Source organism: Saccopteryx bilineata, chromosome 1, assembly GCF_036850765.1.
Source record: "Saccopteryx bilineata isolate mSacBil1 chromosome 1, mSacBil1_pri_phased_curated, whole genome shotgun sequence".
Lineage (NCBI taxonomy): Eukaryota > Metazoa > Chordata > Mammalia > Chiroptera > Emballonuridae > Saccopteryx > Saccopteryx bilineata.
The window spans coordinates 5,279,064-5,351,152 of NC_089490.1; the positions used below are offsets into that span (position 1 = coordinate 5,279,064).

The 72,089-nt window shown below is 43.2% G+C and overlaps 1 protein-coding gene and 1 pseudogene across 4 annotated transcripts; both read left to right on the forward strand.

Annotated features, from left to right (window-relative positions):
- The first annotated feature begins 2,547 nt into the window (after window positions 1–2,547).
- On the forward strand, window positions 2,548–19,229 carry LOC136306131 (histone-lysine N-methyltransferase PRDM9-like). Of its 4 annotated transcripts, none has more exons than XM_066252690.1 (7): window positions 2,548–2,643; window positions 2,771–2,878; window positions 12,912–13,013; window positions 13,216–13,487; window positions 13,868–13,935; window positions 15,761–15,954; window positions 17,562–19,229. In XM_066252690.1, exons 1-7 carry the CDS (start codon window positions 2,577–2,579, stop codon window positions 19,133–19,135), a joined length of 2,385 nt encoding a protein of 794 aa, XP_066108787.1. In that variant the 5' UTR covers window positions 2,548–2,576; the 3' UTR covers window positions 19,136–19,229. The 4 variants fall into 4 exon arrangements, with proteins under 4 accessions (XP_066108787.1, XP_066114881.1, XP_066122345.1 ...); XM_066258784.1 differs by having other exon boundaries at window positions 17,565–19,229; XM_066266248.1 differs by lacking the exon at window positions 12,912–13,013.
- Window positions 19,230–45,447: 26,218 nt separating this feature from the next.
- Window positions 45,448–59,570, forward strand: LOC136335670 (histone-lysine N-methyltransferase PRDM9-like; annotated as a pseudogene).
- The last annotated feature ends 12,519 nt before the right edge of the window (window positions 59,571–72,089 follow it).

Consider the following 72,089-nt stretch of genomic DNA (forward strand, 5'->3'; position numbering starts at 1 on the left):
TTATACACATTCACATTCTCTCAGATCCCAAGTTTACGATAAAAGTTTTCAGGATTTACGAAGCATTCAGAAAATATTTTTAGAGCAAAAAGAATACATTGAACTTATTGTCTTCACAATGTTGAATTTCTTGGGCTCCTGAACTTCCTGGATTTGATAAATGTAATCAAGTTAGGACTCGAAAATAATGTGCCTCTCTTTGTCCACCTGCAGGTCTACCTGTAGAATGGTAACAAATGTCACAAATTGGCACCATCATTCACGCAACTTGGTGCTCATGGAATGAACAGAATGCTGGAGCTAAAGGAGAGTTTAGGCACCATGGAGTGATCTGATCACTTTATTTTACAAATAGGGAATAGCAAGCCAAGAGATAAAAAGTGACTAATGCAAGACTTTTGGTTTCTGGTCCTACAAGTAAGAAGCTCGGCAGTTATCTTGCCCATTCTCACAGGAGAAAAAAGCTAAACAAGGTGAAAATAAATTACTCCTCTTGACTCCAACAACTAATTGAAGTCAGAGAGAAAACCAATGTCTCGAGAATTGTATAGACATTTGAATATGAAGATTAAGAGCATATCAAACCAGAAGCCTGTAGCTGCAGCCAATATCAGACTTTATTTAAGAACTCTCCAGTGGGTCAAAGATGATGGCACATGTGGACGCTGGGCTTGCATCCTCCCAAAACCCATCCAATGTACCCCTTTACTTAGAACAATTCCTCCTAAAAGACAACCAAGAAACAATTAAACAGCTTCTGCACAACAAGCTAGAGAGAGAAGAGAGAGAGAGAGAGAGAGAACGCATAGAGAAGGCTGAGGAACCATGAGAGCTCTGCAGGAGGTGAAGGAACAGCTCAGGACCTAATAGAACAGTGAGCACCACTGTTTATACCTCCCAGACATGTGGATAGAAGACAGTAGCTCCATCCAGGCTCTATGGCCACCCTCAAGGCGCTGCAGCACATCCCCAGCCACCCCTCCTGGAGATAAATACAACAGAATCATGAGGGTAGCTTAGCTTGTGTAAAAAGAGGTCCTCTTCCCAGATATAGACCCAGCAGGTAGGTATGGCAGGGTGACACTTCACCCACTGAGCTGCATATGCATCTGAGGCTCGCCCACCTAGAGAGAGTGCCTAGCTAGCAAAACACTCTGGTACCAGCTGCGAGAATATTTGACCCAGAGAAAGTGCAGAGATAGTGGGTCACTACTGGCATTCCCATCTTGGAAAATGGTGAGCCAGCAAATGGGCTGTGGTCTGCACACAGGACTCCCTGATCAGAGAAAGTGCAGAGATTGGGGGGTGCTGCTGCTCGCACTGGTTGGGCTGCTCTACCCAAAGAAAGCACAAAGCTAGCAAAACCCTGCAGTCCAGTGTGCAGTGAGGGGGGCAATGCTGTGCATGTGCACAGGGCTGCCAAGCCCCGAGAAGGTGAAGAATGAACAAATTAAGGCTATGTGTGCACCCAGGCTACCCCACCAGGACAAAGGGTGAATCTAATGGGGGGTGAGATACAAGAAAAAAATCAAGTAACCCACCGCAGACTGTGTTCTGCCAACAGATAATTAAAACAGGACACGCAAAGCACACACCATGCAGCCCCTTTTACACCAGGCAGCCCTGCCCAGATTAAAAGGCAAGGAAGCTCACACACCCCAGGTGGCCCATTCAGAACCCACTTCTTTAGGCCAGGTGACAGGACAGGCACTTCATGCACCTCCCCCCAACGACAACCCGACAACCCTCAGGCTGAAACTATTCAACACACAATGTAACAAAGACAACATGTTCAAGACTGGGCGAGATGACTAATTCCATTCAACTCAAAGGAACAAAAACCAACAAAGAAAATGGGGAGACAGAAGAATATACCCCAAATGAAGGAACACGAAAAAAACTCCAGAGAAATATCCTAATGAAATGAACATGGGTAACTGGACAGATAAAGAATTCAAAGCAAACAGTCATCACAATGTTTGATAAACTTGAGAGTAGAATAGAGGAACTCAGGAGAGCTCTTGAACAATGAGAAAATGTAATAAGCTCATCCAGCTTCTGCGCGGCCTCACAGGCTTGAGCGCGGGATCATGGACATGACCCCATGGTCACTGGTTGAGCCCAAAGGTCGGTGGATTAAAGCCCAAGTCGCTGTTTTGAGCAAAGGGGTCCCTGGCTTGGCTGGAGTCCCCACCCTGGCCTTTCCTTGCGTCCCTGGGGCTGGTCCCTTGTGTCCCCTTTCGGGGATACCCCACCGCGAGCGCCCACGCACGTGCAAAAATGCGCTCTGGAAGGCCAAGCAGTCAGCCTCAGCGACGTCTCCCGCAGAGGCATAAAGGGGCTGGGCGTGCGAGGTGGCGGGAACAGAGACGTGGACGGGAGCCTGCAGGGCAGCGGAGGCACCACCGCAGGTGAGGGGGGCAGGGATGGGGGTTGGACTGGGAGCAGCTCGGATCCAACAGGGCGAGGGGCGGTTCCGCCAGCCGGTGGGAGGGGTCACGAGGCCGCGTCTTCCCTCAGGCACCGGACATTTTCAGGGACATCCACGCCTACTTCTCTCGGGAGGGGTGGCCGCCATGGGCGACTGGGAGAAGGCGCGCTGCCCCAAAGTGGAGAGGAACCAGGACGCGCTGCTGCGCAAAGGTGACGGGGCGGGGATGGGGGTGCGGGAACCGGGCCGGGACCTGTGGGGCGGCACAGGGGGCAGCGAGTGTCGGGGCTACTTCTTCAAGAGCTTCGCTTTGGGGACCATGATTTTGTTTCTCCCCAGGCCTCAGAGCCCCTAGGCCCGCTTTCATGGTTCACCGCCAGCAGGCCACCAGACCCCCGGTGGAGGACACTGAGGACTCGCATGAAGAATGGACTCGAAGGCAGCGAGGTGAGGGGTCACAGTGCCCATTTGAAACTCACCCCGGGTCAGGTCCCCAGCCTCTCAACAGCTAACCAGGGACAGAGCTTGCGTTTAGCAAACAAGTGAGATGCAAACAGTGCAATGTGCAGTAAGGGGCGATTTGATACACTGCTTCCATGTGTAAATAATTACACATATTTATAGATGTGTTCATGAACAGGAATGTATAAAAGTATAAAACCACTTAAGAAATAACTCATTCAGAGCACTTGTCATCACAAAAGGAGGAGGAAGGTCTGGCGGGTGAGCAGTGCTCCAGGACAGCACTGTCTGGCAGCCCTGGCCTCATTGCAGACAGGAAAAAATTAATCGTGATTAAGGCAGCTGGGGTTGTGGGCCAGGGTAGGGACCATTGTATCAGGCCCTATGTCAGCCATCTCTTCAGTGTGTCTGGTTTTATGAGGATGTGGTCAGCAAGGTCCTTCTGCTTTCATGGGTCTAGCACTGAAACACAGCTGAAGTCCAGATGTGATCTCTAACTTGAACCAAATGGTTTCTGTGGTCCACAGACCTGAGGCTGCGTTCCCAAGACTGTTTGGTGCTGACCAGACTCTGATGATTAAGGAAGAGCAAGGACGGTTAAATGTGTAAAGGTGAAAGGATAAGAAGGAAAGGAGGCAAGGTGGTCACTGTACCATTAGACTGGACAAGGCCACTCTGAAACAAGAAGACAGAAAGGAGCCCTGGCCAAGTTGCATAATTCATTAGAGAGTCGTCCTCATATACCTAAGTTGTGTGTTTGATGCCCAGTCAGGGCCCATATAAGAATCAACCATTGAAGCCTGACCAGGTGGTAGCACAGAGGATAGAGCATCAACCTGGGACGATGAGGACTCAGGTTCCAAACCCCAAGGTTGCAGGCTTGAGGGGGTTCACGGGCTTGAGTGTGGAGACGCTGGCTTGAGCATGAAATCGTAGACGTGACCCCATAGTCACTGGCTTGAAGCACAGGGTTGCTGGCATGAGCCCAAGGTTGCTGGTTTGAGCAAGAGGTCACTGACTGAGCTAGATTCCCCTGGTCAAGGCACCTATGTGAAAGCAATCAATGAACAAACAAGGTGCTGCAGCTGTAAGTTGATGCTTCTCATCCCTCTCCCTTCCTGTCTGTCTCTAGCTAAAAAAAAAAAAAAAAAAAATAAAGTATAATCAACCACTAAATGCATAAATGAGTGGAACAGCAAATCAATGTTTCTCACTCTCTTCCCTCCTATCTCTCTAAAATCAATAAATTAGAGAAGGTGGAGGCAGACAGGAGCAGGAAGCATCAACTTGTAATAGTTGCTTTTTGGATGTGCCTTGACAAGGCAAGCCTGGGGTTACAAACTGGTGACCTCATTGTCCAGGTCACTGCTTTATCTACTGTGCCACTGCAAGTCAGTCAAATTTTTAAAAAAGACATGCCATGAACTAGTGTGGCTCCTAATAATGGTGCGGAATTAAGGAAACACACTTATCAAAACAAAAACAATGGGACTGGGAGGACTCTTCAACATGCCTGGCAGTATCCGAGTGCCCCATAGCCCCAGTTTGCTTTATTATATAGCCATGTGCAAATCAAGGACCTTGATACAAAGTTGCACATCCAAGGCTAAGACAGGAATTCTCCCAAGGCAAAAATAGGATACATTAGTGAAATCTACCAACATCTGAAACAAACAAAAAGTCAGAGGAAGGGCATGTATATTGCTTCCAGCAACCCAAGGAAGCAAGTAGAATGGGTGCAGATACTCAGCATCACAGCCAAATATGGAGATGGAGGGGGGAGAACTCAGCCCTGTGCTAAGCCTCGAATCTACAATGGCTTTTTGCCATTTACGGTCCACAACATATCCCCCTTTTCTTTTTTATTTTTAATTTGTGTGCTGAGATTTGCACTCATCTGATTTCCTAGTTTCCCAGATTATAATTTGGAGGCAGACTGAAAAAATACAGAACAAACACAAAATTAGTATAGCCAATACTAACAAGATACCCAAATATTCTAAAACATTACAGTGATTAAAGCCTTTAAGCAAACTCTTGGCAAATACAACAAGAATCCATAAAAGAGCAGTGTCCTTAACATGTTCACCAAGTCCAAGTTGGCACCAACACCATTCCAAATTTCCGCAAATGCAACCCAACCCCAGTTCAGTCTATCAAAAGCTGTCACAGGAGTAGGAGTCCAGGAAACACATCCAGGAGAAATCCACATGGCACTGGAATTGCTGTCACACTTCTACACTCTGCAGCTAGCATCAAAGTCCCAATGACCGCTGCTTCTAGCTGGTGATGACCCAAGTAGACTGGAAAAACTATCCACAGCACGCATGAAGACAGAGCTTCCATTTTCTTTAAACTGGAAAGATGAACCCAGGGGGCCTTATACTGGAGCTTTACAGCCATGGGGTGGTGAGGAGCACCTTGGGATACACTAAACTGGGTGGCAGAGGTAAATTTGTATGTTGGCAAAAAAGGAAAAAAGGAGCTCTAAATTAGGAGTAGGTCCCAGCCTAAAATATGGGTGGGGCATTGAGGCAGGAGGAATAAAGGAAACACTATATATCAGGGGTCCCCAAACTATGGCCCGTGGGCCACATGCGGCCCCCTGAGTCCATTTATCCGGCCCCCACCGCACTTCCAGAAGGGGCACCTCTTTCATTGGTGGTCAGTGAGAGTACTGTATATGGCGGCACCGCAAAGCGCAGCATCGCTTATGTACAGTACTACTTCTGGTGACGCGGGACATACGCGTCACAGCTCCGGAAGCATGTCATATCACTTGTTATGGCTAGCAGTGACAAGTATGGAACCGACATTGACCATCTCATTAGCCAAAAGCAGGCCCATAGTTCCCATTGAAATACTAGTCAGTTTGTTGATTTAAATTTACTTGTTCTTTATTTTAAATATTGTATTTGTTCCCGTTTTGTTTTTTTACTTTAAAATAAGATATGTGCAGTGTGCATAGGAATTTGTTCATAGTTTTTTTATAGTCTGGCCCTCCAACGATCTGAGGAACAGTGAACTGGCCCCCTGTGAAAAAAGTTTGGGGACCCCTGCTATATATTAAACAAAGCAGCAGAAAATAGGACTATCAACACCCACAACAGAGATCTTCGAGGGAAGAATAAAAAACCTGAATATTCAGGCAAGACATAGTTAAGTGGCCCTTGTGCAAATGAGATCAGTTTACCTGCTACTTGGAAGAAATACTCTAGGCTCATCCACAGTGTCATAGATGGGGCCAACGGCACTGGGCACCTTCAGCCTTCAGTGGCAAATTCCAGCATTCTGGGCAAGGTTAGGTCACAGGTGGCTGGAACAGGGCTGGAAGAGACTGAACCCTCCCTTAGAGGAGCGAGGGGGAAGCCTACCTTCCAGTGTCCCTTCTTCCTCACAGCAAAGGCATGTAAGCCTGGTAAGTTTTGGCTTAAATGACCATCCTTTCCACTATTGAAGCAGGGCCCTGATGGAGTCCTATTAGGCCCCACTGGGGAATTGGAGCCTTTTGAGGGTGTATCCCAAGTATTTCATCTGATCTCTTTTGGGCTTTTTCTGCCTCTTGGTACCTTAAAAGACATGCTCAGAAGATCTCGTTGAGGGGTTTGAGGATCCCCATCTGCGTACTATAAACCTTTTCCATATATCTGGAGCCATTTGAAATAAGACAAAACAGTGTTATTAGATGGATCAAATAAAAGAGGGTAGAAGTTTGCAGGAGAAAAGAATTTGGCATCTCCTGTTCATCAGTATTCAAAAGAAAATTTTTTTAAAAGATAAGGTGGATTTGCAGAAATTCCAGGATATGACTCCCCCTTTTATATTTTTAAAATTGACCTTAAATATTTGCTGGGAACACTTTAATAATATCTTGACTTTAAAGATTGTAAGAAATACCCGTAATTCGAAAGGTTTGACAAAATACAGTAAATGCTTTTGCTACATATGCAGGAACTTTGTCAGTTTTAATCACATCAAGAAGTCCAATAATAGAAAATGCATACAATGAGCTATATAACATGCTTAGCAGCCTCTCCTTTCCTAATAGAGGCTACCATAAATCCATAATAAGTATCCACTGTAACGTGGACAATGGACTGTTTGCCAAATGAAGGTTTATGAGTAACATCCATTTGCCGAAGTTGTCCTGGTAGGAGACCTTGAGGGTTAACTTCAAATGAAGGGACAGATTGTAGTATAGGACACCTTGGACAGGATTTACCAATCTGTCATGCTGCTTTCCGAGAAAGTTTAAACTGTTTACATAGGGCTGCAGCATTCTGGTGATGAATAGTATGAGACTGAATTGCTCGATCTGTCATGATTGCTCCAAATAATTTTCTTTTGGGTAGCTTGATCAACAAGGGCATTTTCTTGTGCTCCAGGGAGCATGGAGTGAGCTCAAATATGTCCTATAAAACATGGAGCTCTATGTTGACATGCAGGTCTTTGAAGAAGGAGAAACTGCTGAAATAGTTCATCAGCAGTTGTCCCTAAGACAGCAGTCTCTATAGTAGAAAAAAACGTAAGTAAATATTTGCTGTCTGTATACAGATTAAAGGAGGAATATGGCAAATGCTGAAAAGCCATGATAATGGCATGTAATTCTAGTCTTTGAGCTGATTTCAAGGCAAATTATTTTAGTATAAATTTGTCCATCGATTTTAAGCCTGCTATTCCTGAGCTAGACCCATCAGTAAAGACTGTAGGTGCTTCAGGAATGGGCTCATTAACAATTGTTTTAGGAAATACAAATGTAGTAATTAATGAAAATTGAACTATTTTATTAGTTGGGTAGTGAGAATCAATTTGGCCTCTAAAATTTGTAAAAGCAATTTGCCATTTAGTGAAAGTTTCCCAGAGCCATTGTTGTTGATCCTTTGAAAAAGGAACAACAATAATTTGAGGCTCAAAACCTATAAGCTGTAAGAGTCGCCTACACACCTTGATAATCAAGGAGGTGACAAGATCCAGATACGAAGATAAAACTTTTTTAGAAGTAACAGCCAAATGAATCTATTCAGTAGGACCTGAAGCTTGCCACAATAGTCCCATTGGAGTGTAACTTGAGGGACAAATTAGTAAGGCAATTGATTCTTTGTGATTTATGCATTTTAGTTGTGCTTGTTGCAAGGCTTTTTCTACAAGCTTTAAAGCTTGTTGTCCCGCAGCTGTAAGTAGCTGAGCAGAAGCTGGTTTAGCGGAGCCTCTAAGAATATCAAAAGGTGGTTTCAGTTCCCCAGTAGTTAATTTCAAGGAAGGTCTAAGCCAGTTAATGTCTCCTAACAGTTTCTGGAAATTATTTAAAGTTTGCAAATGATCTGTCCTGATTTCTATTTTCTGTGGACAAATTTGTTGTCCCTCAACAATTTGTCCTAAATAAGAAAAAGGTAAAGATTGCTGTACTTTTTTAGGAGCTATATAAAGTCCTGATTCTTTCAAAGAATATTCTAGTTGTTGCAAAATGATTAACACAGTGTCTTTATCTGGATGAGCGATAAGAATATTATCCATATAATGAATTATGTATGCCTTAGGGTACTGCCTTCAAACTGAAAAGATAGCTTGAGAAATGTATTTTTGGCACAAGGTAGGACTGTTAGCCATACCTTGAGGAAAACTCTCCACTGGTATTGCTCCATTGGAGCCTAGAAATTAAATGAAGGAACACTGAATGCAAAACACTTGCAATCATGCAGGTTTAAAGGAATAGTAAAAAAGCAATCCTTCAAGTCAATAATTACAAGGTGAAAATTCCATGGAATGGCAGCAGGAGAAGGGAGTCTAGCTGGAGAGGACCCATAATTTCAGTCTTATTTATTGCTCTCAAATCTTGTAATAGTCTCCAGGTTCCTGATTTCTTTTTAATGACAAAATAGGCATATTCCATGGACTATTGGATGGTTCAATGTGCCCAAGCTGTAACTGCTCTTGTACCAATTGAGCAGCTCTCCTAAGTTTCTCCTGAGAAAGGGGCCATTGGTTTACCTATACAGGATTATCTGATTTCCAAGTAATTGGGTCTGCACAATGCCTTACTGGGGTAGCAGGAGCTACCAAGGCCCCTCTGCTAAATTTTGATATCCTAATCCACACCTTCTGGTATTGGGTGCCACTTCTATGGGGGTGAGAATTCCCTGCTGTTATTTCCCTAGTCCCTTAGTGGGCAAAAATTCCTGATCAAGCATTTGAGTGCTGACTAAATTATTAGAACTGACAAGTAATGCTCCCATATTTTTCAAAACATCTCTACCCCACAAATTAACTGGCAATCCAGGGAGCACATAAGGCTGAAAAAATCCAGAATGACCTTAATCTTCCCAGAACTTTGTTGAGGGGATTTACTCTGCCCTATACCTTGTAATTCTGTGGCTGCTGCATGAGTGGGCCAGGAAGGAGGCCAATGTGGCTTAGCAATAACAGATATATCAGCTCCAGTATCTAAAAGTCTTTTAAATTTACACCCTTGTATTGTTAGTTCCATTTCAGGGCATTCCTGACCTATTTTTTTAATCAATTGGAAAAATCAGAGGAGCCAAATCACTAATTTTCTTGGGGCCCTTTTGCAGGACGTGGCCTGAGAAGCAGAATTAGCATCTTTATACTATTCTAACTGCCTGAATTAGCCGTGAGACAAATTCCTGAAATGACTTATTAGGGCCCTGCTTAATTTTGCTCAATTTCTTTGTTTTGCCTGAGTATAACCTTACACATAACAAGACAATTTACATACAAAAAACACAAGTATAACATGTAACTTTGACTAATCCTAATATTTAAATTGCTATTTGGCTCCTAACTCTGAACATACCTCACAATGCACTAACCAAATCAGTAAGTCTTAAGGATCTACATTCTATTCTATTTAAATTTAAATGAGTGCTCCTTACAAGTTCTAAAAACATTTTATTTTTTCTAAATATTGGAGCCAGCATTTTCAATTTTTGCATGCAAAAAAACCTTAATTCATGCCTTAAAAAGACACATTTTAGGCAACATTAAACAAAGACTAAACAGAGACAAGAATTAGACAAACCAGAGAGAAATCCAGGATGTCAGAGCACATCCAGATTAGAAAGATGCCTGCCAGATATTAGGGCATTTTCAGACAGAGGGAATCCAGATTAGAAAGATGCCTGCCAGATATTAGTCAGGGCATTTTCAGACAGAGGGACTGAAGGATATGACTAAACAAAATCTTTCCTGAGAAAATTTGCTCTCAGCAGCTGCTGGGATATTTTCTATAGTCAGATCCAACACAGATCCCCTGCCTCAACCTCCAGGCAAAGAACAAGAAAGAAACAAAATGATAGTTCAGAAGACCGCAGTCAAAACATTAAAGAAAATCAGACCATGACAGGAAAAGCTGCAATCTTCCTAATACCTGAGTCTCCTTTCCATTCTCAAGAAAGTTCAACTTCCACAGCAAATAATTACCCCTGGAGAGACAAGCACAAGCAATTGCCTTCCAGCCATTTGAAGGAAGAGCCTTTGCACTAATAGTATCTAATAAACCAAGTGAAAAAGGGGCAGTAGGCCCACACTGAACACAAGTAAGTTTAAGCTCTTTCAGAGTTCTAAAAGGTACAGGTTCATGTTCTTGCACTAGTCTCCCTGTACCATCCTGTCTTTCTACAACAGGAAAATGGGTAAAGCCATCTATTGTTTCCCCTATATTTTGAGCCTGGTCTATAGATTGTTGGAGAGGGGATTTCCCAGATTTTGAGCTATAGACTCCAGAATCAGCCAGATAAGGGTACAGAGGAGCAGAGGGTTGAATGTAGGAAGGAGCTGAGGGCAGCAAAGGCCCCACAGCTAAGGCAGCCATAGCCATGGATTTTTTATCCCCCCGTCATCCTCAGACTCCCAAGTTATACTCATATTCACATCCCTCTGTTTCTAGCTCACCCTGATACTCTTTAGACAACAGATTTGTCTTCATACAGAAACATTTCTACATAAAGTCCCTTATTTTTTACCCTATCTGTCCCATAATCTTTTACTCCTGACTACACTTTCCCCAAAAACTTTTGTTACTCACTGTGTGCACTTCACTTGGGGAGTTTTGTCACCTTCCTTCAGTTTTAGTTTCCTTGGACTCATACTCAAGTCTTCTGTTTCGGGCGCCACTTGCCGCAGACTAGCGCGGCTCCTAATAAAGGTGCGGAATTAAGAAAACACACTTATCAAAACAAAAACGATAGGACCAGGAGGGCTCTTCAACATGCCTGCAGTATCCTAGTGCCCCATAGCCCCAGTTCGCTTTATTATATAGCCATATGCAAATCAAGGACCTTGATACAAAGTTGCACATCCAAGGCTAAGACAGGAACTCTCCCAAGGCAAAAACAGGATACATTAGTGATATCTACCAACATCTGAAACAAACAAAAAGTCAGAGGAAGGGCATGTATATTGCTTCCAGCAACCCAAAAAGCAAATAGAGTGGGTGCAAATACTCAGCATCGTAGCCACATATGAAGATGGAGTGGGGAGAACTTAGCCTTTTGCTAAGCCTCGAATCTACAATGGCTTTTTGCCATTTACGGTCCATAACAAAGACAGAAAAGAGAAAGTGTTATATTAAAGAAATGGACTTTCTGTCCAGTTAAGTGACCTTTATTATATTTTTGACATAAATGGCCAATTTTTTTTCTTTTTTATTTTACTGAGAGATAGAGGGAGGGAGGGACAGACAGTGACAGACTGGCTGAAAGGGAGAGAGATGTAAACTATCAATTCTTCATTGCAGCTTCCTTAGTTGTTCATCAATTGCTTTCTCATATGTGCCCTGACTGGGGGCTACAGCACAGTGAGTGACCGCTTGCTCAAGCCTGATACCTTGGACTTGAGCCAGCAACCATGGGGTCATGCCTATGATCCCACACTCAAGCCTGGCAACCCTGTGCTCAAGCTGGTGAGGCTGCACTAAAGCCTGAGTAGCCCCCACTGAAGCTGGCAGCCTCAGAGTTTCAAAACTTGAGTCTTCAGCATCACACTCCATCCTGGAGAAGCAAGACCCTCTAGAAAACACTCTAGATGAAAATTGGTTAAGAAAAAATCATTTGTAGATTCCAGTTCCTCTGAGTCCTCTAAAAAGGCTAATAAGTATGGCCTAGGTGTATGGGGTGGACTTTGGATAGGCCTGGATTTAAGCTCTACTAAACTGAGAGTGAATTTAGCACTGGACCTTTGGGCAAATCTTACAAATTATCTGAGCTCTTGAATGCTAATGTGTAAGGTGAAGATACATGCATATATTCTTTGACAGTACTCAATTCAATTATCTGTGTATGTATTTTTTTATTTTTTAGGTAAGATGAGGAGAGATAGTGAGGTGACTCACATATGCACTCTTACCAAGATCTACCCTGGCAACCCCAATTCTCAAGTACTGAGCTGGTTTTTAGCACCTTAGGATGATGTGCTCTAGCTAACCTGAGCCATCCTCAGTGCCCAGGGCTAATGCTCAAACCAATTGAGCCACTGGCTGCAGGAAAGGAAGAAGGAGAGAAGGGGGAGAGGGAGGGGTGGAGAAGGAGATGGTCACTTCTCTATATACCCCAATGGGAATCAAACCCGGGACATACACTGGCCAAAGCTCTATCCACTGAGCAACTGGCTAGGGCTTAAATTCAATGTAAAATAACTGACACATACACGTTGTCCAATAAATACATCTATGATAATAGCAACCATATGCTGTTGGTGTTGTATCCCTGGCCTTTCCTAAATGCCTTACATATACTGTGCCCTTAATAAATATTTTATGAATAACTAAAATTTGAGAAGTTACAACTCATAATGAGAAGATCTAGAAACTAAAATTGAATTGGCCATCTGTAGTCAGTGTAGAGGCTTACTATTATAGGGGCTCTCTGAGCCAATAGTTGACAAAGGAAAATACCAGAGTGTATAGAAGGACAGGTGATAATTTGATGGCAGGAGTTTGTGTGTTTTCTGACAAAATAGGGACTAACACTCCAGACTCCACCAAACTCACTCTTCTCCAACTTAGAACTCAAGAGAAAGGAGACTGAAGTAAAGATGTATAGCTTACGAGAAAGAAATAGCCATGTGTACCAAGAGATCAGCGAGCACCAGGACAATGACTACCTCTGTAAGTGACCCTAACAAAGCATGCTAACTCTTCATACAATAATGTCATCTAATCATTTGGCCCTTACAGCATTCAGTTCCCCCATGGACCCACATTACAGAAGTGAGGCTCAATGATGTGAGTGCCTGGGCTCTCTCTGAAGCTCTATATGTCCAGGAACATGCACTACACCTTCCCTAATCTCTGTTGCTCTCATCCCCAGATTGTGAGAATTGTCAGAACTTCTTCATTGACAGTTGTGATGTGCATGGGCCCCCTACATTTGTAAAAGACAGTGCAGTGGATAAGGGGCATCCAAACCACGCAGCCCTCACTCTGCCCCCTGGGTTGAGAATCAGACTATCAGGCATTCCTGAGGCTGGGCTTGGAGTGTGGAACGAGGCATCTGCTCTGCCAGTGGGTCTGCACTTTGGCCCTTATGAGGGCCAGATCACAGAAGATGAAGAGGCAGGCAACAACGGATACTCCTGGCAGGTGAGAAGTATTTACCTCTTCCCCTGTCTTGTGGATTCCCACATCCCTCCCATGGCTTGGTGGGACCTGCCATTCTACATACTAGGACATGGATGGAGACAATATGGTTAGCTCTGGGTACGGAGTGGACTTTGCAGATCATGGAGCTCCTGTTGAGGATCACAAATTAAGTGGGAGCAAAGTGGTACAGACACAAAAGAATGCCTCCTCCCAGCCTTGAGTTGACAGGTCAACGCAGATGTGATGAGTAAGAAAAATATCATGTGGTCACTAGTGGCAATGCATGCAAGCTGAAAGAGCTTTGTTGACAGTAGAGTAAAATAATTTTATTAACTCATCATCTTAAAAAAAAGCCTTTATTTTTTCTTCCTGAAATGCAGATCACTAAAGGGAGAAACTGCCATGAGTATGTGGATGGGAAGGATGAATCCTGGGCCAACTGGATGAGGTAAGGCCAAGAATTTTCTGGGAGTCACGAAAACACTCATCCCTCTCAGGCCCATACAGCTTTCCTTCTCATCATGCCTCCCTCACTGGTATCCCTCAATCTTCTGTTTCTCTTTTTTCTCCATTCAGAGCTCTTTTAAAGCAAGAAGTATATAGAGGAAAAAAGAAGATAAAAATATAGCTTATGTCCTCAAAATATAAATCTCTATGCTAGACAAAATTTGGGCACTGAAAAAAATTTTGAGGGCTTGGATTACACTTTAATTGATTTAATGAACATTATCTAAGCAAGCCCTAACTATAGTATATATTCCATGTTAGAGGAAGGTATTCATTACTTAAACAGATCATATAACCCATCCTCTTATGAAGAACTAATTGCAGACATGGTGAAACAATACATTTTAGAAATGTTTAACTATAATTTTCCTATTTTTTGAGAAGTGCAGAGTGTTAGGTTACCTAAACCATGGATAGCCTACACCTGTGAGGGCAGCAAATTATCCCAGCCTCACTTCTAACTAGAAATGAGTTCTGAACCCCACAGAGCAATGATCATTGGCCACTTCCCTGAGGGGCTCTTTTATCAGAGGCTACAGAATGTGAATAAGCTATTATTGTTCTTTATGAATTTGCTAAGACAAAGAGACCTCCAAGTCCTGGTCGGTTGGCTCAGCGGTAGAGCACTGTCCCGGCCATGGAAGTCCAGGGTTTAATTCCCACCTAGGGCACTGAAAAGCGCTCATCTGCTTCTCTGCCCTTCCCCCTCTCCTTTATCTCTATCTCTCTCTTCCCCTCCCACAGCCAAAGCTCCACTGGAGCAAAGTTGTCCCTGGCACTGAGGGCGGCTCCATGGCCTCTGCCTCAGGTGCTAGAATGGAGCAACACCCCAGATGGGCTGAGCATTGCCCCTTGGTGAGCATGCCAGGTGGATCCTGGTCAGGCACATGTGAAAATCTGTCTGCCTTCCTGCTTCTCACTTCAGTGGGCAGGGGGAGACCTCCTGGTTTTTATGGGAACCTGGGTGAGGCATCAAATACTACCTAAATAAAATGTGAGAATAGAGAAAGGCCTGTCAAGAAAAGATGTACTTCATCTGACCAGGCAGTGGCACAGTAGATAGAGCATCAGACTGGGATGCCGAGGACCCAGGTTCGAGACCCTGAGGTAGCCAGCTTGAGTGCGAGCTCATCTGGCCTGAGCAAAAAGCTCACCAGCTTGGACCCAAGGTTGCTGGCTCAAACAAGGGGTTACTCAGTATGCTGAAGGCCTGCAGTCAAGGCACATATGAGAATGCAATCAGTGAACAACTAAGGTGTCGCAATGAAAAACTGATGATTGATGCTTCTCATCTTTCTTCGTTCCTCTCTGTCCCTATCTATTCCTCTCTTTGACTCTCTCTCTCTCTCTGTCCTTGTAAAAAAATTTTTTAAAAAATGGACTTGGGCTGAGTATTGAATGATGTGAACTAATCTAAACAGAGTCCAACATCAAGTAGCAAGTTCTGTGATATAAAACAGAACCTGAGTTAGTTTGAAAAAGCTAGAGGTCAGTTGGTTTTATGGCCAATCAGGGTGAAGGTTACATTTGGAATTGGCTTTGGAAAATGGTATTAGGCAGGATGAGCACCGTAAGTAGGACCTGGAGATAGAAAATAATTTGACATTGTGACAGGCACAAACATTGAACAGCAGGTTCTCCAGGAGCACTGTGGAAGTGAGCGACATCAGAGCCCTAGTGTCAGGTGCAGAGCTGGACATGGATCTGAGAGGCAGTAGGAACTCATCACCTTTGGGTTTCTTTTCTTTCACCTGCCTCAATCCCAGGTATGTGAACTGTGCCCGGAATGATGAAGAGCAGAACCTGGTGGCCTTTCAGTATCGCAGGCAGATTTTCTATCGAACCTGCCGGGTCATCAGGCCAGACTGTGAGCTGTTAGTCTGGTACGGTGACGAGTTTGGCCAGAATCTGGGCATAAAGTGTGGCAGCAAGTGGAAGAGAGAGCTCGCAGCAGCTAGAGGTAAGCATAACATTCTTCAAAATGAAAATGAAGAGAGAACTCACCTTAGATATTTTCATGGTATAGTCAGTAAGATTTTGAATCAGATGCTTCAGAAATAAAGGATTCATTTCATATGCCTTTGATTCTTAGAAAAAATATTTATATTTTTTATTTTTGATTTAATTTTTTTAAGAGAGAGGAGAAGGGAGAGACAGATTCCTTCATGTGCCCAACCAGGACCCATCCAGCAACCCCAGTCTGAGGTCCATGCTCAGACTAGCTGAGCTATCCTCAACACCTGAGGTGAACCCTTGAACCAACTGAGCTATCAAGCTGATGATCGAACCAATTGAGCCACTGGCTGTGGGAGGAAAAGAGAGAGAGCAGAGGGAGAGGGAGGGAAAGATAAGCAGATTGTTGCTTTTCATGTGTGTCCTGACCGGGGATCAAACCTGGGACATCCATATACCAGGCCAACACTCTATTCACTGGGAAAACTGGCCAGGGCCTGTTTTCTAAGGGCCACCACTGTCTAGCATACAGGGTAAGAGCAGAGGTCGGAGAGATGTGCAGCAGCCTGGAAATGCAGTGGTGTGATCCACGCTGAGATGCATGGGACCTTCCTGAGTGAGGTGGGATGGTGGTGTTGTTCTAGACTACAGGGTGGCTTATTCTCTAAGATTTGCTTTGTTAATTTTTGAAAAATACACTTCAGTGAGAAAACCTCTCAGAGATTACTTCATCTCCAAGTGAGAGAAGATTATGGATTAGCTGGAGACGGATAGGAGTAGGAGTCAAGTATGTAAGAAGTATGGTTGGGGGATCTGGCTGGTTAGCTCAGTCACTTAAGCACCAACCTGTAATACCAAGGTTGAGCCCGGGTCAGGGCACATACAAGAAAAGACCAGTGACTGCATGCCTAGGTAGAAAAATGAATAAATGCCCCTCTCTCCCTCTCTCTCTCTCTCTCTTTCTTCTTCTTCTCCTTCTTCTTCTTCTTCTTCTTCTTCTTCTTCTTCTTCTTCTTCTTTTCTCTTCTCCTTCTCTTCCTATTCTTCCTCTCCATCCTCCTCCTCCTCTCTTTGCCTCTCTAAAAATCAATCAATTTTTAAAAAGTATAATTGAGGAAATATTTTGAAACAGGACTTCCCATTGTATATGAAATGGGCTGACACTGAATAAAATCAAGTATGAATATTTGATGTGAGGTTTGAGGAAGGACATATTTTCAGTTTATCATCTGTGGAAAACTATGAGGAAAGCAATTTCTAGTTGGGGCCAGTGGTCTTTCTAAATAACTGTTTTAAAAGCTACATGTATATAGGATAGGTCAGCATTGTTCCACCCATACAAGGGGTGAAACAGCCTCTGATGCTACTTGAAAGTCCCTCATCTGGTAATGCGTACAAAGGACCCTTGATATGGGCTTTCTGGATTTCTAAAGAAGATACAGTACATAAAAATGAAAAGAGAAAACAGACTGTAAAGAAACACTTTGTGAGAGACAGAGATTTACACTGTCAACCCCATAAGAATGACTGATGGGACAGGTCTTAATAGCAGACAAAACATATGACTCAGGCAGCCTTGTCAATATCTGTCCTGACCAAAATTTTCTCTTTCAGCAGAACCACAGCCAAAGATACACCCATGTCCCTCCTGCTCTCTGGCATTCTCCAGTCAGAAATTCCTCAGTCAACATGTGGGATGCAATCACCCCTCTCAAATTCTCCCAGGAACATCTGCAAGAAAACACCTCCAATCAGAGGATCCCTGCCCAGAGGATCCAGATCAGCAGCAGCACCATACTGATACACACAGCTGGGATGACAAAGCTGAAGGTCAAAAGGACAAAGGAAAGTCCAAACATTTGCTTAAAAGGACCAGTCCAAGGAGGATTTCAAGGGCCTTTTTTAAAACTCCCAAAGGACACTTGGGAAGCTCTAGTGAGCAAGAGAGAATGCTGCAGGAAGCACCCAGTAGAGGCCAGAAAGTGAATTCAGTGGACACAGAAAAACTGTCTATGAGAGTAGGAATTTCGAGAATTGTACCTGTCAAGTGTAGAGAGTGTGGGCAAGGCTTTGATGATGGGTCACATCTCCTCACACACCAGAGAACACACTCAGGGGAGAAGCCCTATGTTTGCAGGGAGTGTGAGAGAGGCTTCACACGGAAGTCATATCTCCTTATACACCAGAGGACACACTCAGGGGAGAAGCCCTATGTTTGCAGTGAGTGTGAGCGAGGCTTCACACAGAAGTCATATCTCCTTATACACCAGAGGACACACTCAGGGGAGAAGCCCTATGTTTGCAGGGAGTGTGAGCGAGGCTTCACACAGAAGTCAACTCTCCTCACACATCAGAGAACACACTCAGGGGAGAAGCCCTATGTTTGCAGAGAGTGTAAGCGAGGCTTTTTAATGAAGTCATATCTTTTCAGACACCAAAGTACACACTCTGGGGAGAAGCCCTATGTTTGCAGAGAGTGTAAGCGAGGCTTCACACAGAGGTCATATCTCCATATACACCAGAGGACACACTCAGGGGAGAAGCCCTATGTTTGCAGGGAATGTGAGCGAGGCTTCACACAGAAGTCAACTTTCCTCACACATCAGAGGACACACTCAGGGGAGAAGCCTTATGTTTGCAGGGAGTGTGAGCGAGGCTTCACACAGAAGTCAACTCTCCTCACACATCAGAGGACACACTCGGGGGAGAAGCCCTATGTTTGCAGAGAGTGTAAGCGAGGCTTTTCAATTAAGTCACATCTCCTCAGACACCAAAGGGCACACTCAGGGGAGAAGCCCTATGTTTGCAGGGAGTGTGAGCGAGGCTTCACACAAAAGTCAAATCTCCTCACACATCAGAGGACACACTCAGGGGAGAAGCCCTATGTTTGCAGGAAGTGTGAGCAAGGCTTTTCCCAGAAGTCAAATCTCCTCAGACACCAAAAAACACACTTAGGGGAGAAGCCTTATGTTTGCAGGGAGTGTGAGCGAGGCTTCACACGGAAGTCATATCTCCTTATACACCAGAGTATACACTCAGGGGAGAAGCCCTATGTTTGCAGGGAGTGTAAGCAAGGCTTTTCACAGAAGTCACATCTCCTCAGACACCAAAAAACACACTCAGGGGAGAAGCCTTATGTTTGCAAGGAGTGTGAGCAAGGCTTCACACAGAAGTCAACTCTCACCTGACCAGGAAGTGGTGCAGTGGATAGAGTGTTGGACTGGGATGAGGGCTCATCTGGATTGAGCAAAAAGCTCACCAGCTTGGACCGAATGTTGCTGGCTCAAGTAAGTGGTTACTTGGTCTGCTGAAGGCCTGCGGTCAAGGCACATATGAGAAAGCAATCAATGAACAACTAAGGTGTTGCAATAAAAAACTGATGATTGATGCTTCTCATCTCTCTTTGTTCCTGTTTGTCTCTATCCCTCTATCTGACTCTCTGTCCCTGTAAAAAAGAAAGAAGTCGTCAACTCTCCTCAGATACAAAAGGACACTCTCTGGGGAGAAGCTCTATGTTTTCAGGGAGTGTGAATGAGGCTTTTCAATGCCCAACTCTCCTCATAGACCAGAGAACACACTCATGGGAGAAGCCCTATGTTTGCAGGGAGTGTGAGCAAGGCTTTTTATTGAAGTCAACTCACACTCCAGACAACACACTCAGGGGAGAAGCCCTATGTTTGCAGGGAGTGTGAGTGAGGCTTTACACAGAAGTTAGTTTTCCATGGACACCAGATGACAGGGGAGAAGCCCTCAGTTTGCAAGGAGGGTGAGTGAGTCATTAGCATTAAGTTGCATATTTGCAGCTACAGCTGTGACACAGGTCATACTCCAGCTCTGAGGGGACTTCAGAACAAGTCTACTGACCACTTACCCTCCCAAGACTAATTAGTACAGAAGTAACTGGTTAAACAAGTTTTTCACTTTTATGACAAGACACAGTTCTTTTAGTGCTATGGAAATGTCAACACCAATCTCCATGGTCTCTTGTCCTCCTGTTCTAGTAAATCTTAACTCCATAAAACTATGAAGCCCACATACCTCATTCCCCCTGTCATTGAAACCACAGAGCTCCAGGAGAGCCACAGAGAACTCACGCTCTCAAGCACAGAATCTTAACCCCTGGAAACATGGAAGTATGGAGTCAATCTACTTAGGTTACTGCCCAGGAATAGGGATTTGAGACAGACTCACCAGGGAAAGGAATTTCCTTGACTCCCAGGAAGTGGAGCCTTCTCTCCTAGTAGGCTCACCACCCTTCTTCCTTGGCTTCTCTTGGCTCCTGTCCTGGTTTCCTCTGACTTCTGTAGAATCAGAGCTGAAAGCCAGGGAGGAACATGTTTGTGTGCATGTCTGTGTGCCTGGCTCAGTCTGGGCACCTGGTCTCCCTCACTCTCTCCTCACTGCCCTTTAAGGGTGAGCATCATGGTGTACACCACATGGATTCCAGATAATTCCATAGTGGGTTTGAATCTCAGCTCTGCCCTCACAAGCTCTGCAACCTAAGGCAAAATTCTCAACTTCTCTGTGCCTGTTTTTTAATCTATAAAATGGGAATGGTGCCTGACCAGGCAGTGGTGCAGTGCATAGAGCATTGGACTGGGATGCAGAGGAACCATGTTCAAAACCCCAAGGTTACTGGCTTGAGCACAGGTTCACCAGCTTGAGTGCAGGGTTGCACGCTTAAGCGTGGAATCATAGACATGATTCCATGGTCACTGGCTTGAAGCTCAAGGTTGCTGCCTTGAGTAAGGAGTCACTCACTCTGCTAGAGCCTCCTGGTCAAGACACATATGAGAGAGCAATCAATAAACAACTAAGGTGCCCCAACAAAGAATTAATGGTTCTCATCTCTCTCCCTTTCTGTCTGTCACTATCTGTCCCTCTCAGTCTCTCACAAAAAAAAATTGCTTCCCTGTCTCCACACTCTAAAATAAATAAACAAAAAACTGGAATCGCCTGATCAAGGCATATATGGAAGTTGATGCTTTCTGCTCCTCCATCTTTCTCTCCCTCTCTCTCTGCCTCCCCCCTCCCTTTTTCTCTCTCTCACTCCATTCTCTAAAATTAAATTTAAATAAATAATTGAAATAGAAATTGCTACACTGTCAGTCTGCAGGATTGGAGATCTTCATTCCAAATGTTTGGAGTCATTTTGGCTCAGATAAACTTTAAAACCTCCCAGTTTTCATGTTTCTTATTTTGACAGGACCAAGTACCTAATATAAAAAATAAGCTCTGCCTGATATATTGTTAGAAAATGGCAAATTCAGACTACTATAGTATGGCACTGACATCTTTTAGAACTGCTAAACTCCAAATATGACAGCACCAATGTTCTCATGCATTCATTAATTCTTAGATGGCCCCTGACAGAATTGAGCCTACCACCTTGTATCAGAATGACGCTCTAACTAACTGAGTTACCAGCCAGGGCATAACCATGGGTTTCATCTAACTCTCTCATTTAGGGATAGAGAATACCTCTTTCAGAACCAATAGATTACCACAAAAAAAGAAAATTTGCAGAGAGATAAAAAAAAACTTACTTAACATAAGCAGGTAAGTGGATCAACTGAGGAAGGAGGGGCAGGCACCCTCTTCCTTAAAAAGAAAGAAAAAGAAAAATGCAAAGAAAGGGAGCCTGCAGGGATAACGGAGTCAGCCAGTTCTAGATTAACTACTTCCTATAGTTCTCTGAAAGGGTGCCTGGGGCCACTTGCTTCACAGAGCAAAGAAGATAGAACTTATCTGAAAAACCCTTCACTTTTCTCAAAAGCTGTTAAAAAACAATGTTTACATACCTTAATTTAAAAATCCAACACTTATCCTCTAATTCCACCTAAATTCACCCTCCCATCCTGGAGTCATGGGAGTAACATATAGACAAAGGGATCACAAGCCCCTTGCATGAAAACCTGTATTCTATAAAAGGTATATAAGATGTAAGAAATCTAACTTTGGGGAGCACTTGTTTGGTTGCCTCTTTGGGGGTCATGCTGCTTCACCAGCTAAATAAATCCTACTTCCTTCATCAAGTTGTCTGGGTGTTTTTGTCCTTTGATACCTGCAATAGAACCACTGACAGATAATGCACTGTACCCACCCCTGTTCCTCCTGACCACCACCAAGGTGTTGTTCTCAAGGTGCACACAACATAACAGCAGAGACTCACATTGAGGACACATTTAAAAGGAACCATATTGCAACATAAAGCAAGTGACAACAAACTTCAAAGATTTGAAATTATATAACCCATTTCCTCCCCTCATGACAGTTGACCTTGAAATTATTAGTAACAGATAAACCAGGAAGTCCTTATACTTACACTTATAAAATACTATATTTTATTTTTAAAAAATATGGTTAACATCTATTTTTATTTTTCCTCTCTTTTTATTTATTTATTTATTATTTTTTACAGAGTCAGTGAGAGGGATAGGGACAGACAGACAGGAACAGAGAGAGATGAGAAGCATCAATCAGTTTTTTGTTGTGACACCTTAGTTGTTCATTGATTGCTCTCTCATATGTGCCTTGACCATGGGCCTTCAGCAGACTGAGCAACCCCCCTGCTTGAGCCAGCGACCTTGGGTCCAAGCTGGTGAGCTTTTGCTCAAACCAGATGAGCCTGTGCTCAAGCTGGAGACCTCGGGGTCTTGAACCTGGGTTCTCCGCATCCCAGTCCAATGCTCTATCCACTGCACCACCACCTGGTCAGGCTAAAAAACTATTTTAAATAACCTGTAACATACATTGCAATTGAAATTCTAAAATAATTTTATCAACTGAAAGATAATATTTTAAAATAACCTATGGTGCCCTGACCAGATGGCTCAGTGCATGGTTGTGGGTTTTGTCATAAGTCTCAGCACCTAAGAGAAGTGACCATGTTGTACACAACTAAATGGAACAACTAATTTGAAAAATGATTTCACTGACCAGGCGGTGGCGCAGTAGATAGAGCATTAGACTGGGATGTGGAGGACCCAAGTTCAAGAACCTGAGGTCACCAGATTGAGCGTGGGCTCATCTGGTTTGAGCAAAGGTCACCAGCTTGGACCCAAGGTCACTGGCTCAAGCAAGAGGTTACTGATTCTGCTGAAGGCCCACAGTCAAGGCACATGTTAGAAAGCAATCAATGAACAACTAATGTGTCACAACAAAAAACTGATGATTGATGCTTCTCATCTCTCTCTGTTCCTGTCTGTCTGTCCCTATCTATCCTTCTCTCTGACTCTCTGTCTCTGTAAAAAAAAAAAAGATTTCATGCTTCTCTATCTCTTTCTCTTTCTTAAATCAATGTAAAAAATGTAAAATCTAATTGAAAAAGCTGTGATAGACCTGCAACATGCCTAGTGCATTTCTCTCAACAAAAAAGTAGAAAACACAGGAAAGAAAAACAAAGTAAAATACCCAGATATCTCTTCAGACCATGTTTCTATTTTTCACCTAGAAAAGACCAATTTTTTTTTTACCATCAACACAAGAATTCTGCACCTCACACTGTTTCCCACCCATTTCTGCCTCCCATGGTGCTTATTCTACACTGGAACCATTTCCCTCTCCTCCAAAACACATGACCAGCACTGCCTTGGAGAAACTCTTCCCAAACTTGAACTAGAGGGCTGAGGGAATGCTGGACATCTCAGAACACAACAGACTACCCTAATGTGCCATCAAGCCAACAAATATTGGAGCCTTCTATCAGATTTGACTAAATGGAACCTTGAGACTTCTCCCTGGAGCAAGTATTCCAAGTTTTATAGAATAAAATCTCCCATTCACTTTGCTCTCTTTCCCCATCCACTGAACATCATTACTGAACAGACACCAGAGTCCTTAGACAAAATCAGGATCCCATGGACCCTAGACGACTTAAACTGAGCAATGGACCAACCCCCAAACCAAAAAGGGGACTTGGCACCAAACACCAAACACTAGTATACAGGCCCAACCAAGACTAGGAAACACCAATGCCAGAAACTGACACAGCACCTTGGACACCAGAGTCCATACGTCATGCCCTAGAACTGGAGCTGCTCGAGGAACCCACACTGGAACTCGGATACAAGGCTACATGCAAAGGGACTCCAGGTGCACAGCAGAATACAGATTATACAACAAACCCTGGAGACACTCCTGATATGTAACCAAGACCCCATAACTGAACTTCAGACATAGAGCCAAACGACATGCTGCTTGACAAATGCAGGAACTGAACCTGATACTCACTAAGCAAACAGAGCCAGGACTCCATAAAGGACATCTTATGACTCCCTAAGTCCAAGCAGCGAGCTTGAAAATATATTTTATTACCAGTGTAAATGTAGAAGAGAGAAACATCACTAGCAGCCCTACCACATTCTACCAAACCCTACAAAAATAAACCAAGTAACAGATGGAACAGAAATAAAGCTTACCCTTAGCTGACACATGTCCATGATCTCAGCTGCAGGACTCTCCAGGACTTAATGCCCCAGCTATTCATGTCACATGCCTGGCTATTGACATTGTGGGGAATAAAATAAAAAAAAATGTCCTTATATTTTGAAAGTAGCTTGTTGACCCCCTTACCTTATTTCTTGTGTTCAATATGTTTTGGGGTTTCCCAACAAAAAGTAATCTGACAGATGTGTCACTTGTTCTCAAATTAGCTGCATGTTATCTGTGTCACCTTTGTGAATATAAGATTCTGGCCTGACCTGTGGTGGTGCAGTGGATAGAGCATTGATTTGGAATGCTGAGGTTGCTGGTTTGAAACTCGAGGCTTGCTGGGTCAGGGCACAGGTTAGAGGCAACACCTCTGAGGTGATGCTTCCTCCTCCTTCCCCCTTTCTATCTCTTCTGTCTTTTCTCTAAAATCAATCAATAATTTTTTTTCAAAAAATGTTAGATTCTGTTATTCAGTTTTTTGAAGTGATCTATATACCCAGTATAACCTCATTGTCTTATATCAGTTCCTTTTGAGTCTTTATTATACATTGAATATTCCTTGTTTATCTTATTATTTCACTTGATTATTAGCCCACCTGCTAAATTGTTCCTGTTTTGTTTTGTTTTTTTTTTTTACTTTAAAATAAGATATGTGCAGTATGCATAGGGATTTGTTCATAGTTTTTTTTGTTTGTTTTTTTCTTTTTCTGAAGCTGGAAATGGGGAGAGATAGTCAGACAGACTCCCACATGCACCCGACTGGGATCCACCCGGCACGCCGACCAGGGGTGACGCTCTGCCCCTCCGGGACATCACTCTGCCGTGACCAGAGCCACTCTAGTGCCTGGGGCAGAGGCCAAGGAGCCATCCCCAGTGCCCGGGCCATCTTTGCTCCAATGGAGCCTCAGCTGCGGGAGGGGAAGAGAGAGAAAGAGAGGAAGGAGGGGGGTGGAGAAGCAAATGGGTGCTTCTCCTATGTGCCCTGGCCAGGAATCGAACCCGGGTCCCCCGCATGCCAGGCCGACGCTCTACCGCTGAGCCAACCAGCTAGGGCCTGTTCATAGTTTTTTTTATAGTCCAGCCCTCCAATGGTCTGAGGGACAGTGAACTGGCCCCCTGTGTAAAAAGTTTGGGGACCTCTGCTGTTAGCATTCTCAGCCTCCCTAATCTATCACCAATTTTATGTAACCCCCTTGTCTTCAGCTTTGCTTCTGATGTACAAAATATGGGGCAAAACGCCATTTTCCAGATCACTTTTTTAATCTGCTGAGACTTTGATTACCAGCAATTGTAGACAGTTTGGCTAAAATAAACTAATAAAAGCTAGAAAGCCCGGCGGTCATACGAAATGACTGCTGTTCTAGATATTATAAATTGTAATTAAAATGATTTGTGCAAAGGTGTCTGCTAATTCAAACTGAATTACCCAGGGCAGGCAGTGAGGACGCCCCTTTGCTTAGTGCCCCATGGGGTTTCCCCCTTCTACTTGCTTAATTGCTTAAAATAGAGTGCAATGAAGGAAACCACTGGCGGTACATTTCTTAAGAACCACCGCTAGCTCAATAAATAAAGGTGATTTAAATAATAAAATGTTAATTCACATGTCAAAGATCTCTTTGTACACATTTCTTATGTAGATCTTTCCATCATTTTTAAGCTTGCCTTGCAGAGGACCATCAATTATTTTTAATTTTACGTCCATTCTTTCACAAACTCTTGAACAGGCAACATAAAGTTGACCGTGTCCAAATGCGGGCTCAGGTAAAAAAATGCCAACACGCTTAAGCGTTTGACCCTGAGACTTATTGATGGCTCCTGCCTTTGTTCAAGGGACTCATTTTGTCGAGACAGGCTTTTTTATCTTGCATCTGAGGCAAACCTTGTTTCTCTATGCTCATCAGTCTCATTTTGCCGAGAAAGACGCATTTGCTCTGCTACTGAAGCAAGCCTTGTCTTTCTCTGCTCAGTGGTTTCTTTTTGTCGAGAAAGCCGTTTTTGTGCAGCTTTAGCTCCTTTTCTCTCCTCTTCAGTGCTGTATTTTCTAGGAGGCATTCTTTACTTTTTTTCTTTTTTTTTGTATTTTTCTGAAGCTGGAAATGGGGAGAGACAGTCAGACAGACTCCTGCATGCGCCCGACCGGTATCCACCCAGCACGCCCACCAGGGGGAGACGCTCTGCCCACCAGGGGGCGATGCTCTGCCCCTCTGGGGTGTCGCTCTGTTGCAACCAGAGCCACTCCAGCGCCTGGGGCAGAGGCCAAGGAGCCATCCCCAGCGCCCAGGCCATCTTTGCTCCAATGGAGCCTCAGCTGCAGGAGGGGAAGAGAGAGACAGAGAGGAAGGAGAGGGGAGGGGTGGAGAAGCAGATGGTGCTTCTCCTGTGTGCCCTGGCCGGGAATTGAACCCGGGACCTCTACACACTAGGTCGACGCTCTACCACTGAGCCAACCGGCCAGGGCCTCTAGGAGGCATTCTTAAAAGAAATTACGTTAAGACGTAGTTTTTATGTAAAACAGATGATTGCCAATGCAAACAAATGTTCACCTTCCCCCTGACCTGCCCAATTTGTGTTCAGCCATGGCAACTTCACCCCATTGGCTAGTACAGTTACGCAAGCAACCAATAAGCTATCAGTGACAAACAGACACTTAAGCCGCATATAATAAAGATTCTACAGGTCTGGACGTTGCTTAACTTGATAAGGGAGACCTAGGGGGAAAAGGCTCCCTCCCCTCAGTAAACACCTCCAGGGAAGGGCCGCCCCTCCACAGAACGAGAGCCACTCTACAGAGGGAGGGTCCCCTCACTCGGAAGGTCACCAAATCCTAGGAGGGAGACCTTCTCCAGAGAGTTATCCCCTCTCCGGGGAGGAAGCTCATGTCCAAGGCGAGGTTGGAGCTCCTGTCCACGGACTGACCCCCCCCAATAGAGGTCTTCTGCCCTCGCTGTCCCCACCGCCGCGCCCTGTCCGCCACGTCTGATCAGCCATGCAATGCACCTCCGCACGCCTTCTCCCCTGCACCGCGCCCTCCCCCCTGCCTGATCCGCCCCATTCCCGCCCCATGGCTCACTGTACTCTCCCTGTGCTGTGCACTCCCCTCGAAGTCCATGCACCACGCTGAGCGCCCCACCTCAGGGCGTCCCCACCCCACACCGTGCCAGACCACCCCTTGCCACCACCCACACCGCGCGCATCGCTGTCCCTGCCCCTCCCCACCCTGCACTATCTGACCGGCTCCTCGCTGTCAGCCTCGCACTTTGCCGACCTCGCCCCACCCCGCCTGGTGTTGTCCCCGACCTGCGTGGACCCCGCTTCTCTATGGCCCCACCCCACCCCACGTAGTCCATGCCCCGCACCATTGGTTCTGCCCCATCACTGCCCCACGCCGTCCTTAAAATATAAGCGTGTAAAGAGATTCAAATTGAAAGACGGGATGAGACACGTGGGTGATGCAAAAGTAGGTTGAGAATTTTTTGGTTACTTGCACTCAGCTTTTCATTTCAAATTGTGCACCAGATTGCAGCAGAGGAAATAACTTTCTGGTGACTTTTACCTAGCTGTTATTCTCAAGATGTCCACGAGATGGCAGCAAAAACATAGTTGTGGGTGTTTTTCCTAGACTGGGTCCACTGCGATATTGATCCAAATATGTACAAAATAGAACAGCAAATGCCCTGGCTGGATGGCCCCAGCTGGTTGGAGCATCGTGCTGAGATGCAGAGGTGGCTGGTTCCATCCTAGGCTGGGGCACATACAGGAACAGATTGATGCTTCTGTCTCCCTCTCTCCCCCTTCCCCTCTCTGGATTCAATTTAAAAAAAAGACAAAAAATAAATAAAAATTAAGCAACAGTACTGCCCTCTGCATTAAAGGAGAATCCAGACTTGGAAATAATTCCTACTTTAAGACCCTCACATGCCTAACCTTACCTATACCTCTCGTTTGCCTAATGAAACAGAGACAATTTTGTTATCTCCATTTCACAGGCATTTGAACTAAAGACTTATTCTAACACAGTTCAAAGTCCAGAACCGATGGTCCAAGATGGGCTAGGAAACTGTGCACTCACAGTATCCTGGAGACATCGAGCAATCCAAGTACTCCTTGCAGCTTTGTGTTGAATATTGTACTTTAATTTTTTTTATGTTAAGAAAACCTTCACACAACCTGAGGGTCCAGCTTGCCATGCTCTCACCCGAGGTGGTGTTTGAGGTGGAACTTGGGCAGGAAATGAGATAGGATAGGTGGGGAGGGAGGATGTAGCTTGGCCCCTTCCAGGTGCTCAACCAACAGATCCCTTTAAGAGTGCCCTCCCCACTTCTACCCCCTCCCTGTCTGATGGCATTCTAAAATCTGTTCTTGAGTCCAGAGCACCAGGTCTGCTTCTACCCACGTTTTCTTCCTCTAAGACCTCAACTGACAGGAGCTTCCCACAGGCTCGAAATAAAATCTAGAGCTGACTTCTGGCTCCACCACCTGTAAGTTTTGTGATTTCTGGCAAATAAATGAAAACTTAGTCTTCCCCTCAGTCAAATGGGGAGACAGCTCCCTCTCAGGTGGCTGTGAGGATTCAGGAAAGTGGTGCGTGTTAGCTCCTGCCAAACGTGTGACCCTCTGTCCCTCTGTCCTATATTGGTCCATGCCTCATATGACATTCCTATCAGTCCCCTCCTGTCTGCAGCCACCACCACATGGCATGTGAGACCTTGGAGCTCAGGATGACTCTCTTCCACTCTGTCCTTGCCATTCCCAGCTGACATCCAGGCCAATAATAAACTGATATGGCCAAGCACCTGGATGGCCAGGCTTAGCCAGGGACACCCTCCCAGTCCTTGCTCTCTCACAACCTCTTCATTTCTTGTAGACTGTGGTCTGAGAAGGGACACTAAGGGGCCACCTGAAAAGGGAAGGCATCCAGAGGAAAAGGGCAGAAGGACTCAGTGCCCATAACCTCCACCATTATTATGACTTGCTCTTGGCCTTCTCCAGAAGCAGAGCAGCTATGGCACAGAGGGGCCAGACCCACAGGCCATTGGGCTGTTTTCCCTAAACTCCTTCCTGACATCTAATGTGAGATCCTCAAGCTGTAGAAATTGTTCATATGGCCATACTGGGGTCTCTGTAAAGATGAGACTCTCCAACCTATTCATTTTTAAAATTCATTTTAAAGTTTTTATTTATTAATTTTTTAGAGAGAAGACAGAGAAAGGTGGGGAGGAGTGAGAAGCATTGACTGGTAGTTGCTTCTCCTATGTGCCTTGGCCAGCAGAGCTTGGGTTTCTAACCAGCAACCTCAGCATTTCCAGCTCGATGCTTTATTCATTGCACCACCACAGGTTAGGCTATTTATTGATTTTAGAGAGTAAGAGGAAGGGGAGTGGGGGGAGACAGACAGAGGGTGAGAGAGAGAAACATTGATTTGTTGTTCTACTTATTTAAGCATTCAGTGGTTGCTTCTGACATGTGTTCTGACCAGAAATAAAACCTACAACCTTGACATATTGGGAGGACACTCTAATCCACTGAGGAGCTACCCGGCCAGGGCTCCACCCTATTCATTTTGTAAGTTAGCTCTCAATATGCCAATGTGGCTTATCTGTGTCCATGGCTAAGAACTGGGACACCTGCCAGTGCATGATGACCTGGGCCTCCTTCACTCACTCCTGCCTGACTGGAATGCAGGAGACAATAAACTTCTGAGGACACAGTGGATTCATGAAATAGGCCATCAAGCCTAGAAATACTTGAGCTTTAGTGCTGATTAAGCTTAAGCTAAATAAAATGTTGAAGCTTCTTCCTAAAACAGGCTTTCCTAGATTTATAAAATATAATGTGCAAGTTTCTTACCTGTCTTTCTCCACCAATAGCCAGCTACCTGTCTATAAAAACACAACAACCATTACTGACAGACACCAGACAGAGGCCACAGTTAGACTCAGGACCCCAGACACAGACCCTACATTTCTTCACCTAAACAATAGACCCCAAACCAAAAGTAGGACCCTGGGCCCCAAACCAAACACTGTTCTTTAGACCCAAGTCAGACCCTGAAACCCAAATGCCAGGCACCAGAGACTGACACAAGAATTTGGACACCAGATGCCCCGCATTACATCTTATAGGTAGAGCTGCATGTGGGCCCCACACAGATGCCACAAAGCTCAACACAGATTTAACCACAGGTGCCGCAGACTGAATCCACATCTGTAACCAAGACTTCACAGCCAAACTACAAACATGGAGCCAGACAACGGACCCAAGTTTCCACACAACAGATGCAGGATCTCAACCAGATTCTTACAATGTAAGGATCAGCTGGGACTCAATACAGAAAACTCATGATTCTCTGAGTCTAAGCAGCTAGCTTCTCAGATGTGTCTTCATGCTAGTGTAAATGAGGAAGCACTACATAATTCCACCAAACCCTGCAAAAATTAACCCAAACAGCTGACAGTGAACAAAAATAACAGTAACCCCAGCTGGCAGAGGTCCACATCTCAGCTGCAGCACTTCCCTGAAGTTAGTTTCTCATCCTTTATCTTCACATGCCCAGCTCATTGACAGGATGAGAGATAAAAAACAGACAAACAAACACATTTTCCTTGTACCTTGTAAGTCCCAACAGCTGTGGTAATAATCAAATCAACTAAATCAGATGAACAAGAGATACTCAACATATAATACATGCTCAAGGTGAACTCATATTCATACAAGACAATAAAGTAACAGGGGGTCCTCTCACAGGAAGAAGGCTCTGCCTTGTGAAAGTAAGGGGTCATGCCATAAGCTCTGGGTCCAGTCATTGTGGAAGGGGTCTCACCTGACACAGGGAGTCCTGTCACATTGGTTCTGTTCCTGTGAGCATAGGAAACAGGCCCACCAGAGAGAAGGGGGGTCCTGTCACATCAGGTCTGGAACCTGTGAGTATGAGGGGAGGTCCCTCCCTGAGAGAGTAAGGAGGGTATCACATCATTTTTGATCCACATGAGTGCAAGGAAAGGTCTTTCCCTGAGAGCATAGGGCATCCTGTCACATCTGCTCTACATCATTTGATGGTGTGGAAGGGTCACAACTGAGAGAGTAGAGGGTCTGGATTTGGTCACACTGGCTCTGGACCCTGTGATGTAAGAATGGATCCTACCACAGGAGTCATGGTAGAGCAGGACTGGGTCTTCTGACTGTGGTGAGGGGCCCCACCTAGGAGGGGGTCATGTGAGCTATGGATTTTGTCTCCATGGAGAAGAGTCCCACCTGACAGAGTGGTGAACTTTCTCCCATGCGCTTTAGTTCCTACCATTATGGAGACACAGACATCCAGAGCTGGGGGTGATGGGAGGTGCCTTGGACATTCACTGTGTCCCTGCAACATGACAATGGCAGATGCTCGGTAAACAGGCTCTGTTCCCAAGGTGCACACTAGATGGCAGCAGAAAAGAGGTTCCTGGCAGCATGCACCAGAGTGTGCGTGAGGTTCAGCTCAGACAGCCAGACAGCGTGGAGAATCCAGTCACATTGGCTCTGCCTCCTCTGAGTGTGGCCAGGGGTCTACCCTGAGGGAATATGGAGCCCTGATACATCAGATCTGACCCTGTGATTAGTGGCAGGGGTCCCACCTGAGACTAGGGGGTCCTGTCAACTGCAGCAACCAATAAATGTTTACGTAAATGGAACAACAAATCTCTCTCTCTCATCAATATTTAAAAAAAAAAAAGGCTGAAGGCCTGGCTACTGGAATTGGCAGCGACTGATGCTGCTGGACCCTGCTGTCTCTTCCTCTCTGCGGGGGAAACGGGAGCCCAGACACATCACCGGGCAGCTCCACGATTGTGGTTTTCATTCCATTCCCCTTCCTCAGGATCTCTCTCTCTCTCTCTCTCTCTCTCTTTCTTTCTCTCTCTCTCTCTCCATGACCTCGTCGCACCCAGGCTCTCTGTTCTGAAAGCCTCAGTCCTCTCTTACTGCACCTTACTCTACCATAGGCACGCACCCCTCCTCTCCCTTACCCACCTCTTCATAGCGCCCCTCACAGCAGCCCCGTCCTCCTTCCAAACACAGGCCACAGCCCCTTCCCTTCTCACCCCGGGTTTCTCCAGCCCCGAAGTGATGCGGCTGCGCTCCGCTTCCACCTCCTTCCACCTCCGCCTACACTACACCTCTCACCTGGCCCAGCCTGGGCCCTTCTCTCACCTCCCACCAGAGCTGCGCTCCTTCCCCCACTGTCTCGCCCCCTCCCCTCCCCCACCTGGCAGCGTCCTAGTCCTTGTTTCTCTGGAGGTTATTTGTCTGGACATCACCACCCTCTCCCATCAAGGTTCCACCCCTAGAACCTTGGCAGCCTGTGCCCTGTCTGGCCTGACACCCCGGACGACTTCTGCCACCACATCTGCCCATGCAGATTCATCCGCACTGGGCATCTCAGGTCCTGAAACCGCTGGGAGGGAAAATCAGAGGAGAGACGGGCAAAGGCTGGGGGAGGCTGTGATCTATGAAGTGTTTCTGGAACCTGGCCGGCTGGGGGAGGCTTCAGGACCAGTGAGCCCTGACCTGAGCTGAGCAGCTGGGGCAGGGCTGCCCAGCAGCAGCGTGGCCAGACTCATGCTGGCTGAAGTGCACTCCTCACCCCAGACCCAAGTACCTCTCACAGACTGGCGAGAAGCCACATCCAGGTCTCTCCTTGCCCTTGACCTCAGGACACCCTCTGCCCAGCACAGACCTGCTGGAGCCAGGAAGAAAGAAGTGGCTCCAGGTCTCTCACCTGTTTTCGGAGGCTCCACCTGCCCATGAGATGCTGGGCTAGAGTCAGAAAAAAACCAATTCTCCTCCAGGTCTCTCCTGGCCCCTTCCTACAGAAACCTCTCCTGCCCATCATTCTGGCTAAAGCAGGGGTGGAAATTCAGCCCCAGATGACCCCTTTCACCACACAATCTACTGCAGCTGGGATGCGGAATCCTGCTCACGGTCTTTCCTGGCCAGTGAACTGAAGACTCACTGTGCTCTTCACACCCTGGCCTGAGCAAAGAGGGAGAATTCACCAGCCAGTCTCCCCTTCCCGTTTTCCCATGACCCCCTCAAAGAGATGCATGCAGAGGAGATAAATATTCATCTCTGGTCTCTCCTCATCCCTTAGCTAAAACATCTGCTCTGCCCTCACACATTGACCTCAAGCCTCCATGAAAAACTTGCCACAAGTTCAGCCACATCCTTCTCCAGACGTCCCCTCTTCTCCTCCATGGTTGCTGGGAATCGGGATAGAAAGTCTGCCTCCAGGTATCACCTCACTCCTCATCCCAGGACACCAGATGTCAGACATGTGGATCCAGAGAACAAACCTCTCAGGGTCTTTCTCCTATTGCTTATAAAAGTTCTGCTTTCTGGAGCTTGGAACACGCATCTAGGCTCTGGACTTGGCTCTTCTGCCTGGAAGCCTGTGAGGTTAGACCTCACCATGGTCAATAAACTGGGGCCACAAGTAGTGTGCTTCTGAATCTGCTTTGCACTCTATAGGAGGGGCTCACAAAAATTGGTCCCAAGAAAATAGCTCATCTAATTTGGGACATGAGGCATGTACTACATAAATACCCTGGGTACCCTTTTTGGATCCTCACAAGCTGCCTGTAGCTGTTCCCCACTCTCTCTCACCTCAATCTCTTCCACTTACCTAATATCCCCTGGACCACATTGCTCACTTTACATTTGGATTCTGATATATGAACAAAAATAGAGCCCTTGTCTACTAAGAGGGACCCCACCCAAAGTGTACAAAACAGCTGGAAGAACAGCTATTCTGCTACAGACTGGATTTCATCATCTTCCTCTCTTGTTCCACCCCATGCACTCACTAGGTCCACATGGAGGGGACTGGAGGACAATAACTACCTGCTCATAGCAGGCTACATGAGGAAACCTAGCTTCCTCATAGCCCTACACCTTTTCCTTGCTCCCTATCTCACCTGGCCATTGAGGAAGTTGATGGGGAGGTTCCACATTCATCCAACCCAGCAGAAAGATGGTCATTCCAGAGCTGACTCATTCAATGTGTCCTGACTATAAACCCCAGAATGTGAACATTACACAAAATAGTAGAATGGAAAGTCACTGACTGCAGGGACATGAGTTACTAGCACAGTGCCTGGTATATGATGGGCACTTTGAAAGGCTTTAAGAGCACAGGAGGAAGGAGAGATGGAAAACAAGATGAAAAGAAGGGTGATAGAGAAATCCAGGGAGGGAAAGAGGAAGAGAGGAAGAAATAACGAGAAAAACAAATCATAGCTAGAGAGAAAAAATGGGGGAGAAAAGAGAGAGATTCATCACAATTATACACATTCATATTCTTTGAGATACTAAGTTTATGATAAAAGTTCTCAGCATTTACCAAGCATTCAGAAAATATTTTTACAGCGTTAAAAATCAATGGAAATTACAGGCTCCACAATGTTGAATTTCTTGGACTTCTGAACTTCCTGGATTTGATAAACATAATCAAGGGACAACTTGAAAATAATGTGCCTCTCTGTTCACCTGCAGGTCTACCTGTAGAATGGTACCAACTGTCACAAATTGGCACTGTTCTTCATGCAAGTCAGTGGTTATGGAATGAACAGAATGCTGGAGCTATTGGAGACTTTAGGCACCACGGAGTAATCTGATCCCTTTATTTTACAAATAGGGAACAGGAAGCCAAGAGATAAAAAGCAATTAACACAAGACTTCCTGTTTCTGGTTTTACAAGTAAGAAACTGGAAGTTATCATGCCCATCCTCACAGGAGAAAAAAGCTAAACAAGGTGAAAATAAACTACTCCTCCTGGATCCAACAAAGAATTGAAGTCAGAGGGAAAACTAATGTCTCAATAATTCTATAGACATTTGACCATGAGGAATAAGAGCATATCAGAGCAGAAGCCTGTAGCTGCAGCCAATATCAGACTTTATTTAAGAACTCTCCAGTGGGTCCAAGATGGTGGAACATGTGGAAGCTGAACTTGCACCCTCCCCAAAACCCATCCAATGTACCCCTTTACTTAGAACAATTCCTCCTGAAAGACAACTGAGGAACAATTAAACAGCTTCTGCACAACAAGCTAGAGAGAGAGAAAGAGAGAGAGAGAATGCATAGAGAAGGCTGAGGAACCATGAGAGCTCTGCAGGAGGTGAAGGATCAGCTTAGGACCTAAGAGACCAGTGAGCACCACTGTTTACACCTCACAAGCATGTGAATAGAAGACAGGAGCTGTATCCAGGCTCTATGGCCACCTGCAGGGCACTGCAGCACATCCCCAGTCACCCTCCTGGAGCTAAATACAACAGAATCATGAGGGCAGCATAGCTGGTGTAAAGAGAACTGCTCTTCCCAGATAACGACCCAGCAGGTAGGTATGGCAGGGTGACATTTCACCCACTGAGCTGCATGTGCATGTGGGCCTCCCCCTTCTACAAAGAGTGCAGAGCTAGAAAAGTACTCTAATATCAGCTGCAGGACTATATGACCCAGAAAAAATGCAGAAATAGTGGGTTACTACTGGTATTAGCCCCCCTGGAAAATGGGGAGCCAGCTAATGGGCTATGGTCTGCACACCGGACACCCTGATCAGAGAAAGAGCAGAGAGAGTGGGTTACTACTGGTATTACACCCCCTGGAAAATGGGGAGCCAACAAATGGGCTATGGTCTGCACACTGGACTGCCTGATCAGAGAAAGTGCAAAAACTGGGTGCCGCTGTTCCTAACACTGGTTGAGCTGTTCTACCCAAAGAAAGCACAGGACGTCACGGAAATGGCGCCGTGAGCAGCGCGTCCGACAGATCTCCCCAAAATCACAACAAATTTATCAACTAGAAACAGAAAAATTTATCCTCGGAGCATTCCGGAGTTCCACACAAACTGAAAGCGAAAGGACTGTTATCACTTGAATCTGAGAGACGAGGGTGTAGAGGAAGCTACCGCAGGGACGTTCATTCAAGCCGCAGAGGGAGTGCGCCTGTGGTGAGTCAGCCCACACTCGGGAGCAGCGAGCAGCCGCCGGCGCGCACACGGTCTGGTTGCAGAGCGAGCACCGCTAACGTTCCCAGCGGCCCGCGCACTGCGAGTGAGAGTCCCCAGCCACCGGTGCCCGGAGCACCCCATTCGCGCGCGTGCCCTGGGCATCCCACACGCCCAGAGCGCCCTACTGGCCCGCACACCCAGGGTGCCCCATTATCCTGCGCCCGGTGCGCCCCAGCCGCCAGCAGCGGGGCGAGCGGGAGAGGCGCCAGGGCGGTCTTCCCTACTTGGGAGATTCTCTCCGTGGGCAGGGCACCTCACCCAGCCATTCAAGCTAACAATCAAGCGTTGGGGGAGGGGAGCTCAGGCAGCCTGAAATACCTTCGGGAGCACAGCTGCGGACCCAATCACTGAAATTAGCTTAACCCATGAAATCTGCGCACCCACGGGTTCTAATTGATAAGATCTCTCTCAGTTCAGCGATCCAAGACAAGAGGCGTGATATTTTTTAGTGCCTCTCGCTAAAGGGGCGGGAGCAACTTCTGATTGATAGAGCCTCCATATTCAGGGATAAACGCTAACAAGAGGGACTTGGCAGATAATAAGATCTATACTACACTAGTCGCAAGCAGAGACTAGTGCCTCTTCTTCCCAGCCAAAACAGGCTACAAAGTGTGGAAAGCCTGGGTTGAGTGGTCCAACTGAATGCTAGGCGCTGAACAGTCACCTTGACAACAATTGACTCCCACCCCCGCCTGATTACACTGGAGGCTCTGACTGCCAGAGCCTTTCCCAAAGCCTTGTGCTGAGTGGGGATAGAGTGGGGATTTCCCAGCTCTTTGAGCCTCTTACTCCCCAGGCAGAAGCAGTTGCAGCCTTATAGCTGGATCACCAGGCTGCTAATTCAGGAAGGGGGGACTAGGAGAGAGAATCCAGGAAAGCAAACTCTCTCATCGTTGGACCCTGCAAACGCCAACAAGCCTTGACTACCAGCAAGACTAAAGCCAATTATATGACATTGCCATAGAATCCCATCAACTGCAAATCCCTACCTAAGTGTGACACAGGGGCAGAGCCTGGGGTACAGAGTCACCGACCAGGAAGAGGGAGAGAAAAGAAAAAGGAAGAAGTTAACCTCTCAAAATCAAGAAAAATCCACAGACTTTACAACTTGTTCCACTAATTTTTTTGTTGTTGTTTGTTTCTTCTATCTTATTGCCTTTATTATTATTATTTCTATTTCCTCCACCTCGGTCCTTCTATTCTCTGCCCATCTTATGCTTCCCTTTTCTTGAACTACACTACCCATAAGTGTTACATTTTATTTCTCTTCTTCATCCTCACCCTCCTTTAAGGTTATACTCCAAAACACTTAACTCTCACTCTCTCCTCTTTTTTTTTTTTGTTTTGCTTTATTTTGTTTATTTCTCTTCCTTTTTTTTTCTTCCTTCGTTTTTCTCTTTTTCTTATTTTTTTCCTTTCTATTCATTTTTTCTTTTCTCGTTTTACTTTCCTCCCATTTAATCCTCAATCACGAACAAATTAGTTAATTTGGGACTCAAGGTTTTTTTTTTGGCTTTATTTTTCTTTTTCGCTTTTGTTTTTGTTTTTTTCTTGTTTGTTTATTTTTGTGGGATTTTGGGTACTTTTTACATTGCTTTTTAACTCACTAGCATTCCTCCCAACCCAAGGTCTCCATTGTATTTAGTCTTCGCTCCACTTAATACAACAGATTTTTACTTATTATTTTATTTTTTTCTTCTTTATTATTCTTTTTTTTCCTCCTTTTTTCTGGTTCCCTCTTATCCCTCTCATTATATCTCTTAGTCGACCATCACTTACAAGCAAATCATCTTATGCTTGTCTAAGATTTTCTTCCTTTTTTTTTTTTTTTGCACTTAGTAGGTCCCTACTCCCTTTTTTTTGCCCCTTGAACTCTTCACCCCAAATCAGGCCCTCCATTATAGGCAGTTTTTGTTCCATTTAGCATAATATAATTCACAGGTCATCACGATATTTCCCTGAGGAGGGGAGAGGAGGGAAAGAGAAGAAAGAAAAAAGGGGGAAATAATAAATTATTACTGTTCTTTTTTTATGGGGTGTTTTACCTTTTTTTTTTTTTTTTTACTTTTTAGTCTTTATTAATTCTAATTAGTGCTATCAACAAGACCACCCTCAGATGCCAATAAGAAAGAGGAAATCGAATATTATGGATACAAAAGAAAGAGAGGTAACACAAATAGATGTGGAAAAATCTATGGAGAAAAGACTTAATATATTGGAAGCCTTGGAGCTAAATGACAGAGAATTTAAAATAGAAATCTTAAAAATACTCAGAGATATACAAGAAAACACAGAAAGGCAATTTAGGGAGATCAGAAAACAACTCAATGAACACAAAGAATATATTACCAAGGAAATTGAAACTATAAAAACAAATCAAACAGAAATGAAAAACTCAATTCACGAGCTGAAAAACGAGGTAACAAGCTTAGCTAACAGAACAGCCCAGATTGAAGATAGGATTAGTGAAATAGAAGACAAACAACTTGAGGCACAACAGAGAGAAGAAGAAAGAGACTTAAAAATAATAAAAAATGAGAAAGCCCTACAGGAATTGTCTGACTCCATCAGAAAGAATAACATAAGAATAATAGGTATATCAGAGGGAGAAGAGAAAGAAAATGGAATGGAGAATATACTCAAACAAATAATAGATGAGAACTTCCCAAGCCTGTGGAAAGAACTAAAGCCTCAAATTCAAGAAGCAAACAGAACACCGAGTTTTCTTAACCCCAACAAACCCACTCCAAGGCACATCATAATAAAGATGACACAAACCAATGACAAAGAAAAAATTCTCAAGGCAGCCAGGGAAAAGAAGAGTACAACATATAAAGGAAGGCCTATTAGATTATCATCAGATTTCTCAGCAGAAACTCTACAAGCTAGAAGAGAGTGGACCCCAATATTTAAAGCCCTGAAAGAGAGGAACTTTCAGCCAAGAATACTATACCCATCAAAGCTATCCTTCAAGTACGAAGGAGATATAAAAACATTCACAAATACAGAAAAGATGAGAGAATTTATCAGCAGAAAGCCCCCACTCCAGGAAATACTAAAGGGGGTTTTCCAACCAGATTCAAAGAACAAAAGAAAACAACACCACAAGTAACAGCTCCACCAAGAACACAATAAAACCAAACTTAAACTGTGACAACAAAGGAAAAAAAGGGGGGAGAGGATGGAGATTAACAGTAGCAAAGGACGATGAAGTGCAGAAATACTCATAAGATAGGGTACTACAATGAATATGGTAGGTACCCTTTTCATTACTTAATGGTAACCACCCTTGAAAAAACCACCACAAAAACACTTGACTTAAAAAAGGTAGCAACAGAGGAAAGAAGTATGGAACACAAACAAACAAAAACAAATGATAGAAAAACAAAAGAGAAGAATCAAACTAGATACAAAACTAACAGAAAGCAATTTATAAAATGGCAGTAGGGAACCCACAAGTGTCAATAATTACACTAAATGTAAATGGATTAAACTTACCAATAAAAAGACACAGAGTAGCAGAATGGATTAAAAAAGAAAATCCAACTATATGCTGCCTACAAGAAACACATCTAAGCAACAAGGATAAAAACAAATTCAAAGTGAAAGGCTGGAAAACAATACTCCAAGCAAACAACACCCAAAAAAAGCAGGTGTAGCAATACTCATATCTAATAATGCTGACTACAAGACAGAAAAAGTACTCAGAGACAAAAATGGTCATTTCATAATGATTAAGGGGAAGTTGAATCAAGAAGACATAACAATCCTTAATATATATGCACCAAACCAAGGAGCACCAAAATATATAAGACAGCTACTTATTGACCTTAAAACAAAAACTAACAAAAATACAATCATACTTGGAGACCTCAATACACCGCTGACGGCTCTAGATCGGTCATCCAAACAGAGAATCAATAAAGATATAGTGGCCTTAAACGAAATACTAGAACACCTGGATATGATAGACATCTACAGGACACTTCATCCCAAAGCGACAGAGTATACATTTTTCTCTAGTGTACATGGAACATTCTCAAGAATTGACCATATGTTGGGCCACAAAGACAATATCAGCAAATTTAGAAAAATTGAAATTGTACAATTCATATTTTCTGATCATAAAGCCTTGAAACTAGAATTCAACTGCAAAAAAGAGGGGGAAAAACCCACAAAAATGTGGAAACTAAACAACATACTTCTAAAAAATGAATGGGTCAAAGAAGAAATAAGCGCAGAGATCAAAAGATATATACAGACAAATGAAAATGAAAATACGACATATCAGAATCTCTGGGATGCAGCAAAAGCAGTAATAAGAGGAAAGTTCATATCACTTCAGGCCTATATGAACAAACAAGAGAGAGCCGAAGTAAACCACTTAACTTCACACCTTAAGGAACTAGAAAAAGAAGAACAAAGACAACCCAAAACCAGCCGAAGAAAGGAGATAATAAAAATCAGAGCAGAAATAAATGAAATAGAGAACAGAAAAACTATAGAAAAAATCAATAAAACAAGGAGCTGGTTCTTTGAAAAGATCAACAAAATTGACAAACCCTTGGCAAGACTCACCAAGGAAAAAAGGCACAGGACTCAAATAAATAAAATCCAAAATGAAAGAGGAGAGATCACCACAGACATCATAGATATACAAAGAATTATTGTAGAATACTATGAAAAATTATATGCCACCAAATACAACAATCTAGAAGAAATGGATAAATTCCTAGAACAATACAACCTTCCTAGACTGAGTCATGAAGAAGTAGAAAGCCTAAACAGACCAATCAGCAGGGAGGAAATAGAAAAAACTATTAAAAACCTCCCCAAAAATAAAAGTCCAGGCCCAGATGGTTATACTAGTGAATTCTATCAAACATTCAAAGAAGACTTGGTTCCTATTCTACTCAAAGTCTTCCAAAAAATTGAAGAAGAAGCAATACTTCCAAACACATTTTATGAGGCCAACATAACCCTCATACCAAAACCTGGCAAGGATGGCACAAAGAAAGAAAACTACAGACCAATATCTCTAATGAATACAGATGCTAAAATACTAAACAAAGTACTGGCAAACCGAATACAACAACATATTAAAAAAATAATACATCATGATCAAGTGGGATTCATCCCAGAATCTCAAGGATGGTTCAACATACGCAAAACGGTTAACGTAATACACCATATCAACAAAACAAAGAACAAAAACCACATGATCTTATCAATAGATGCAGAAAAGGATTTTGATAAAATACAACACAATTTTATGTTTAAGACTCTCAACAAAATGGGTATAGAAGGAAAATATCTCAACATGATAAGGCCATATATGATAAACCATCAGCCAACATCATATTAAACGGCATAAAACTGAGGACTTTCTACCTTAAATCAGGAACAAGACAGGGTTGTCCACTCTCTCCACTCTTATTTAACGTGGTGCTAGAAGTTCTGGCCAGAGCAATCAGACAAGACAAAGAAATAAAAGGCATCCATATCAGAAAAGAAGAAGTAAAGGTATCACTTTTTGCTGATGATATGATCCTATACATCGAAAACCCGAAGGACTCCACAAAAAGATTATTAGAAACAATAAACCAATACAGTAAGGTCGCAGGATACAAAATTAACATACAAAAGTCCATAGCCTTTCTATATGCCAACAATGAAATATTAGAAAACGAACTCAAAAAAATAATCCCCTTCACGATTGCAACAAAAAAAATAAAATACCTAGGAATAAACATAACAAAGAATGTAAAGGACCTTTATAATGAAAATTACAAAGCATTGTTAAGGGAAATCGAAAAAGATACAATGAGATGGAAAAATATTCCTTGTTCTTGGATAGGAATAATAAATATAATCAAAATGGCCATATTACCCAAAGCAATATACAAATTTAATGCAATTCCCATCAAAATTCCTATGAGATTTTTTAAAGAAATGGAACAAAAAATCATCAGATTTATATGGAACTATAAAAAACCCTGAATAGCCAAAACAATCCTAAGGAAAAAGAATGAAGCTGGGGGCATTACAATACCTGACTTTAAACTATATTATAGGGCCACGATAATCAAAACAGCATGGTATTGGCAGAAAAATAGACACTCAGACCAATGGAACAGAATAGAAAGCCCAGAAATAAAACCACATATATATGGTCAAATAATCTTTGATAAAGGGGCCAACAACACACAATGGAGAAAAGAAAGCCTCTTCAACAACTGGTGTTGGGAAAACTGGAAAGCCACATGCAAAAGAATGAAACTCGACTACAGCCTGTCCCCGTGTACTAAAATTAATTCAAAATGGATCAAAGACCTAAATATAAGACCTGAAACAATAAAGTACATAGAAGAAGACATAGGTACTAAAATCATGGACCTGGGTTTTAAAGAACATTTTATGAACTTGACTCCAATGGCAAGAGAAGTGAAGGCAAAGATAAATGAATGGGACTATATCAGAATAAAAAGTTTTTGCTCAGCAAGAGAAACTGATATCAAAATAGACAGCCAACTAAATGGGAAATGATATTTTCAAACAACAGCTCAGATAAGGGCCTAATATCCAAAATTTACAAAGAACTCATAAAACTCAACAACAAACAAACAAACAATCCAATAAAAAAATGGGAAGAGGACATGAACAGACACTTCTCCCAGGAAGAGATACAAATAGCCAACAGATATATGAAAAGATGCTCAGCTTCATTAGTTATTAGAGAAATGCAAATCAAAACTACAATGAGATACCACCTCACCCCTGTTAGATTAGCTATTATCAACAAGACGGGTAATAGCAAATGTTGGAGAGGCTGTGGAGAAAAAGGAACCCTCATTCACTGTTGGTGGGACTGTAAAGTAGTACAACCATTATGGAGGAAAGTATGGTGGTTCCTCAAAAAACTGCAAATAGAACTACCTTATGACCCAGCAATCCCTCTACTGGGTATATACCCCAAAACTTCAGAAACATTGATACGTGAAGACACATGTAGCCCCATGTTCATTGCAGCACTGTTCACAGTGGCCAAGACATGGAAACAACCAAAAAGCCCTTCAATAGAAGACTGGATAAAGAAGATGTGGCACATATACACTATGGAATACTACTCAGCCATAAGAAATGATGACATCAGATCATTTACAGCAAAATGGTGGGAACTTGATAACATTATACGGAGTGAAATAAGTAAATCAGAAAAAAACAAGAACTACATGATTCCATACATTGGTGGAACATAAAAACGAGACTAAGAGACATGGACAAGAGTGTGGTGGTTACCAGGGGTGGGGGGAGGGAGGACATGGGAGGGAGGAGGGAGGGAGAGAGTTAGGGGGAGGGGGAGGGGCACAGAGAACTAGATAGAGGGTGGCGGAGGACAATCTGACTTTGGGCGAGGGGTATGCAACATAATTTAATGACAAAATAACCTAGACATGTTTTCTTTGAATATATGTACCCTAATTTATTAATGTCATCCCATTACCATTAATAAAAATTTATTAAAAAAAAAAAAGAAAGAAAGCACAAAGCTAGCAAAACCTTGTGGCCCAGTGTGGAGTGAAGGGGACAATGCTGTGAATGTGCACAGGGCTGCCAAGCCCCAAGAAGGTGAAGAATGAACAAATTAAGGCTGTGTGTGCACCCAGGCTACCCCACTAGGAAAAAGGGTGGATCTAATGGGGGGTGAGATACAAGAAAGCAATCAGGTAACCCAGCGCAGACCGTGCTCTGACAACAGATAATTAAAACAGAACACGCAAAGCACACACCATGCAGCCCCTTTTACACCAGGCAGCCCTGCCCAGATTAAATGTGCAAGGAGGTTCACACACCCCAGGCGGCCCATTCAGAACCCACTCAGGTCAGGTGACTGGACAGGCACTGCATGCACCTCCCCCAACCAAAACCGGCAGGCTGAAACTATTCAACTCACAATGTAACAAAGACAACATTTTCAAGACTGGGAGAGATGACTATTTCATTCTACTCAAAGGAACAAAACCAGAAAGTCAAACAAAATGGGGAGACAGAAGAATATATAACCCCAATGAAGGAAGAAGAAAAAAACTCAGGAGAAATGTCCTAATTAAATGGAGATGGATAATTGGACAGATAAAGAATTCAAAGCAAACAGTCATAACGATGTTCGATAAACTTGAGAGTAGAATAGAGGAACTCAAGAGAGCACTTGAACAACAAGAAAATGTAATAAGCTCATCCGGCTTGAGCGTGGACTCACCAGCTTGAGCGTGGAATCATAGACATGACCCAATGGTCTTGGGTTGATCCCAAAGGTCGCTAGCTTAAAGCCCAAGTGGCTGACTTGTGCATGGAGGTCACTGACTTGGCTGGAGTCCTGGCTGGTCCTTGCTTCCCTGAAGGTGGCCCCACGTTTTCCCTCTCGGGACACCAAAGCGCAAGCACACACGCACGCGAATGCGCGCCCGTGGGCCAAGCAGTCAGCCTCATCGCTGTCTCCCACTCAGACACGTCGGGGCTGGGCCTGCGGGGTGGCCAGAGCAGGGACGCTGACGGGATTTTGCGGGGGGCGGGGCGGTGGACGGCAATAAGGGAGCGGCAGAGCACTGAGGGAGGCAGGGGAAGCCTGGACCCAGCGGGGCCAGCGGTGGTTTTCGCCGGCTGCTGCGGGGAGTCACATGGCCGCGTCTCCACCCAGGCCTCCAAAGCCTTCAGGGACATCCGCGCCTCCTTCTCCCGGGAGGGGTGGCCGCCATGGGTGACTGGGAGAAGGCGCGCTCCCCAACGTGGAGAGTAACCAGGACTCACTGCTGCGCACAGGTGACGGGGCGCTGGAACCAGGGTGTGGGATCTGCGGGCGGCAGGAAGGCCCACCTGGGTGGGGGCTGCTCCTTTAAACACTTTGCTTTGGGGACCACAATTTTGTTTCTCCCCAGGCCTCAGAGCCCCTCGAACCGCTTTCATGGTTCACCGCTGGCAGGACACCAAAACCCCGGCGGAGGACACTGAGGACTCGCATGAAGAATGGACTCCGAGGCAGCGAGGTGAGGGGCTACAGGCATGGCGCTGCCCTTTTGAAACTGACGGGTGGTCAGGTCCCGGTGTCTCAAGAGCTAAGGAGGGACAGAGCTTGCGTTTAGCAAACAAGCGCAATGCAAAAAGTGCATTGTGCAGTAAGGGGCGATTTGCTACACTGCTTCCATGTGTAAATAATTACACATATTTATAGATGTGTTAATGAGCAGGAACGGTAGAGAAGTATAAAAGCACGTAAGAAATAACTCATTCAGAGCACTTGTGATCACAAGACAGTGAGGAAGGTCTGGCCGATGAGCAGTGCTCCAGATCAGGGCTGTCTGGGCAGTGCCGGCCACATTGCACATGGGAAAGGATTCATCCTGGTGATTAAGGCAGCTGGGGTTGTGAGCCAGGGACCATTGTATCAGGCCCTGTGTCAGCCATCTCTTCAATGTGTCTGGAAAACACTCTAGTTAAAAATTGGGTAAGAGAAAATCATTTGTAGATTTCAGTTCCTCTGAGTCCTTTAGAAAGGCTAATAAATAACAAAATAAACAGAAAGCCAACTAAATGGGAAATGATTTTTTCAAACAACAGCTCAGATAAGGGCCTAATATCCAAAATATACAAAGAACTCATAAAACTCAACAACAAACAAACAAACAATCCAATAAAAAAATGGGAAGAGGATATGAATAGACACTTCTCCCAGGAAGAAATACAAATGGCCAACAGATATATGAAAAGATGCTCATCTTCTTTAGCTATTAGAGAAATGCAAATCAAAACGGCAATGAGATACCACCTCACACCTGTTCGATTAGCTGTTATTAGCAAGTCAGGTAATAGCAAATGTTGGAGAGGCTGTGGAGAAAAAGAACCCTCATACACTGTTGGTGGGAATGTAAAGTAGTACAACCATTATGGAAGAAAGTATGGTGGTTCCTCAAAAAACTGAAAATAGAACTACCTTATGACCCAGCAATCCCTCTACTGGGTATATATCCCCAAAACTCAGAAACATTGATACGTAAAGACACATGCAGCCCCATGTTTATTGCAGCATTGTTCACAGTGGCCAGGACATGGAAACAACCAAAAAGCCCATCAATAGATGACTGGATAAAGAAGATGTGGCACATATACACTATGGAATACTACTCAGCCATAAGAAATGATGACATCGGAACATTTACAGCAAAATGGTGGGATCTTGATAACATGATACGAAGCGAAATAAGTAAATCAGAAAAAAACAGGAACTGTATTATTCCATACGTAGGTGGGACATAATAGTGAAACTAAGAGACATTGATAAGAGTGTGGTGGTTACGGGGGGGAGGGGGGAATGGGAGAGGGATAGGGGGTGGGGAGGGGCACAAAGAAAACAAGATAGAAGGTGACAGAGGACAATCTGACTTTGGGTGGTGGGTATGCAACATAATTGAACGACAAGATAACCTGGACTTGTTATCTTTGAATATATGTATCCTGATTTATTGATGTCACCCCATTAAAAAAAATAAAATTATTAAAATAAAAAAATAAAAAAATAAAAAAAAAAGAAAGGCTAATAAGTATGACCTAAGTATGTGGGGTGGACTTTGGATAGGCCTGGATATAAACTCGACTAAATTCAGTGTGAATTTAGCACTGGAGATTTGGGCAAATCTTACAAATTCTCTGAGCTTTTGAATACTAATGTGTAAGGTGAGAATACGTCCATATATTCTTTGAAAGTATTCAATTTATTTATTTGCATATGTATTTGTTTATATTTTAGGTAAGATGAGGGGAGATAGTGAGGCTGTCTCCCATATGCACTCTTACTAGGATCTACCTGGCAACCACAATTTTCGAATACTGAGCTGGTTTTTAGCACCTCAGAATGATGTGCTCCAGCTAACCGAGCCATCCTCAGTGCCCAGGGCCAATGCTAGAACCAATTGAGCTGCTGGCTGCAGAAAAGAAAGAAGGAGAGAAGTGGGAGAGTGAGGGGTGGAGGAGATGGTGGCTTCTCCTATGTACCCTGAATGGAATCACACCAGGGACATACAATGGGCCAACACTCTATCCACTGAGCCACTGACTAGGGCTTAAATTCAATGTAAAAAAACTGACACTTACGCCTGACTGGGTGGTGGAGCAGTGGATAGAGCATCAGACTAGGATGTGGAAGACCCAGGTTTGAGACCCTGAGGTCGCCAGCTTGAGCGAGGGCTCATCTGGTTTGAGCAAAATTCACCAGCTTGAGCCCAAGGTCGCTGGCTTGAGCAAGGGGTTACTTGGTCTGCTGAAGGCCCGCGGTCAAGGCACGTATAAGAAGGCAATCAATGAACAATTAAGGTGTTGCAATGTGCAATGAAAAACTAATGATTGATGCTTCTCATCTCTTCGTTCCTGTCTGTCTGTCCCTGTCTATCCTTCTCTCTGACTCTTTCTTTCTGTCTCTTTAAAAAAACAAAATAAAAAATGACACTTACATGTTGTCCAATAAATACACCCCTGATAATAGCGACCACACCCTGTTGGTGTTGTATACTAGGCCTTTCCTCAATACCTTACATATACTGTGCCCTAAATATATATTTTATGAATAACTAAAAGTTGGGAAATTAAACCTCATAATGGAAGATCTAGAAACAAAGATTGAATTGACCATCTGTAGTCAGTGTAGAGGCTTACTATTATAGAGACTTTCTCAGCCAAGAGTTGGCAAAGGAAAATACCAAAGTTTAAAGAAGTACGGGTGATAATTTGATGGAGGACATTATGTGTTTTTTGACAAAGTAGGGACTAACACTCCAGACTCCACCAAACTCACTCTTCTCCAACTTAGAACTCAGGAGAAAGGAGACTAAAGTAAAGATGTATAGCCTATGAGAAAGAAAAGACCATGTGTACCAAGAGGTCAGCGAGCCCCAGGATGATGACTACCTCTGTAAGTGACCCTCACAAAGCATGTTATCTCTTCATACAATAATTTCATTGGTCATTTGGCCATTAGAGAATTCCATTCCCCTATGGATCTGCACTACAGAATTGAGGCTCAATGATGTGAGTGCCTGCGCTCTCTCTGAAGCTCTATACATCCAGGAACATGCACTACACCTTCCCTAATCCCTGTTGCTCTTACCCCCAGATTGTGAGAAGTGTCAGAACTTCTTCATTGACAGTTGTGACATGCATGGGCCCCCAATATTTGTAAAAGACAGCACAGTAAAAAAGGGGCATCCAGACCACGCAGCCCTCACTCTGCCTCCTGGGTTGAGAATCAGACCATCGGGCATCCCTGAAGCTGGGCTTGGAGTGTGGAATGAGGCATCTGCTCTGCCAGTGGGTCTGCACTTTGGCCCTTATAAGGGCCAGATCACAGAAGATGAAGAGGCAGGCAACAACGGATACTCCTGGCTGGTGAGAAGTATTTACCTCTTCCCCTGTCTTGTGGCTTCCCACATCCCTCCCATAGCTTGGTGGGACCTGACCTTCTACATGATAGGACATGGATGGAGACAATATGGTTAGCTCTGGGTACTGAGTGGACTTTGTAGACCATGGAGCTCCTGTTGAGGATCACAGGTTAAGTAGGAGCAAAGTGGTACAGACACAAAGGAATGCCTCCTCCCAGCCCTAAGTGGACAGGTCAACTCAGATGTAATGAGTAAGAAAAGTATTATGTGGTCACAAGTGGCAATGCATGCAAGCTGAAAGAGCTTTGTTGACAGTAGAGAAAATACCTCCACATGCAAAAAAGCCTTTATGTTTTCTTCCTAAATCGCAGATCACCAAAGGGAGAAACTGTCATGAGTATGTGAATGCAAAGGATGAATTCTGCGCCAACTGGATGAGGTAAGGCCAAGAACTTTCTGGGATTCACGGAGAACACTCATCCCTCTCAGGCCCGTACATCTTTCCTTCTCATCATGCCTCCCTCAGTGGTCTCCCTCAATCCTCTGTTCCTCTTTTTTCTCCATTCAGTGCTCTTTCAAGGAAAAAGGTATTTAGAGGAAAAAAGGCAATAAAAATATAGCATATGTCCTCAAAATATAAATCTCTATGCTAGACAAAATTTAGGCACTGGAAAAAAATTTGAGGGCCTGGATAACACTTTAATTGATCTAATGAACATTATTTTAGCAAGTCCTTACTATATTCCAGTTTAGAGAAAGGTATTTATTATTAAAACAGATCATATAACCCATCTTCTTATGGAGGACAAATTGCAGACAGAGTGAAACAATTGATTTTAGAAATGTTTAACTATAATTTTTCTATTTTTTGAGAAGTACACAGTGCCAGGATACCTAAACCAAGGATAGCCTAGAACTGTGAGGGAAGCAAATTATCCCAGCCTCACTTCTAACTAGAAATGAGTTCTGAAGCCTGCAGAGCAATGATCATTAACCACTATCCTAGGGGCTCTTTTATCAGAGGCTACAGAATGTGAATAAGCTATTATTGTTCTTTATGATTTTGCTAAGATAAAGACACCTCCAAGTCCCGATATGTTGGCTCAGCGGTAGAGCATCAGCCCGATCATGGAAGTCCAGGGTTTGATTCCCAGCCAGGGCACACATAAGTGCTCATCTGCTTCTCTACCCTTCCTCCTCACCTTCATCTCTATCTCTCTCTTCCCCTCCCATAGCCAAGGCTATATTGGAGCAATGTTGGCCTGAGCACTGAGGATGGCTCCATGGCCTCTGCCTCAGTTGCTAGAATGGCTTCAGTTGCAGCGGTGCAATGCTGAGATGGGCTGAGTATAGCCCCCTAGTGGGCATTCCAGGTGGATCCCAGTTGGGCGCATGCAGGAGTTTGTCTCTCTGCCTCCCCATTTCTCACTTCAGTGGGGCAGGGAGACCTCCAGTTTTTTTGGGGAACCTGGGTAAGGCATCAAATATTACCTAAATAAAATGTGAGGAGAATGGAGAAAGGCCTCTCAATAAAAGATGAACTTGCGTTGAGTATTGAATGATGTGAACTAATCTAGACACAGAGTCCAACATCAAGTAGCAAGTTCTGTGATATAAACAGGACCTGATTTAGTTTAGAGAAGCTAGAGGTCCCTTGGTTTTATGGCCAATCAGGGTGGAGGTTACATCTGGAATTGGCTTTGGAAAATGGTATTAGGCAGGATGATCATTGTAAGCAGGACCTGGAGATAGGAAGTAGTATGACATTGTGAGAGGCACAGACATTGAACAAAAGGTTCTTCAGGAGCACTGTGGGAGTGGGCGACATCAGAGCCCAAGTGTCAGGTGCAGAGCTGGACATGGATCTGAGAGGTAATAGGAACTCATCTGCCTGTGTGTTTCTTTTCTTTCACCTGCCTCAATCCCAGGTATGTGAACTGTGCCCGGGATGATGAAGAGCAGAACCTGGTGGCCTTTCAGTATCGCAGGCAGATTTTCTACCGAACCTGCCAGGTCATCAAGCCAGACTGTGAGCTGCTAGTCTGGTATGGTGACGAGTATGGCCAGAAGCTGGGCATCAACTACTGAAGCAAGCAGAAGAGAGAGCTCTCAGCAGCTAGAGGTGGGCACAACCGTTCTTCAAAATGGAAAGAAAAAGGAGAACTCACTTTAGAACTGTTCATGGTACACTCTAATTTTAGTAAGATTTTGAATCAGATGGTTCAGAAATTAAAGATTCATTTCTTATGCCTTTGATTCTTAGGAGAATTTTTTATATTTTTTACTTTTTTGATTTTTTTCTTCTTTATTTTTTTAAATTTAATTAATTGTGGTTTTTTTAAGGACTATAAAAGTTATATTTATTCACAATGCTACATTTATTGCATTCCCTTAGAAAAATGGAGAACTGTTTATGTACCCAATTTGCACATATAAAACTTCATACAAATTATGTGTAGCACATAAAGGGCTCTGGTACAGCTAAAATCCTGACACTATAATTGGGGTAATCCTGCTGCAAGGTGTCCAGTTTATCAAGTCTGTCCATGGAAAATTAAACACTGGAATTACAGTCAGTCTCGTGACTCACATGTAGAAATTATTTTAAAATATAATAAAATAAAACTTTTAATTCTCTAAAACTCAAAAAAGGTAAACTGGAAGGGGATACATTTTGTTACTCATTTCAATTTAACATGACAAATTCACACCTCATTTTGTCTGGGAAAAAATGATCACTGTAGTGTTGACATTATCTTTATAAGCTGTGACTGCTTTAGAAGGTATGTTGTCAAAAGTTTTGCCAAACAATTTAAAAAAATAATATTCCTCTTATAAAATGGTACGACATGTTAAGGAACCAGAAGATACTAAATGTCTTTGGCTATACAACTAAAAGGCCATTTTGTGTTTACATAGATTCTAGGGTCACCCCGAATGCATCTCCCCTCCTCCCATTCCCCTCAACATCTTCCTTGCCCCCTCCCTAAAGTGCCCTACTTCTTCTGTTCAGGTTTATCCCATCCTATTATCCCCTTTCCCTCTGTCCTCTTTTCCTCTGGTCCCTTTGATCCCTCCTCTGTCTCTATTCCATTCCTCAGTTCACATTATTCCTTGAATTCCTCAAATTAGTGAGGTCATATGATATTTTTCTTTCTCTGCCTGGCTTATTTCACTCAAAAAAATAGTTTCCAGGTCCCTCCATATTGTTGCAAAAGGTAATATTTCCTTCTTTTTCATAGCCCCATAGTATTCCATTGTATATATGTACCACAGCTTTTCAATCCACTCGTACACTGATAGACACTTGGGCTGTTTCCAGATCTTCGATATTGTGAACAATGCTGCCATGAACATGGGGGTGCATTTCTATTTTTCAGTTGGTGATATGGTGTCCTTGGGATATATTTCTATAAGTGGGATGGCTGGGTCAAAGGGCAGTTCCATTTCTAATTTTTTGAGGAATCTCCATACTGTTTTCCACAGTGGCTGCACCAGTCTGCATTCCCACCAGCAGTAAAGGAGGGGTGCTCCTTTTTTCCATATCTGCACCAGCACCCATCATGTGTAGTTTTGTTAATGAACGCCATTCTGACTGGTGTGAGGTGGTATCTCATTGTGGATTTAATTTGCATTTCTCTAATGATTAGTGATGTTGAACATTTTTTAAATTTGTCTATTGGCCATCTGTATGTCCTCTTTGGAGAAGTGTCTGTTCATTTCTTGTGCCCATTTTTTGATTGTATAATGTTTGTCTTCCTGGTATTGAGTTTTACAAGTTCTTTATAAATTTTGTTCATTAATCCCTTATCAGATGTATTGTCGAATATGTTCTCCCATTGTGTGGTTTGTCTTTTATTCTGTTCATATTGTCTTTAGTTGTGCAAAAGCTTTTTAGTTTGATATAGTCCCATTTGTTTATCCTATCTTTTATTTCATTTGCCTGTGGAGATAAATCAGCAAAGATACTGCAATGATAGATGTCGGAGTGCTTACTGCCTAAGTTTTCTTCTAGGATACTTATGGTTTCATGATTTACATTTAAGTCCTTTATCCATTTTGAGTTTATTTTTGTGCATGGTGTAAGTTGGTGGTCTAGTTTCATTTTTTTACAGATAGCTGTCCAGTTTTCCCAACACCATTTGTTAAAGAAACTGTCTTTACTCCACTGTATGCTCTTACTTCCTATTTCAAATATTAATTGTCCATAAAAATGTGGATTTATTTTTGGGTTCTCTGCTCTCTTCCATTGATCTATATGGCTGTTCTTATGCCAGTACCAAGCTGTTTTGAGTACAATGGACTTGTAGTATAACTTGATATCAGAAAGTGTGATACCTCCCACTTTATTCTTCTTTTTCAAGATTGCTGAGGCTATTGGTGTTCTTTTTTTGGTTCCATATAAATTTTTAGAATATGTGTTTTATATCTTTGAAGTATGTTATTCGTATATTAAGTGGTATTGCATTGAATTTATAAATTGTTTGGGGTAATATAGACATTTTGATTATGCTTATTCTTCCTAATTATGAGCACAGTATATGCTTCCACTTGTTTGTGTCTTTCTTGTTTTCTGTTATTAATGTTTTATAATTTTCTGTGTACAAGTCTTTAACCTCCTTGGTTAAATTTACTCCTAGGTACTTTAGTTTTTTGGTTATTATAGTGAAGGGGATTGTTTCCTTACTTTCTCTTTGTGACAGTTTATTGTTCGTGTATAAAAATACCTATGATTTCTGTGTATTAATTTTATATCTTGCCACCTTGCTGAATTTGTTTATTAGGTTCAGTCATTTTTTGACTGAGACTATAGAGTTTTCTATATACAGTTTCATATCATCTGCAAATAATGATAGTGTTACTTCTTCTTTTCCAATTTGGATGCTTTTACTTCTTCTTCTTGTCTGATTGCTGTAGCTAGGACTTCCAGTACTATGTTGAATAAGAGTGGTGAAAGGGGGCACCCCTGCCTTGTTCCTGATTTTAGGGGAATTGCTTTTAATTTTTGTCCATTAATTATAATGTTGGCTGTGGGTTTATCACAGATGGCCTTTATCATGTTGAGGTATGTTCCCTGTATTCCCACTTTGCTAAGAGTTTTGATAATAAATGAGTGCTGAATTTTATCAAATGCTTTTTCTGCATTGATTGAAATTATCATGTGGTTTTTCTCCTTCCTTTTTTTTATGTGGTGAATCACATTAATTGATTTAAGAATGTTGTACAATCCTTGCCTCCCCAGAATAAATCCCACTTGATCATGATGTATGATTTTTTTCAGTATTGCTGGATCTGGTTAGCTAATATTTTGTTGAGGATTTTAGCATCTAAATTCATCAGGGTTATTGGCCTATAATTTTCTTTCTTTGTGTTGTCTTTGCCTGGTTTTCGAATCAGAATTATGCTCGCCTCATAAAAGGAACTTGGAAGTGTTTCTTCCTCCTGAATTTTTTGAAATAGCTTGAGAAGGATAGGAGTTAGTTCTTCTTTGAATATTTGGTAGAATTCACCAGTGAAGCCATCGGGCCCAGGAGTGTTGTTTTTTGGGAGCTTTGTGATAAGTGTTTTGATCTCTTTTGTTGTAATCGGTCTTTTTAGGTTTTCTGATTCTTCCAGATTGATTTTTGGAAGATTATATGTTTCAAGGAATTTGTCCATTTCACCTAGATTGTTTAATATTTTGGCATACAGTTCTTCATCGTGTTTTCTTACAATATTTTGTATTTCTGTTGTGTCGGTTGTTATTTCTCTGCTCTCATTTCTAACTTTATTTATTTGAGTTTTCTCTCTTCTTTTTTTGGTGAGTCTTGTTAAAGGTTCATCGATCTTGTTTACCCTTTCAAAGAACCAGCTCTTGGTTTTATTGATCCTCCATATTGTTTCTTTAGCTTCTATGTAATTTATTTCTGCTCTAATCTTTATTATTTTCTTCCTTCTACTACCTCTGGGCCTTACTTGCTGTTCTTTTTCTAGTTCTTTTAGATGAAGGGTTAGGTTGTTTATTTGAGCTTTTGCAAGCTTCTTAAGGAATGCCTGTAGTGCTATGAACTTCCCTCTCAGGACTGCTTTTGCTGTGTCTCATAAATTTTGAGTTGTTGTTTGCTCATTATCATTTGTTTCTAGGAATTTTTTTTATTTCTTCATTGATTTCTTTGTTATCCAATTCATTATTTAATAACATGCTATTTAGTTTCCATGTGTTTGAGTATTTTTCAGTTTTTCTGTTGTGGTTGATTTCTAGTTTTATGCCATTGTGATCAGAGAAAATGCTTGATATCATTTCAATCTTTTTAAATTTGTTGAGACTGCTTTTGTTTCTTAACCTGTGGTCTATCTTAGAGAATGTACCATGAGCACTTGAAAAGAATGTATATTCTGCTGCCTTAGGGTGAAACGTTCTAAAAACATCTATTAAATCAAGTTGATCTAGTGTGTCCTTTAAGTCTGCTGTTTCTTTGTTATTTTTCTTTCTTGAGGATCTATCCCGTGATGTTAGTGGGGTATTGAAATCTCCTACTATTATAGCATTGCTCTTGATCTCGTCCTTTATATTCATCAAAGTCTGCTTTACATATTTAGGTGCTCCTATATTAGGTGCATAGATATTTATGATGGTTATATCTTCCTGTTGGATTGCTCCCTTTATTTTTATGTAGTGACTTTCTTCATCTCTTACTATAGTCTTTGTTTTAAAGTCCAGTTTTTCTGATATTAGTATTGCTACCGCAGTTTTTTTTTTTCATTTTCATTTGTGTGAAATATTTTTTTTCATCCTTTTACCTTCAGTCTATGTGCATCTTTTGTTGTAAGGTGTGTCTCTTTGTTGTTGTTGTGTTGTTGTTTTTTTGTAGTTGGAAACTGAAAGGCAGTCAGACAGACTCCTGCATGCGCCCAAACAGGATCCACACAGCATACGCACCAGGGGGCTAAGGCGTGTCTCTTGTAGACAGCACATGTACAGGTTCTGTTTTCTTTTCCATGCTGCTATCCTATGTCTTTTGATTGGATCATTTAATCCATTTACATTTAAGGTTATTATTGATATGTAGTTGTTTATTGCCATTTTATTCTTTAAAGTTGTATTTCTTCTTTGCTATATTCTTTTCCCACTTTTATCTGTTTACAACAAACCCCTTAACATTTCCTGCAGCACTGGTTTGGTTGTAATGAATTAGTAATTTCTTTTAAATGTTCTCTGTTGCTTTTTTTGTCTTTATTTTTTTTCTATTTTTTTAATCTTTTATTTTTATTGAATTCAGAGAGAGGAAGGGGGGTAAGGGGGAGACAGAAGCATCAATCTATTTCTGTATGTTCCCCAGATAAGGACCGAACCAGCCACCTCTGCATTGCAAGACAATGCTGCAGCCAAGAGAGCCATCTAGCGAGGTTCTAATTTTTTTTGGTTTGTTTGTTTTTTTATCTGTGAAGCTTTTTATTTCTCCTTCAATTTTAAGCAATAGCCTTGCTAGATAAAGTAGTTTTGGTTGTAGGCTCTTATTCTGCATTACTTTGAATATTTCTTGCCATTCCCATTTGGCCTCAAATGTTTCTGTTGAGAATTCAGATGTCATTGTTTTGGGGGTTCCTTTGTGCCCCAACAAGGATCCACCCAGAAACCCCAGTCTGAGGTCCATGCTCAGACTAGCTGAGTTATCCTCAGCACCTGAGGTCAACACTTCAACAAACTGAACTATCGAGCTAATGATTGAACCAATCAAGCCACTGGCTGTGGGAGGGAAAGAGAGAGAGAAGGGGGAGATGGAGGGGAAGAGAAGCAGATAGTTACTTTTCATGTGTGCACTGACCAGAGTTCGAACCTGGGATGTCCACATGCCGGGCCAACGCTCTATCTACTGGGAAAACAAGCATTGGCCTGTTATCTGAGGGCTACCTCTGTATAGCATATAGGGTAAGAGCAGAGGTTTAATAGATGCCCAGAAGCCTGGAATGCAGTGCTCTGATTCGATCTGAGATGCTGGAAACCTTCCTGAGTGAGGTGGGATGATGGTGCTGTTCTTGCCTATAGGGTGGCTTATTCTTAAAAATTTGCTTTGTTAATTTTTAAAGAATACAGTTCAGTGGAAATCCTCTCAGAGATTACTTTATCTCCAAGAGAGAGACGATTATGGATTAGCTGGAGAGGGATAGAAGTCAGGCATTCAAGAAGTATGATTGTGGTTTCTGGCTAGTTAGCTCAGTTGGTTAGAGCTGCAATTTGTAATACCAAGGTTGATCCTGTGTCAAGGAACATATGAGAAATGACCAATGACTGAATGTCTAGGTAGAACAATGAATAAATGCCTCTCTTTCTTTTTTTCTTTTTTTTTCTCCTTCTCCTCTTCCTCCTCTTTTTCTTCTTCCTCCTCTTACTTATCTGCTCAAAAATGAATTAATTTTTAAAAAGTATGATTGGGGAAATATTTTGAAAAAGGACTTTTCATTGTATATAAAATGGGCTGACACTGAATAAAATCAAGTATAAATATCTGATGTGAAGCTTGGGGAAGGACATATTGTTAGTTTTTCATGTGTCAAAAACTATGACAAAAGCAATTCCTAGTTGGAGTCAGTGGTCTTTATAAAGAATTGTGTTAAAAGCTATATGTATATAGGAAATGTCAGCATTGTTCCACCATACAAGGGGTGAAAGAGCCTCTGATGCTATTTGACAGTCCCTCATCTGGCAATGCATAAAAAAAATCCTTGGCATGGGCTTTCTGGATTTCTAAAGAAGATATACTACATAAAAATCAAAAGAGAAAAGAGATTGTAAAAAAAAACTTTGTGAGGGAGAGAGAGAATACATTGTCAACCCCACAAGCATGACTCCTGGGACAAGTCTTAACAAAACATATGACCCAGGCAGCTTTGTCAACATCGGTCCTGACAAAAATTTTCTCTTTCAGCAGAACCACAGCCAGGGACACACCCATGTGCTTCCTTCTCTCTGGCCTTCTCCAGTCATAACTTTCTCAGTCAACATGTGGGATGCAATCACCCCTCTGATATTCTCCCTGGAATATCTACAAGAAAACACCTCCAATCAAAAGATCCCTACCCAGAGGAAGAAAATCAGCAGCAGCCTCATACTGATACACACAATGGGAATGACAAAGCTGAATGTCAAAAGGTCAAAGAAAAGTCCAAACATTTGATTAAAAGAAACAGGCCGGGCCTGACCTGTGGTGGCGCAGTGGATAAAGCATCGACCTGGAAATGCTGAGGTCGCAGGTTCAAAACCCTGGGCTTGCCTGGTCAAGGCACATATGGGAGTTGATGCTTCCTGCTCCTCCCCCCTTCTCTCTCTATCTCTCTCCTCTCTCTCCCTCTCCCTCTCTCTCTCCTTTCTAAAATGAATAAATAAAATAAAAATAAAAAGAAACAGGCCGAGGAGGATTTCAAGGGCCTTTTCAAACCTCTGAAAGAACACATGGGAAGCTCTAGTGAGCAAGAGAGAATGATACAGAAAGCACCAAGCAGAGGCCAGAGAGTGAATTCAGTGGACACAGAAAAACTGTCTATGAGATTAGTAATGTCAACAAATGAACCTATTAAGTATGGAGAATGTTTGCAAGGCTTTGATGATGGATCACATCTCCTCAAAAACCAGAGAACACACTCAGGTGAGAAAAACTATGTTTGCAGGCAGTGTGAGCGAGGCTTTTCAAAAAAGTCAGACCTCCTCAGACACCAGAGGACACACTCAGGGAAGAAGCCCCAATTTGCAGGGAGTGTGAACAAGTCTTTTCACTGAAGTCACATCTTCTCACACAGCAGAGAAAACACTCTGGAAAGAATCTCTATGTTTTCAAGGAGTGTGAGTGAGGATTTTTACAGAAGTCAACTCTCTTCAGACACCAAAGGACACACTCAGGTCAGAAGCCCTATGTTTGCAGGGAGTGTGAATGAGGGTTTACATGAAAGTCAAATCTCCTAATACACCAGAGAACACACTCAGGGGAGAAACCCTATGTTTGCAAGGAGTGTGAGTGAGGCTTTACACAAAAGTCAAATCTCTTTAGACACCAGAGAACACACTCAGGGGAGAAGCCCTATGTTTGCAGGGACTGTGAACGAGGCTTTTCGTTGAAATCAAATCTCCTCTTACACCAGAGAACACACTCCAAAGAGAAGCTGTATGTTTGCAGGAAGTGTGAGCGAGGCTTTACACTGAAGTCAACTCTACTCTCACACCAGAGAATACACTCAGGAGAGAAGCTGTATGTTTGCAGGGAGTGTGAGCTATGCTTTACATGGAAGTCTGTTCTTCTGAGACACCTGAAGACACACTCAGGAGAGAAACCCTATGTTTGCAGGGTGTGTGAGCGATGCTTTTCACTGAAATCAACCCTCCTCACACACCAGAGAACACACTCAAGGGAGAAGCCCTATGTTTGCAGGGAGTGTAATCGAGGCTTTTCAAGGAAGGCACATCTCCTCACACACCAGAGAACACATTCAGGGGAGAAGCCCTATGTTTGCACAAAGTGTGAGCAAAGCTTTACACAAAAGTCATATCTCATCATGCACCAGAGAACACACTCAGGGGAGAAGCCCTATATTTGCAGGGAGTGTGAATGAGGCTTTACACAAAAGTCAGATCTCCTAAGACACCAGAGAATACACTCAGGGGAGAAGCCCTATGTTTGCAGGAAATGTAATCAAGGCTTTTCACAGAAGTTACATCTCCTCAGACACCATAGAACACACTCAGTTTAGAAGTGCTACTGTTGCAGTGAGTGTGAGCGAGGTTTTTCACAGTAGTCAACTCTCCTCAGAATCCAGAGACACACTCAAGGAAGAAGCCCTTTGTTTACAAGGAGAGTGAGTGAATTATTAGCATTAAATTGCATCTCCACATTCATAGCTCTTACACAGGTCATAACTCAGCTCTGAGAGGATTTCATAGGAAGTTTACTGACCCCTTATTCCCATTAGATTTTAATTAGTATAGAAGTAACTAAACAACTTCTTCACTTTCATTACAATAGGTGAGCTTGACAAATAGTTCTTCAAGTGATATGGGAATGTCAACACTAATATTCTTCTGTTCTAATAAATCTTCATAAAACTATGATGCCCACATACCTCATTCTTCCCCTCCCCATCACTGAAAGCAGAGAGTTCCCAGAGGGCCACAGAGAACTCACACTGTCAAACACAGGAACTCAACCCCTAAAAACATGGAAATCTGGAGTCAATTTACATAGGTTACTTCCCAGAAAGAGGGATTTGAGACAGACTCATCGGGGAAAGGGATTTTCTTCACTCCCAGAAAGTGGAGGCTTCTCTCCTTGTAGGCTCACCACCCTCCTCCCTTGGCTTTTCTTGGCTCCTGTCCTGGTTTTCTCTGACCTCTGTAGTCCCTGATGAAAACCAGGAAAGAATATGTGCATGTCCGTGTCCCTGGCTCAGACTGGGCAGCTAGCACTTTATCCTCACTGTTTCTTCAGAATAAGAATCTTATGGTGTACACCACATGGACTCTAGATCGTTCCTTAGTGGGTTTCAATCTAAGCTCTGCCTTCACCAGCTTTGTGACCTAAGGCAGGATTCTCCACTCCTCTTTGCCTGTTTTTTAATCTATAAAATGGGAATGGTGCCTGAGCAAGCAGTGGTGCAGTGCATAGAGCATTGGAATGGGATGGAGATGACCCAGGTTCAAAATGCCAAGGTTGCTGGAGCTCCAGGCTCCAGCACAGGATCACCAGCTTGAGTGCAGGGTTGCATGCTTGAGCGTGGAATCATAGATATGATTTTGTGGTCACAGTCTTGAAGTTCAACATTGCTGGCTTGAGCAAGGAGTCACTTGAGCTTTAGTCTCCTGCTCAAGGCACATATGAGAGACAATCAATGAACAACTAAGGTATCACAACAAAAAACTGATGGTTGATGCTTCTCATCTCTCTCTGTTTCTGTCTGTCCCTATCTATTCCACTCTCTGACTCTCTCTCTATTTTTGTAAAAAACAACAAAAAAGAACACTTCAAAAACTGAATAACAGAATGTAATATTTTTTGAAAAAAATGTATTCATTGATCTTAGATAAAGACAGAAGAGAGAGAGAGAAAAAACGTAAAGAAGTGGAAACATCACCTCAGAGGAGTTGCCTCTAATAAGTGCCTTGACTCAGCAATCCTCAAGTTTAAAACTGGCAACCCTAGCATTGTAATTCGACGCTCTATCCACTGCATCACCACAGGTCAGGCCAGAATCTTATATTCACAAAGGTGACATGGATAACATGCAGCTAATTTGAGAACATGTGGCACATCTCACAGATTATATATTTTTGGGAAACCCCAAAACTTATTGGACACAAGTGGGGTCAATAAGCTGCTCCTTGCAGTCTTCATGTCTCACACTAAGGTACTTGTACTTAAGTTCTTTTCTGAAACTGGCATGTGCACAAGGTGACAGAGAAGCACACTTTACACATATTTAAAGAGACCACGAAGCAACAGAAAACAAGCTTCATAGTTTGAAAGAACATAAAGTGTATGTCTTGCTGTCATAACCATGAACCTAAAAAACATTAATGACAGAGACCTATGAGCTCCTTATAATTTAAGGTATAAATGACATTCTCTAAATAACACATCAAATGCATCACAATTGGAAATTTAAAATATATTCAATTGAATGATAATTAAAATACTACATTTAAAAAAAAACCTATGTGGCACTGGCCATGTAGCTCAGTGCAGATGCCATTTTCCCAAATCCCAAGGTTAATGGTGTGAGTCTCACTGTTGTCACCTAAAGGGAGCAACCAGTCAGCACATAACTAAATGGAACAACTAAGTGGAGCAATGATTGAATGTTTCTCTCAGTGTGTCTCAAGTGAATGGATAAATTTGGAAAACCAATAAAAAGTGGAGTGATGAATCCACATTATGGCCACTGTGTTTCTCTCAGCAGGAGGGCAGAATAAAATGACAAAAGAACAACAAGCCCAGATTTCTAATAGGACCATGTTTCTATTCTTCAGCTGGGAGGGGTAACATTTCTTGACCATAAACACTCTGGATTCTGAACCTCAGTGTTTCCCACCCATTTTTTTTTACCTGGTGCCTCTCCTACAATGGAACCTATTTTATCCTTTTTCCCCTCTCAGCTGGGCAGCAGTGCCTTAAGGAAACTCCTTCCAAACCTGAGTTAGAGGGCTGAGGGGACAATGGACTTTTCAGGATACAATGGATTCCTCTAATGTACCATCAAGCCTATGAATACTGGAGCCTTCCGTCAGATTATACTAACTAAAACCCTGAGGCTTCTCCCTGAAACACCAATTCCATTTTTTAAAATATTTTTTGTATATTTCTAATGTGAAAATGAAGAGGCAGAGAACACACTCCCATATGCCACTGACCAGGATCCACCTAACAATGCCACTAGGGGGCGATGCTCTGCTCATCTGGGGCATTGCACCATTGCAACAGGAGCCATCCTCAGCACTCAGGCCAATTTTGCTCCATTGGATCCTCTTCTGTTGTAGGGGAAGAGATAGAATGGAAAGGGGGGAAGGGTGGAGCAGCAGATGGGCACTTCTCCTGTGTACCCTGGCTGGGAATCAAATGCAGGATTTTCATACATAGAGCCAATGCTCTAACACTGAGCCAAGTGGCCAGAGCTCACATATTCTGTTTTATAGAATAGAATCTCCAATTTCCTTTTGCTCTCTTTCCCCACCAGTATCTCCTTTCCTGCCAATGTGAAGATAACAACCATTACTGAACACAGAGACCTCAGACAGAATCAGAACCCCAAGGACTCTAGACAACTGAAGCTGAGCACTGGACCGACTTCCAAACCAAAAAGAAAACTTGGCACTGAACTCCAAACACTGGTCCACAGAACCAACTGAGACTAGAAAACACCAATGCCAGAAACTGACATGGTGCCTTAGACACCAGAGTTTATACGTCATGCCCTAGAACTGTAGCTCCTCATGGGCCCCACACTAAAACTCAGATATGAGGCTACAGGAAAGGGACCTCAGACCCTGGATGCACAACAGAATACAGATTTGGCCACAGACCCTGGAGACAGACTCCTGATGTGTAACCAAGACCCCATAACCAAACTTCAGACATGGAACCAAGTGCCTGACCCCACTTGCTGCATGACAGATGCAGGAGCTGAATCTGATACTTGCAATGCAAAAACAGCCAGTATTCCATAAAGGAAACCTCATAGACCTCTAAGTTCAACAAGGAAGCTAAAATATATTTCACTACCAATGTAAATGTAGAAGAGAGAAACATAACTCACAGCACTACCACATTCTACCATACCCCCCAAAATAAACCGAGTAACTGACAGAGGAAACAGAAACAATGCTTACCCTTAGCTGACACATGTCCATGATCTCAGCTGCACATGACTCTCAGGAGTTAGTGCCCCAGCCATTCATGTCACAGGACAACTCATCGACACTGTGGGCAATAAAATTTAAAAATATCCTCATACTTTGAAAGTTCTAGCAGCTGGGCTAATAATCAGGTGAAATAATGAGATGGACAAGAGATATTCAACGTATAATACATGCTCAAGGGAAATTCACATTCCCAAGAATATAGGACAATGAGGTTATATTGCATATATAGGACATTTCAAAAACCTTACTAAGAGAATTTTAGATTTTTGGGAAAAATGTTATAGATTGATTATAGAGAAATGTGAGGAGACAGAGAGAAAGGGAGGAAAGGAGAAAGCATTACCTCAGAGTAGTTGCCTCCCATGTGTGCCTTTACCCGGCAACCCTAAAGTTTTAAACCAGCAACTTCAATGTTACAAATCTATACTCTATTCACTGTGCCACCACAGGTCAGGCCAGAGTCTGGAATTCTTTTTATTTTTACCTTTTTTAATATATATATATATATATATATAGACAGAGTCAGAGAGAGGGACAGACAGGGACAGACTGACAGGAATGAAGAGAGATGAGAAGCATCAATCATCATTTTTTTCATTGTGACACCTTAGTTGTTCATTGATTGCTTTCTCATATGTGCCTGGACCGTAGGCCTTCAGCAGAGCAAGTGACCCCTTGCTTGTGCCTGTGAACTTTGGTCCAAGCTAGTGAGCTTTGCCCAAACCAGATGAGCCCGCGCTCAGGTGGTGAACTCAGGGTCTCAAACCTGGGTCCTCAGCATCCCAGTTCGACACTCTATCCAGTGTTCCACCACCTGGTCAGGCCAGAATCTTGGATTCTTTTTTTTTTTTTTTTTTTTTTTTTCACTTTTCTGAAGCTGGAAACAGGGAGAGACAGTCAGACAGACTCCCGCATGCGCCCGACCGGGATCCACCCGGCACGCCCACCAGGGGCGACGCTCTGCCCACCAGGGGGCGATGCTCTGCCCATCCTGGGTGTCGCCATGTTGTGACCAGAGCCACTCTAGCGCCTGAGGCAGAGGCCACAGAGCCATCCCCAGCGCCCGGGCCATCTTTGCTCCAATGGAGCCTTGGCTGCGGGAGGGGAAGAGAGAGACAGAGAGGAAAGCGCGGCGGAGGGGTGGAGAAGCAAATGGGCGCTTCTCCTGTGTGCCCTGGCCGGGAATCGAACCCGGGTCCTCCGCACGCTAGGCCGACGCTCTACCGCTGAGCCAACCGGCCAGGGCCAGAATCTTGGATTCTTAAAGGTGACATGGACAGGCCCTAGCCAGTTGGCTCAGAAGGAGAGTGTTGACCGGGCATGTGGAATACCTGGATTCAATTTCCAGTCAGGACACACAGGAGAAATGCCCATCTGCTTCTCCACCCTTTCCCTTCTCCTTCCTCTCTATCTGTCTCTTCCCCTTTTGTAGCCAAGGCTCCATTGGAAGAGAGTTGTCCCAGCTTCTGAGGACAGTTCCATGGCCTCCAGTTAAGGCGCTAGAATGGCTCTGGTTGTAGCTGATCAACACCCCAGATGAGCAGAACATTGGCCCCCACTGGGCATGCCGGTTGGATCTCGGTTGGGCACATGCAGAAGTCTATCTGTCTGCCTCCCCCCTGCTTCTCAGTTCATAAAAAAAAGTGACATGAATAACATGCAGCTAATTTGAGAACATGTAACAAACCTGACAGATTACTTTTGTTGGGAAACACAAAACCTATTAAACTCAAGAAATAAGGTAAGGTGTCAACAAGCTGGTCCTTGGAGTCTTCATGTTAACACTAAGGTGATTGTACTTAAGTTTTTTTTTTTCTAAAAATACCATGGGCACAGAGTGACAACAGAGTAGTACACTTCAAACATATTGAAATGGGACCACAAAGCAACAGAAAGCAATATCCAACCAGCTATCAGGTTTTAAAAAATATAAAATGTGTGTTTGGTTTTCAGGGCCATTAACCTAAAATATAGGTTGAGAGAGAGACAGAGAGGAACAGGCAGGCAGAAAGGGAGAGACATAAGAAGCATCAATTCATCATTGCAGCTCCCTTAGTTGTTCATTGATCGCTTTCCCTTATGGGCCTTGAATGGGGGCCTACATCAAAGCAAGTGACCCGTTTCTCAAGCCAGAGACCTTGGGCTTCAAGCCAGTGACCATTGGGCTCAAGCCAGCAATCATGGGGTCATGTCTATAATTCCACGCTCAAGCCAGTGACCCTGCACTCAAGCTTCTAAGCTCTTGCTCAAGCTGGATGAGCCTGCACTTAAGCTGGGGACCTCAGGGTTTAAAACCTGGGTCTTCTGCATTTCAGTACAATGCTCTATCTACTGTGCCACTGCCTGGTCTGGCTAAAAATATTAATAAAAGAGACACATGAGCTCCTTATGCTTTAAGAAATGAATGATATTTTCTAAATAACCCCCCAAACATATCACAATTAGAAATATAAAATAACTTCAAATGAATGATTAAAATATACATTAAAAAATCCTATGGGGCACTGGCCATGTAGCTCAGTGCATATGGCATTGTACCAAACACCAATGTGACAGGTGTGAGCCCCATTGTTGGCACTTAAAAGGAGCAACCAATGAGCACCTAACTAAATGGAACAACTAAGTGGAGCAATGAGCATGCTTCTCTCTCTCTCTCTCCCTCAAATCAATGAAATAATTAAAATCCTAGGAAAAATTGAGCAATAAATATGCAATGTGCCTCAAACCTTTCACTGAGGTGAAAGGTAGAAGAAATGGCAAACAAATTAAGAAAAAACTTGTATCTCTTTTAGGACCATGTTTGTATTTTTTGGCTGAAACAAACTTTTTTTCTTGCTGTAAACCATCTCAGGTCTGTACCTCCCAGAGTTTTCCACCCACTTTTGACTCCTATGGTGCCTGTCCTACAATGCAACAATTTCCTTCTTGTTCCCCAAAGCATCTGGTGGCAGTGCCTTGGGTAAACCCCTCCCAAACCTGAGGCAATGCGCTGAGGGGACAATGAACTTCTCAGGACACAATGGTTTCCTCTAATGTGCCATGAGGCCTATGAATACTGGAGCTTTCTATCAGATTAGACTAAATGGAACCTTGAGGCTTCTCCCTAGAGCACTCATTCCAAGTTCCCTAAAATATAGCTTCCAACTCTCTTCTCTCTCTTACTCCATCCATATCTACCATCCTGCCAACACAAACACAACAAGCATTACTGAATAAGCATAAGAATCCAGAAAAACTTTTAGCTCACAAGGATCAAGGGGGAGAATGTTACAGTAATATAATGTTATAGTAATTAAATACATAGAAATATAGAAAGTATAGAAGATATATAAAAATGTTACAATATGATATTAAAAGATGCTAAGATAAGTGAATAACCTACACCCTTTGGGTGGGAGCTAATCTAGTGTATAGGGATATGATAGGCTAGACCATGCCCTTAGCTCAGGGCCCAGTTAATGTGTGTGTGAAATTATATATAGATAAAAAGAGCTCTCTGTAAGAAACTCCCTAAACATGGCTTAATGTGACTATTCTGTAGATTAACAAAAAAAAAAGCTCTCTGCAAGGAAATCCCCAAAAGTGTCTTGATATGATAATCCAGAGATTAACACCTGTTAGAAGGTGTATGCCAGAAAGGGTACTAAAGCCAATGGGTCCCCAGCTGCAGTTACTCGACCAGACTCCAACATTGAATGTGGAGTCTCCATGCTGGCCGCTCTAAACAAGGACAGTTGACAAGCACGCTGACGGTGCCCCAGTAAGCTGTACACAGGTATGCCATATGATCTGTGAGTAATGAACTGCCTGTGTGATTTTTACAATTAACTTGTGTTGGTCATGTCTTTTCTCAGGTGGTGATTGGTCTCAGTACCAATAAGTAGAATCTGCATAGCCCCCTCAAGAGTAGTCTCAAAGAGGCTCCCAGCCTTGCTGTTAAGCAGGAGTGTCACACTTCATGGGGTAGTCAAATCAGGGATCCCTGATCTATGTAAAGCTTGGGATCTACTGTGACAGGGGAGCACTTCTCTAGGAAGCCAGCATCTCTCTGAGGAGGATGTGGACAAAAAAGGGGCCACATGCTGAACCTGACAAGCTCAGGGGAGCTTGCATAGTAGCCTTACAAACTCATAGACCTAAAATAACCACACAGGATGGTCTGAAATTAAAACTTTCTAACTAAAAGCAAGCAGTTTGTGGTGGGTAGTCATGTATAGAGAGGTATTTTTCTCTAACAAAGGTCAAAGGCTTACTTTATGTGAGCCTGTCTGTTGTCTTTTGCATCTACAATAATGTACCTGATAATGGCACCAGAGAAAACTCGGGTCCAAGAGGGCTTCTTAGGTGAGAAATAATTCAGGCAGAGAATAGGGTGCAGTGTTCAAGCAAAGCAAGCAGTTCATTAAGCAATCTTGTGCACTTTGCACAAGATACAAGTGGGCAACTCAGCTTGTCTGAGCACCACTACCTGTTGGGGTCTTAAAGATCATGTACTTTTTAACTGTAACTTCCAAGGTTGCCTTTCACTGACACTCTGACTAACATACAGTATTTCAAGGCTGTTTGAACATTTGGTGATTTTGTTTTGGCAGACAGTGTGATTGCTGACCACCCCTCCTTCAGTGGGTGAGATAAAACCTCCTCTGTTTTCCCTCCTCTTTTCCTGCTCTGATGCCTGTCTATCCTGTGTAACAATAGCATGTCTTTGATATATAAGGGTAATTTTTTCTGCACTCCTCAGAGCCAGCATATCAGCAGAGCAGAAGCCAACCACTCCCATTGTTGTTATTATCATGGTCCTTGTTAGCTATCTTATTCCTGCCCACATAAAAGAAATTTCAGTATATACATTTTTACTTTTAATTAGTGCTACAGATTTTCAATCTTTGTGTTCTTGTTCTCAGCCTCCCTAATCTATCACCAATCAATTTTATGTAATCCCCATTTTCAACTTTGATTCTAATGTACAAAATGTAAGAATCCATCGGAGTTCGAAAAGACCTGAGTAACAGGCTTTATTGAAGGGAAGAAAGGAATCCTTCCAGGCACTTTTCTGGGGAGAAGGGCACTGGTACCAGACTGTGAGGCAAATTTTATTGGGTTTGGGAGAGCCTTGAGTAAGTACTGAGTCAGAAGTTCTAGTATGATCCCTTCTGCAGTTTTACAGTTTTGGATTTGTGGAATGCTGCTCTTTGAGGCAGTTGGCCAGCATCCGGGAACACTCCTGCCAGCATACTGGGTGATTGTCCAGTAAGTAAGGGTGAGGTCAGGCAGCCAGGCAGAACAACCAAAGGGCAGTTAGAAGTTTTGGTAAATTCATATATCTATCATTTCTCAACTCTGTGGTATTATAAAAAGGAAAAGAAGTGGGGAGAAGAAAAGGGTATCTGGTTCAAGAAAGAGGTATGTTGCAGACCAGCTATCTTCTGGAGCTACTTCTTGCTCCAGTCAGGGGCCTCCTTCATGGACCTCTCCCTGGGGCAGTTAGAGTAGGGGTTGTAAAAGCATTTGATTGTAGGTAATCTTGGAGATTTCTCTCATTTGGGCCTGCAGAAACTTGATAAAGAAAGGGGCAAGCATTAAAATTAGGCACAAAAGCAGGATTGATCCTATAACTGGTGCTAGCATTGAGAACAAGGTGTTTTTCCACCATTGTTCAAAGTAGGGGTTAATTTATAGCTTTGCTGATACAGGGTTTCAGATTTTTCTGTTTCGTGAAGGCAGGTTTCAGGGTTGGTGTGTAGGGTTAGGTAGGTTTTTTCAATTTTCTGATTGGAGAAGGTCTGCATGCAGTTCTATAAGAAAGTAGTGAACAAACATAAAAGGCAGGGTCCAAAAGTTAGAAAAATAAAAAGGAGAAGGAATGGACCAATAAAAGGCAACAGTCAAGACACCCAGTTTGTGTGAAACTACTGATTCCATGAATTTGTCTTTTATGAATTCTCTGGGCTTCAGAGAGAGAGAGAGAGAGAGAGAGAGAGACAGAAAGTGGGAATAAGACATGGTAGTGACCAGTCCCCCTGCCCCTGGAACTATTTTTATAGAAATTGTTAAAGCAACAAGAGGAGGAAACACCTGTAGAGCTCGTTTGGTCCTCAGATTGATGGGTAGTGTACTAGGAATTGGAAGAGGCTCTTCAAATAAGATTAGGTTGATAATTGGAGTCAGAGAGATTAGAGTACAGGTTTCTGTCCAATTAGTGGGGAGACATATATAAGTGTTGGTACACTCAAGTAGAAAGTCCCTGATTGGGTGAGGCAGGCTGAGATGTAAATAGAGATTAGATGGACAAGGGGTCAGTTTTGTTTATCTGTTTCTGAGCTCCAGATGGTCAGGATGGAGGAAAGAGCTATCCCAATAAGTGGGGAGATTACAGGATTGTTAACTGGGGTGACTAATTAAGCATTCTTTGAAAACCAGTTTTCTGACTGTTCAAATTCTTTTTTTTTAGTTACAAACCTCCTACAATCTGCACAAATCTTTAACAACTTATATAAACTTTCAACTTTCATAAACTTTCTTATTCAGAAATAACTGGCTTTCATGACAATTTGCTTTTTCTTTCAAAACTATTTCCATACCTTATACCTTCTATTATCAAAACCATACAATTCCTTTCTAGTTAGAACTCTTGATTTAAACATTTTTAACCTTTAGTGACAATTAAGTAGACTTTTTTTTTTACTAGTTTCCCTTTTCCCAAAGTCTGATGAAAAGAGTCCTTAGTTTCTTCATATATTCACCATATGTAGACCAACCAGCTTCCGGTTTCTGGTTGGAGTAAGGCATGCCGTTTTTCTACTTTAGCAGCAGTGGGAGTTTTCAGAATCATGGTGTGTGGACCTGTCCACATGAAAGTCAGTCCTTGGGTGATGTAATGCTGGAAGTGCCTCTTGGACAATATTTGAACAGCTTGCTGAGTAACCTGTAAATTCTATAATCACTTAGGGAAAGGGTGGTTACATTTCTACACTTTGCAGCTAGAGTTTATGTCCTAGTGACTACTGCTTCTAGCTGGAATTAGCAGCGGGTCCCAGCCTAAAATAGGCATGGGGCATTGAGACAAGTGGAATAAAGGAGATACTATACATTAAATAAAGCAACAAAACCAGACTGTCAATACCAACAGGAGAGATCTTTGAGGGATAAATAAAACTCAAATATTTAAGCAAGGCATAGTAGATGGCCCTTGTGTTTACAAAAATTGACATCTGTTTATCTGCTACTTGGAAGAAATACCTTAGGCTCATGAACAACATCCTTGGGCCTTCAGTGGTAATTCCCAGCATGCTAGACAAATTCAGGTAATAGGTAGCTGGAGCAGGGCTAGGAGAGCTTGAACCCTCCCTCCATGGAGCAAAGGGGCAGCTTACCTTCTAGTTTACCTCTTTCCACAGCAAAGATGTGTCTCATCTTGGGGCCGGGAAGCTAGGCAGGCTTCAGTTCAATTACCTTTCTTTCCACTCTAGAAGCAGGATCCTGATGGAATCCTATGAAGTCCTCTATGGTAATGGAGCCTTTAACAGCATATGCCAAAAGCTGGTATTTTCTGACATCTTTTTTTTGTGTGTGTGTGTGTGTTTCTGAAGCTGGAAACAGGGATAGACAGTCAGACAGACTCCCACATGCGCGTGACCGGGATCCACCCGGCACGCCCACCAGGGGGCAACGCTCTGTCCACCAGGGGGCGATGCTCTGCCCCTCTGGGGCATCGCTCTGTCGTGACCAGAGCCACTTTAGCACCTGGGGCAGAGGCCAAGGAGCCATCCCCAGCACCCGGGCCATCTTTGCTCCAATAGAGCCCCACTGCAGGAGGGGAAGAGAGAGACAGAGAGGAAGGAGAGGGGGAGGGGTGGAGAAGCAGATGGGCGCTTTGATGCCCTGGCCGGGAATCGAACCCGGGACTTCTGCATGCCAGGCCGACACTCTACCACTGAGCCAACCGGCCAGGGCCTTTTCTGACATCTTTTGGGACTTATTTGCATTTTCTGTTACTCCACTGGCCATTATAGACCTTAAAAGCCATGCTCAGAATATTTCACTGAGGGGCTTGACTAAGAGAGCAAAATTGGGAATTCAGTGTCTAAAGAAGCCTATTACACTGAGGAAAGAAAGGATTTGATTTGCAGTGGTAGGTGGTTGGAGACTGCGGAGGGTCTGAGTTCAATCTAAGGTGAGACCACAGGTGGTGGGTGTATTACAGGGAGAGTTCATGGGGATAAGTATGCCTTGATTTAAGAGGTGGGTAATTATTAGTTTAAGGCCTAAGAAACAGACACAGTTACACATTAAACAAAGATTTCACTTATAAATTATAAACTAAAAAATTAAATGAGTGTGTTTTACTTGTTTCAATTAAAATTATACTAGAGCCTGACCTGTAGTGGCGCAGTGGAATAAAGCATCAGCCTGGAACACTGAGGTCTCCGGTTCGAAACCCTGGGCTTGCCTGGTCAAGGCACATATGGGAGTTGATGCTTCCTGCTCCTCCCCCTTCTCTCTCTCTCTCTCTCTCTCTCTCCCCCTCTTTTCCTCTCTCTCTCTCTCCTTCCTCAGGAAAAAAAAATGGAATAAAGTACTTTAAAAATGATTCATTTATTAAAATTATACTAGAGATATTTTCTGACAAAGAGACAAACAGATCACTTCTTCACACAGCTTAATAGATAACTCTGCCTTTTTAAGTTTTTTTTTTTTTCTTTTTCATTTTTCTGAAGCTGGAAACAGGGAGAGACAGTCAGACAGACTCCTGCATGTGCCCGACCGGGATCCACCCGGCATGCCCACCATGGGGCGACGCTCTGCCCAGCAGGGGGCGATGCTCTGCCCATCCGGGGCGTCGCCATGTTGTGACCAGA

Excerpts from the sequence above, each read along its gene's own strand:
- LOC136306131 (XM_066252690.1), top strand. The coding sequence starts at position 2,577 with ATGGGCGACTGGGAGAAGGCGCGCTGCCCCAAAGTGGAGAGGAACCAG. Across the intron at positions 13,936-15,760 it reads TCCTGGGCCAACTGGATGAG|GTATGTGAACTGTGCCCGGA; the intron begins GTAAGGCCAAGA and ends CCTCAATCCCAG. Across the intron at positions 15,955-17,561 it reads AGAGCTCGCAGCAGCTAGAG|CAGAACCACAGCCAAAGATA; the intron begins GTAAGCATAACA and ends TTTCTCTTTCAG.